At 37.9% G+C, this 72,089-nt stretch overlaps 1 long non-coding RNA gene and 1 other non-coding gene across 2 annotated transcripts; both read right to left on the bottom strand.

The window, feature by feature from the left end:
* Positions 1–32,491: 32,491 nt before the first annotated feature.
* LOC140851431 (uncharacterized) lies at positions 32,492–40,484 on the bottom strand. The gene is made up of 3 exons (XR_012134183.1): positions 39,985–40,484; positions 32,845–33,700; positions 32,492–32,746 (listed from the first exon to the last, which is right to left on the bottom strand). It is a non-coding gene; the product is annotated as an uncharacterized lncRNA (long non-coding RNA).
* A 9,165-nt stretch (positions 40,485–49,649) lies between these two features.
* On the bottom strand, positions 49,650–49,755 carry LOC140851871 (small nucleolar RNA R71). The gene has a single exon (XR_012134628.1). It is a non-coding gene; the product is annotated as a small nucleolar RNA R71 (small nucleolar RNA).
* Positions 49,756–72,089: the final 22,334 nt, after the last annotated feature.

Here is a 72,089-nt window from a genome sequence, read left to right as displayed (position 1 = left end):
TAATCTAGTGTAAGTGTTGCAGGAGGATCGATTAGCAATTCGATTGCTAATTGACTTAATTTGATTAAGTCAAAGGATTGAGTTAAGTCTAATTGAATATAATTTAATTAGATTTAGTTTGGGCTTGATTGGATCAAGTCCAATTGATTTATTGGATAAGTCAAGTGCAAGAAAAAACTAGTCCTAGTTCAATTAGGACTTGGGTCAACCTAATTTTAATTCGATTAAAAAATTAAATTAGATTTAAATCTAATTTAATCTGATTAAATTAGATTCTTAATTGGGTTAAGATCCATTTTAATTGAGTTGATTTGATTTTGATTTGATTTGGTTTGAGAAACTAAATTTGAACAAATCATAGATTAGTAAGAGTAGGATTCCACCTTGCGCCACCTTAGCCCCCACGCCCACTCTCTCTTGTTTGGATAATCCTTGACTAAATATTTGACCTAGACAAGGACTCTTCATATCTCTCTATTTAAAATAAATTTTTTCATAATATTTTTGTGAAACACAGAGCATTGAGAGACCTTTGGGATATCCAAAAATCCAGGAGAAAGAGTCTTCGGGCATGGAGATCTAATAGACACAAAACTAGGTGTCTGGATTAGAGCAAAGAGAAGAAGAAGAGGTCTTCTTCTAGAGTTGCTGGTTCATCTCTTCCGTTCCTCCATCTCAAACTTTCTGAGAGTGTCTCATCTAAAAATCCTTCTCCTACTTCTCATCTTTGAAAGAGTCCAAATCAAGAAGATGGAGGCATCTGATCGACCATCGAAGAAGGATCAGCGCAGTACTAGCATACTGTGCTGATTTCTGGACCAGGACTTTGATATGATTCGTGGGCTCATGTGGACGACTCCTAGAGGTCGGATGCATGTGCAGCTCACAACATCATCCTCAAGCCTGGATCAATAAAGTTAGAATGTCTAACTTGCAAGGTAATAGATCTGATCTATTATATTTTACATGCATTAGATGTAGCATAGAAACATGTTGATATGATCAACATATAGTTCTTGCTTTTTATATTTTAATTTTTGATTTAAAGTCATGTGATAATCATGTAATAAATCTTAGATCTATAAATTTCTAATTTTATAAGATAAATTTTAATTTATTTTAGTCTTCCGCTATCTGATCTTAAAAAATTTCAAGATCTAATCCTGAAATCCTAGATCTGGTTCCTTCAATTGGTATCAAAGCAGGTTATTTATTACATGATTATTTATACATGCTCAGATTATTTTTAGATTAGATCTAATTTATAATCTGATTGTTAAATCTGAAATTAAAATTTTTAGATCAATCACGAACTGTAGGTTGTCCTGCTGTAAGGTTTACCCCTTACAGTGCAAAGATTGTCCTAGTTCGTGTAGATCTATCTTAATCATAAATTTGTTAGATGTCTTAGATTAAATTTATGATTATTAGATTTAAAAATATTTAAATCTAAAATAAAATCTCTTTGTTAATAATTTTGTGCAAAAACCATCATATATTTGTCTGAAAAATTTGTGCAGTTTAAAGTTAAAATTATTTCAATTACATGAACCTGTTTAGATTAGATCTAAAGTAGTTTATACTTTTTTTACTTGCATTTTGATTATGAATAAACATACAACTTGGTTGGTAGAACCATGTTGTAAAAATATTTTACAAACATAAAAATTATTTTCGAAAAGTCGAACCCCAACCCTCAGCCCAAAACTTAATTGAGAATTAAGAAGTTGTTTGATTAAGTTCTAGGATTGTGAATTGAAGAACCTAAGACACAAACCATAACACATTGGGTTAATGGGTTAGTGAAAATTAGGTCCATTAATTGGGTTAGACCTAAGGTTAGGTTAAAGATGGACTTAATTAGAGAATTGATTAAATCTAATCAATTGTTGTCTTAGATTAGGTCAAAGATTCTCTAGATCAATTACAATAGTTATAATTAGTCAAGTTCATATTTTTAACGAGAACCAAATGAACTTAATTCTTGGCTAAGCGGTCAAGCACGAACTATTAGGTTGATCTAATCGAAACTAATTAAACCAGTTGGTGTCTAAGGTAAACCAGACCAGTGGTTTTTAATTGGCAGCCCGCTTACCTGGCTATTTCTGATAGTGTCTAAGATAAGCTTTGGCAGTTCCTCCCATTAATTGAACTTATCTGGCCTCTTGGTGAAATTATGGTTTGATCGGATCACTTGACTATTCGAACTGACCCATGTCAGCTAGGTAAATCAGTGTGACTGATTTAGGTGCTCCTAGACCAGCCCTTTTAATGGTCTCCCTTAAGCTGACTTGGTGAAGCCAGTGGGAGGATTATGATAAGCTAGTTCATCTGACCTCATCCTCTAAATCAATTAAATCTTTTAAAATTATTAAATTTTTAAAATAAAATAGTTATGGTGATAACTAGATCATAGCCTCCCATTAAATGGCTGATAATGGGTCCATTAGTTGGATAATCATTGGAGGCCCAAAGGCCTGGTACTTATCGGTTGATGGAATTGTCATTCATAATATGATTTTTCGACTGTATCTTTCTAAATGGTGGTTAGGTTAGCCAACCAAAGTTGGGCCTAATCATTCATTGGCTAGATGGGTCAAGTATGGTCATGTTAATGGTTGGACCTAACCAGACCTTTTCAGTGGAGGTCAAAGTCTACTGATTAGTGACTGAGGCAAAATTAAAAATACTAAAAATTATTTAGAAAATAATTGATTATGAACCTACCCTTAGATGTACATGGGTTGGCAAACCAAAGTTGGGCTTGTGTGTAGTCTAAGTGGATTCTAGTACCCACTAAGGAATTAGGGTAATTCCTCAAATTAGAGGTAGAGGCTACCAATTCAAATAAAATAGTGCGAGAAACCTTTTGATTAAAGTTCAAATCTTTAGGTTTAATGAATCAATTACTAATTAGGTTATGATTTTTTTTTGTGCAGATATGGCCACTTCCCTATCGCTACGATCATTGTTGGATAATGATAAGTTGGTGGGATCCAACTTCGGTAGCTAGTACCGAAAGTTGAAAATAGTCCTAGAGCAAGAACGGATCCTATATGTGATAACGAATCTTGCACCTGAGAATCCAGCTGCCAATGCACGTGGAACAGTCAGAGACACTTACCAGAAGTGGCTCAATGATTGGACCACAGTGCGCTGCACGATGCTGGTTGCCATGAGTGACGAGTTCAGTCACAGATTTGAGACGACTCAGCCAAAGGACATGCTTCAAGTATTGGAGGATGCCTTTGGCACACTTGATGATATGGAGAGGCACAAGACTAGTTGTGCCATCTTCAATGCCAAAATATGGATGGTGCCTCTGTCACTGATCATATATTGTACATGATCAAGCTGATGGAGCATTTGAGCAAGCTTGGCTTTTTCTTGCATGAGCAGCTTAGGAAAAATGTAATACTGAACTCGCTGCCCAAGTCTTATCTCCCATTCCTCACTCATTATAGAATGACAAAGCCTGAAGTAAACTACAATGGGTTACTGGGGTTGCTTCAGAACTTTGAGAAGGATCACCAACTCCACAAGGAGTCGGTGAACTTAGTGGGAGGTTCGTCTTCTGATTCTCACCCTTTAAGAAAGGAAAGAAGAACAAGAAGAAGAAAATGAAGAAGGTGCAAGTTCAGGCTGTGACATCAGTGCAGGGTCAGACCAGAAAGATCAAGCTGATAAGAGTCAAGCTGAATGCTTCTTTTGCAAGAAGCGAGGGCACTGAAAGAGGAACTGTTCTCAGTGCAATGCCCCCGTGGATCCGAACAGGCAGAGAAAGAAGCAAGCTGTTGCTGGACAAGGTATTTATACGATAACTCCTTGCAATTTCTCTATTTGTAATATAACTGACTGAGTATTGGATACCGGTAGCCCTTACCATATTTGCAATTCATTGCAGGGGTTGCAGGTCAGTAGGAGATTCGAGCAAGGCGAGAGATTCCTGAACATTGGAGATGGAAGATCAGTTCCAGTTCTAGCATTAGGAATCTTGAAACTTGTATTTGAGTCCCATACCGTTACTCTTAATGATTGTCATTTCTATCCCAGTTTCTTTTTAAATATCATTTCTGTAGGCCTTCTGGCCAAAAATGATTATGAAATTTCAATAAAGAAAGAAGTTTGTAATATCATTATGAATAGTGTTACTATTTTTTTATGGATATTTGAATAATGATGTGTATATGTTATCACAATCTATTAACGTAGTCTATTCTACTGGCAAGCACCCTAGATTAGATAGTATATCAGATATCTACTTATGGCACTGTAGGCTAGGTCATATAAACAAAAATAGGATAAACAGGTTGACTCAAGAGGAAATTCTCAAAGTCAGTGATTGTGAATCACTTCCAACCTATGAGTCCTGTCTTCTTAGTAAAATGATCAAGTCACCTTTTACTGGAAAAGATGAGAGAGCTACTAAGCTCTTGGGCTTAGTACATACTGATGTATGCAGGCCCATGAGCACAAATGCTAGAGGTGAATATTTCTACTTCATCACTTTCATGGATGATCTATTCAGATATGGATATGTCTGTCTGATGAAACATAAGTTGGATTCATTTGAAATATTCAAACGATTTCGAAGTAGAAAAACAAACTGGGAAGAGTATTAAAACTCTTCGGTCTGATCGAGGAAGGGAATACCTTTTTGATGAGTTTCTCACATATCTAGGAGAGAATGAGATTCTCTCCCAATGGACTCCTCTAGGAACACCACAACATAAGGGTGTGTCTGAAAGGAAAAATCGGACTTTATTAGATATGGTCCGATCCATGAAGGGTTTTGCCAGCTTACCGATATCCTTCTGGGGATATGCACTCGAATCGGTCTATTATCTGTTAAATAGGATTTCAAGTAAGTCTGTAATTAAGACTCCATATAAGATATAGACAGGGCGTAAGCCAGCACTTTCATACCTTAGGATCTGGGGGTGCCCGGCCTATGTCAAATGGTTAGTTACAGATAAACTTAAACCTAGGTCTGACAAATGCACATTTATAGGGTATCCCAAAGAGATCAAAGGATATTTTTTCTACCATGCTGATGAACAAAAGGTGTTTGTCAGCCTTAAGGCAATCTTTTTAGAAAAAAAGTTCTTTGGTGAAGGAACCGTTACCTCTAAAGATGAACTTGATAAAGTCCAACAGGTAGAAGGACCAACATCAATAGTTGAACCAGAGTCGGATTTGATTAGATCAGATCCAGAGCCCAATGTACCTGCACCATTAAGGTGATCCAGTAGAGTACCGCATCAGCTAGACAGATACTACGATTTCTTGGTCCGAAATGATGATCCCATCGAACTCGATGAGAACGATGAGGATCTGATCACCTATATGGATGCAATGCAGAGATCTGATTTTGAGAAACGACTTGAAGCCATGAAATCCAAAATGGAGTCCATGAAGGTCAATGATGTATGGATATTGGTTGACCCACCTGAAGGGATTAAACCCATTGGGTGTAAATGGGTCTTCCAAAGGAAGAGGGGCGCAGATGAAAAGGTGGAGACCTATAAAGCCCATCTGGTTGCCAAGGGGTATCATCAACATTATGGTATTGACTATAATGAGACATTCTCCCATGTGGCAATGCTCAAATCTATTTGAATAATGCTTGTAATAGCTGTCCATCTGGATTATGAGATCTGGTAGATGGATGTAAAGACAGCTTTCCTGAATGGAGAGCTGACCGAAGAGGTGTATATGATACAACCTGAGGGGTTTACATCCACAGATGAGTCCAAGGTGTGCAAGCTTCAGAGATCCATTTATGGATTGAAGCAAGCTTCTCAGAGTTGGAACATGCATTTTGATAAGGTGGTCAAAATGTATGACTTCGTTGAGAATGGAGAAGAGCCCTGCATCTATAAATGGGCAAATGGTCTAGTTGTGGTATTTCTTGTCTTGTACGTGGATGATATTCTCTTAATCGAGAATGACATCTTCGCACTACAGGGAATAAAAGTTTGGTTGTCATCGCAGTTCCCCACGAAGGACTTGGATGAAGCATCCTACATCCTAGGGATGAAGATCTATAGGGATAGATCTAAAAGAATACTTGGGTTATCCCAGTCCACGTACATAGACACTGTACTGAAGAGGTTCAGCATGGAGAATTCCAAGAAGGACTATCTACCGATAGGCCATAAAATTTCTCTCTCTAAGAAGGATTGTCCGACAACTCCTGAAGAGAGAGAGAGTATGAGTAGAGTCCTATATGCTTCGGTCATGGGATCTATCATGTACGCCATGATATGTACAAGGCCAGATGTGGCATACACACTCGGAGTAGTGAGTAGATACCAATCTGATCCTAGAGAAAACCACTGAAAAGTGGTTAAAGCCATCCTTAAGTATTTGAGAAATACTAAGGACCAATGGTTGGTTTATAGCGAGTCAGATCTAAAACTTGTGGGGTTCACAGACTCCAGCTTTCAATCTGACCATGATGACAGTAGAAGCGTGTCGAGTTATATCTTTATTCTGAATAGTGGAGCCATCTGTCAGAAGAGTTTCAAGCAGCATACTGTGGCAGACTTTGTTTGTGAGGTGGAGTACATCACAGTATCGGATGCTGCGAAGAAAACTGTGTGGCTGAAAAAATTCATCATCGAGCTCGGAGTAGCACCCTCTCTCGATGGTCTGATCTTGCTCTACTATGACAGCACTGGTGCCATTGCTCAGACGAAGGAACCCAAAGCACACCAGCGAACGAAGCACATTTTGTATCGCTTCCATCTGGTCTGGGAGATCGTGGATCGAGGTGACGTCGATCTTCAGAAGATCGACAGAAAGGAGAACCTAGCCGACCCTTTCACTAAAGTCCTGGCAATAAAGGAGTTCGACAACCATAAGTCGAAGATGGGTATTAGATACTGTACCGAGTGACTTTAGGACAAGTGAGAGTTATTGAAAAATATATCCCAAAAGCCAATCATCAACCTGTTGATGGTTGAGCAACTTTGTATTGTAATTAATTTGTTAATAAATAAAATATATTTTTGATATTTTCATCATAAGTTTTCATCTTCTAATGAACTCTGTTATTATGATGAAGTCTTTAGGACTATTTAGGTTTAATAAAGAGAAGATTTATCGATTAGTCTTTAAAACTGTTCACGACCAAATGATAGGCTATTTATAAGGACGACAGCCTCTATTGAGCATAGGTCGCTGTAGGCCATATGGTTGGTTGTCCTCTTAACCAAGGAGTGTGGAGACACTGGTATGATATATAGATGAGATGTAAGGGTACATCATCATTGAACGTGACCAACTCCAGAGCATTCTGCTATCGAGAATGTCTCTGATGGGATATGGTATAAGTGTCCCTTAGACCTGAGATCGCCTCAGTGACTTACAAGCAACTCACTGTGCTTTGGTACTAGACTAACTGAATTTTTAATTCAGTGATGGAAGGCTTCTGGGCACAGTCAAGTACTTGCGAAGTCAGAGTGTGATCGAGATGGGATTGACCACTCCAAGAGTTGAAGAAGAATGAGTCGCTGTATTTCAATTTAGCAAAACCTTGGCCAGGATAATCCATCAGATGGATTTGATATTTTGAAATATAATATGGACAACCTGATCAGAGTTGATAGTTAAACTCTAAGGTGTCCTATGAGTATTTTGATCAAGGAGATAAATTATGTGAAAACTATATCCACATGGGTTCTAAGGATGTTGTTCTACATATTCGACCTATCCAACCATCAGGTACCATTGCTAGATGGTCACTTCGATTGGTACAAAAATTTATTTCGATCCTTCTGACATAGGTTCAGACCTATGAGGTCACACACATCAGAGTTCATGATCTGATTGGATGGTTGATCAATGATTAAGAATTGTTCTAGGATTAAAAGATTAATACGATTGACATTTAACCTAGTGCAAGTGTTGCAGGAGGATCGATTAGTAATTTGATTGTTAATTGACTTAATTTGATTAAGCTAAAGGGCTGAGATTAAGTTTAATTAAATATTATTTAATTATATTTAGTTTGGACTTGATTGGATCAAGTCCAATTGATTTATTGGATAAGCCAAGTGCAAGAAAAAACTAGTTCTAGTTCAAATAGGACTTGGGTCAACCTAATTTTTAATTTGATTATAAAATTAAATCAGATTTAAATATAATTTAATTTGATTAAATTAGGCTCTTAATTAGATTAAAATCTATTTTAATTAGGTTGATTTAATTTTAGTTTGATTTGGTTTGAGAAACCAAATTTGAACAAGTCATAGATTGAATCCTAGTAAGACTAGTATTCCACCTTGCGCCACCTTAGCCCCCCACGCCCACTCTCTCTTATCCCACACCTACTCTCTTTTATTTTGTGCAACAAAACTCTCTCTCCCAGGTCTTTATGCATGTCCAAAATTTTCCTTTCTTTCTCTCTTACATGGAATGTGGTTGTGGATCAAGTCAAAGTAGGAATTAGTTTGGATTTCAAATTCTATGAGATAGAATTTTAGAAAATCAAAACTCTTTCCTTATGGCACTGATTTTTTTTTAATTTTTTTTGTAATTTTTATGGATTTTATGGCACATAATATGCACCCTTTTCTAGTGGTCCATAGTAGAAAAAGAAGGAGGGGATGCTCAAGAGTTGGGTGCCCCTTGTCTTGCCTTGTTTGGATAATCTTTGACTAGGTATTTGACCTAGACAAGGACTCTTCATATCTTTCTATTTAAAATAATTTTTTTTATGAAATTTTTGTGGAACACAGGGCATTGAGAGACTTTTGGGGCATCCAAAAATCAAAGAGAAAGAGTCTTAGGGCCTGGAGATCTAATAGACACAAACTAGGTGTCTGGGTTAGAGCAAAGAGAAGAAGAAGAGGGTCTTCTTCTAGAGTTGCTGGGTTCATCTCTTCCCTTCTTCCATCTATAAGTTTTCTGAGAGCATCTTATCTAAAACTCCTTCTCCTACTTTTCAGTTTTGGAAGAGTCCAAATCAAGAAGAAGGAGGTATCTGATCGACCATCGAAGAAAGATCAGCATAGTACTAGCATACTGTGCTGATTTTCTGGATCAGAACTTCTGATCATGATTCGTGAGCTCATGTGGATGACTCCTAGAGGTCGGATGTATGTGCAGCTTACAACATCATCCTCAAGTCCGGATCAGCAAAATTAGAACATCTAACTTGTGAGGTAATAGATCTGAATTATTATATTTTACATATATTAGATGTAGTATAGAAATATGTTGATATGATCAACATGTAGTTTTTGCTCTTTATATTTTAATTTCTGATTTAATATCATGTAATAATCATGTAATAGGATCTTAGATCTAAGGATTCTCTAGTTTTACAAGATAAATTTTGATTTATTTTAGTCTTCCACTGCCTGATCTTGAAAAAGTTTCAAGATCTAACTCTAAAATCCTAGATCTGATTTTTTCATTTCCAACATCACAAAACTCAAGAACTCATTCAAGATGGACTCTATAGAATCCTCCACACCAAGATAAGCTAATGCCTATCATATTGTGTGCCAAGCCTTGGATAGAGTCCAATCTCCTTTGGACTCTATCATTCCAATGCCCAAAGGAGCCATGTGGCACCCTCTAATGTCTACCCACATCAAAGATTAACCTAAATTAGTATCCAATTAATTTGGTTCACAAATTAAATCAGGTTCGAACCAAATTCGATCCATAAGTAGGAGCTAGGATTAGCCACATGTGCTAGCATGCTCACTGGCTAACCACTTGGATTAATTGATCCAATCAACCTTGTCAAAATAACTCTTTGACCAATCTTCTTATGTGTGTGATCCATTGGGTTTCATATCTAGCCAGCAGTAAGTCCAGATATATATTGACCTAATTAGATTAGACTCCATCTAATTAATTTAGGTCAAATCCATGTCACCCTAAGTTATCAAATTAGAACTCTTTCTAATTAACTCAAAAATTAATCATTTTAATTCATGAAAACCTACAAGATATGATTGACATCTATCAACATATCATGCCTATTTAGAAGATGTAGAATTTGATAGAAATATCAAATATATCCTTCAGTGGTAAGTTACCATGTAATTTAGTCCTTCGATCATCCTACATCTCGAATATGTTTATGAGTATGAAATCATGTCAAACTTAATACATATTCTTATTGATTCTCCATCAATCAATGATAACACTAATGAAGGATTAAAATTTCTGTCTAATCTTTATCTGCTTTAGCCAAAATCTTCCAGAGTTATCTAGAGATGAGAATATGTGGGATGTTATCTGCTCTTACTAGGAGTGATCGATTCCTTGTTGACCTAATCACAACCTTCATACACAGTCCACTATATCCAGAACATTCCATTCATGATTTAATATCATGATTGAGTATGAACCAAAATATAGATTCATATGCATAATGTTCTATTATGGTCTCAGATCTAAGAACCACTTGCACAACTCTTACTTAGAGAATCATCTTTTGACATGCATATAAGGCTCCATAAGATATTCTCTATCGGTGGGTCAATTCAATGGACTAATTCCATAATAAGCATCCATATCTTTGTATTAGTGTCCCCACAAAGTAGCTTATGAGATTAGCCACTCTCTCCATTGAGCATACATAGGATATGTCAGTCTATCCAGAATATTGATCTCCATCTCAATATTCCTACGATCAGAAATATTAAAGATTAAAATTTTAAGATTTTAAGTCTCACAGGCATGACCCATTCATATCCTTTAAAATTATTGTCCTAATCTTTAGGGTTCATCATAATCTTTAATATAAAAGATGTAATTGAAATGATGAATTACAATATCTCATTTTATTCATATCAAAACAAATATCATTATACGAGTTGGAAGAATATACAAATAAGTCCCATCACATCACCCTTGTGATTGGCTTATAGGGCACTTATTCTTTCAAAGCTCAAAAAAATAATTGAATTTATTTGTGATCTCGAACAAAACAAACATACTATAATCAATAAATTATAGTAAAAATTTTCAAGTAGAGTTTGGAGAGTAGACATAGATGCTTAGAGTGCACTGAATCATCACAAAATCATTTGTGTTTGTGTGGCTTGCTTGTCTCTACTTGCTTTACATTCTTATTCAGCATTCATTTATTTAATTTTGCTGCTATATATTGCATTTGTTGTACATTCACTTCATCCAACTAGTTTGTTTTCAAAATTTGCATAAACTTGTTTAAATTTTTGAAAACACTATTCATCTCCCCTTTTGAGTTGTCTAGCTGGGCAACAAATCTATCGTGTTTTTGCTCCTTTGGGAGTCAGACATTCTTAAGCAATGAAGGAGTGAAGGAGTTGGTGTTAGGGCTCGAGACCACTAGGCTACCATTCTTTGTGGTGCTGAACTTGCCCAAGAATGATGAAGGAAGAGAAGAGGAGTTGAGCAAGAAGCTGCTAAACAGGTTCAAGGAGAAGGTAAAAGGAAGAGGTGTGTTGCATATGAAGGGAAGAAAAACTGTTTCTCTTCTAGGTTGCATCTAAATTTTTTTTGCAAATCTCCATAAATAAGGATCAAATCCTTACCTGGATAGCAATGGAATAGGAGATCAAATCTTTGAAAATCTAAAATCAACCTTCACGGAGGCCTGAAATAATAGACCTTCTACTTCATATGCACGCTAGACAATGCAGAAAAGCAAGATGAACTCCGTGTTGTGATCCAGGTGGTGTGTCCAAGGCCCAGGAGACCAAGGCTAAGGCCAAGGTCTATCATTCATGAGGGCTTCATGGAGGCTCTAGGGCTAGTTGGGCCCTAGGTTGAAAGGCTGTGGGCCTTTCGGGTTCTTGAGGTCTAGGTTATGTGGGCCTCAAGGGATCAACTCTTTATGAGTCAGGTCTGGGTCCAGGATAGGTGAGATTAGGTCGAGTCATGGGTGTACATGGGCTTGGGTTAACCTAATCTCCCATAGAGTTGGTCAAGGAAGTTTTGGGTTTGGGTCACTTGACCCTGTGTTTATATATACATGCACTGTATAGGTTTGATTAAGCCAAAAAATACAAGACTCTTTCTCCCAAGTCTCTCTCTCTCTCTTCTCCCTCTCTCTCCATCAATTCTCCATGCCCCAGGAGCAAGAAACCATAGGGTTTCTTGCCACCAATCCATAAAAGGAAAGAGAAGAAGGGGAGGCGCAAGCCCCTTCCCCCTTGCAGCCGCCAGCCATTTTCTTCTCTCCCTCTCTTGCAGCCACCCAAGCATCAGGTCCAAGATCTGAAATCTCTTGAGAAGAGATTGGTACAAGTCCCTTTCAGATCTGGAGTTGATCTGAGGTCATTTGAGGCACGAGTGAGATCTCCATCAACAGATCTACAGGAAAGGCTGCAGCAGGATAGATCTGTGAGGTCTGTCTCCATCTACCTTCTTCCCTATCTAGAATACCCCGATTTGAGATCTACAAATTAAAAAACCTCGGTCCAGGCTTAATCTAGTTGGGTACCAGATCTTGGATTAATTAGAGGTGATTTCAGAGGCATTCTTCATCTGGAACGAAAGGCTGATGAAGAAGACAGCAACCAGGCTGATTTCGTCAAGGGCCTTCAATCGAGTCCAGAAGTCTCCAGATCTGTTCATTGCTGGTTCTGCTACACCCAAGGTCCATGGGAGGAGCTGGGATCATGCTCCAATAGTTGGTATCAGAGCCACGGTGGTGAGGAAGTGGTTCCAAGCACGAGAAGTTGAAGATCCCAAGTGCTAAAAATTTTCAGCAAGGTACCATCAAGATATATTCTACACTTCTTGATTTTATATTACTTGTTTGGCTTGGATCCAGTCATGGGCAGCAATATGAAGGTTAATTTTGAGAAGTTTGATGGCAAGGGGAATTTTTCCATATGAAAAATTCGAGTGGAGGATCTTCTGGTGCAAGCAGATCTGGATCAAGCTTTGGATGAGAAGCCTAAGGGAATGACAGATAGACAGTAGGCATCGTTGGAGAAGAAAGCATGCTCGGTGATCAGAGGATGTTTGGTGGATGCGACGTTGTATTCGGTGCTGGAAGAAAAGACCCTGAAGGACCTTTGGTCGAAGTTGCACACCATGTATATGGGGAAGAATATGTGCAACAAGCTAATGCTGAAGAAGAGGTTGTACAGTCTTCGGATGCAGGAGGGATCTGATGTGATTGGCCACATTCAGAGGTTCGACCAGTTGTGCATGGAGTTGATGAATATCAAGGTGAAGCTGGATGAGGAGGACAAGTCCCTGTTGCTTTTGTGTTCGCTGCCAGGATCATATGACTCTTTGGTGACTACACTGCTCTACGGCAAGGAGACTCTGGAATATGAGGACATGGTTTCGGTGCTGAGGTCTAATGAGCAAAGGAAAAAGTTGACCAGAGATCGGGCTCCCCAGGAGGGTTTCGCAGTAGGGGAGAGGACAGGTAGAGGCAGAGGCAGAAGCAAATCCAGAGGACGGTCCAAGTCTAGGAAGAAAAAGAAAGAGATGAAATGCTTCAAGTGCAACGAGTTCGGGTACTTCAAGTGAGAATGTCCACTATGGAAGAGCAAGAAGGGAGAAAGAAGTGGCTCAGAATCAGTGAGTGCAGTTGCTGGGTAGCAGGTGGAGGATGATCTACTTGTGGTATCAGATGGTCACAAGCATTACACAGAGGAGTGGACACTAGACTCTGCATGCTCACATCACTACACACCACACAGGTCTTGGTTTGCGACATACACCAAGACAGATGAGGGATCAGTGACTCTAGGCGATAATCATCCTTGCAAGGTGGCTGGGATAGGGACAGTCAGGGTGAGGATGTTTGATGGGATTGTGAGGACATTGATAAACGTAAAGCACATCCCGGAGTTGGAAAAGAATATGGTGTCACTAGGCTACTTGGAGCGCAGTGGATACAGCTTCAGCAGTAGGGCTAGAAGCGGAGTACTGAACATCTCCAATGGAGCTATGGTAGTGATGAGAGATAGGAGGCTGGACAATAACCTCTATCGCATGGAGGGATCTATGGTGACCAGAGAGTCTGATGCAACAGCTGCAGCACAGGACCAGCAGGGGGCTTACAGGATGTTGCACTACTGCCTAGGCCACATGGGTGACAAGGGGCTGAGGGAGTTGAGCAGGAAAGGACTCATCTCTGATCTGGAGGTTGGTCCTACAGGGGAGATCTATGAGCCTTGCCAGATGGGAAAGCAGAGGAGAGTTCAGTTCAACATCAGTACAGCCCGCAGTGCAGCCCCTCTGAAGTTAGTACACACGGATGTGTGGGGACCAGCGCCAGTTTCAGCTAGGAATGGGGTCAGATACTTCATGATCCTAATTGATGATTTCTCAAGAAAACTCTAGATTTACTTCATGAGAGAGAAGTCAGAGGTCTTCACCAAGTTCAAGATCTGGAGAGCTGAGGTGGAGAAGGAGCAGGGGAGGAGCGTGAAGTGTCTGAGGTCAGACAATGGCGGGGAGTACACCAGCAGAGAGTTCCAGGATTACTGTGAGAAGTGTGGGATCAGGAGATACTTCTCAGTTAAGGGGACTCCACAGTAGAATGGGGTGGCTGAGAGGATGAACAGAATACTTCTGGAAAAGGCACGATGCATGAGGCTGCAGGCAGGGCTTCCAAAGGAGTTCTGGGTTGACACAGTTGACGTAGCAGGTTACTTGGTCAATCGGTCACCTCACACCAGGTTGGATGGTAGGCTTCCAGAGGAGGTGTGGTCTAGGAGAACAGTTAGGTTGGGCCATCTATGGGTATTTGGGTGCACGGTCTATGTGCACATTAGAGCTGGTGAGCGGAGCAAGCTAGACGCCAGATCACGCAAGACGGTGTTTCTAGGCTATCCGTGAGGAGTTAAGGGATACAGGCTGTGGGATCCCTTGAAAAAGAAGGTCATCATTAGTCGGGATGTGACTTTTGATGAGGAGTCAGTCCTACGGAGGCGAGCAGGCATGGAGGAGTAGCAGGAGCAGGAGGAGGTCCAGCAGGGCGCTGCTGGACAACTTACCTCTTTGATTTTGCCTCTTGCAGGTACTACGGGAGGACATGACATTCAGGTGGAGAACCTACCTAAGGTGTCTCCACAGGTGGAGAGGACTCGGATGGATGAGAGAGGCGAAGAGGTCCAGTAGGAGCGAGCTGGACCAAGGACTGATATTGGTATTGCCCTACACAAGCCCAAGAGGACCATCAGGCAACCGGACCGATATGGCTTCGAGGAGATGCTGTCATATGCCCTGGTGACAGTGAATGGAGACCCATATACATATCAGGAGGCTATTGAGAGCCAGGACAGAGAGCGATGGGTCCAGGCGATGTCCGAGGAGATGCAGTCTCTCCACCAGAACCAGACATGGCGGTTGGTGCAGTTGCCATAGGGGAAGAGGCCCATTGGCAGCAAATAGGTCTACAGTCGCAAGGAAGGGCCTTCAAAGCAGGGAGGTATCAGATTCAAGGCATGGTTAGTGGCCAAGGGATACTTTCAGAAGGAAGGCATCGATTTCAGCGAGGTCTTCTCTCTCATCGTCAGACATACTTCTATCAGAGTGTTGCTGAGCATTATAGCAGCTCAGGATTTAGAGCTGGAGCAGATGGATGTCAAGATGGCGTTCCTCCATGGGCATTTGGAGGAGAGGATTTACATGGAGCAGCCACCCAGTTTTAGGGATCCAGGATCAGAGGGAAATGTTTGTTTGTGTTGAGAAATGTGTCCCAAAAAGTCAATCGTCAAGCTGTTGACGGTTGAGCAACCAAGTATTGTAATTGATTTGTTAATAAATAAAATATATATGGCATCTTCATCATAAGCTTTCATCTTCTAATGAACTCCGTTGTTATGATGAAGTCCTTAGGACTATTTAAGTTCGATAAAGAGAGGATTTATCGATTAGTCCTTAAAACTGTTCACGACCAAATGATAAGCTGTTAATAAGGACGACAGCTTCTATCGAGCATAGGTCGCTGTAGGCCATATGGGTTGGTTGTCCTCTTAACCAAGGAGTGTGGAGACACTGGTATGGCATACAGGTGAGATGTAAGGGTACATCATCATTGAACGTGACCAACTCCAGAGTATTCTGCTGTCGAGAATGTCTCTGATGGGATATAGGTATAAGTATCCCTTAGACTTGAGATCGCCTCAGTGACTTGCAAGCAACTCACTGTGCTTTGGTACTGGACTAACTGAATTTCTAATTCAGGGATGGAAGGCTTCTGGGCACAGTCAAGTACTTGCGAAGTCAGAGTGTGATCGAGATGGGATTGACCACTCCAAGAGTTGGAGAAGAATGAGTCGCTGTATTTCAATTTAGCAAAACCTTGGCCAGGGTAATCCATCAGATGGATTTGATATTTTGAAATACAATGTCGACAACCTGATCAGAGTTGACAGTTGAACTCTAGGATGTCCTATGATCATTTTGGTCAAGGGGATGAATTATATGGAAAATATATCCGCATGGGTTCTAAGGATGTTGTTCTACACATTCGATCTATCCGGTCGTCGGGTACCATTGCTAGATGGTCACTTCGATTGGTACAGAAATTTATTCTTATACTACTGACTTAGGTTCAGACCTATGAGGTTACACACATTAGAGTTCATGATCCAATCGGATGGTTGATCAACGATTAAGAATCGTTCTAGGGTTAAATGATCAATACGATTGACATTTAACCCAGTGCAAGTATTGTAGGAGGATCGATTAGCAATTCGATTGCTAATTTGCTTAATTTGATTAAGCCAATGGGCTGAGATTAAGTATGATTAAATATAATTTAATTAGATTTATTTTGGGCTTGATTGGATCAAGTCCAATTGGTTTATTGGATAAGCCAAATGCAAGAAAAAACTAGTCCTAGTTCAACTAGGACTTGGGTCAATCTAATTTCTAATTTGATTAAAAAATTAAATCAGATTTAAATCTAATTTAATTTGATTAAATTAGGTTCTTAATTGGGTTAAGATCTATTTTAATTAGGTTGATCTAATTTTGGTTTGATTTGATTTGAGAAATCAAATTAAAACAAGTCATGAGATAGAATCCTAGTAAGACTAGGATTCCACCTTGTGCCACATAAGCCTTCCCCATGCCCTCTCTCTTATTCAACGCCAATCTCCACTTATTTTGTGTGACAAAAGCCCTCTCCCAGGTCTCTCCCATGTTCACAAAAGGTTTCCTCTCTTCTTTCTTACATGGAAGGTGGTTTAGATCAAATCAAAAAGGAATAAGTTTGGATTTCGAATTCTATGAGATAGAGTTTTAGAAATCCAAAACTCTTTCAATTTTGCACCGAATTTATCCAAATTTTTTTTAGAATTTTTATGGCTTTTAGGGTACACATTGTGAACCCTTTTCTGGTGATCCATACATGAAAATATGGAGGAGGTGCTCAAGAGTTGGGCGCCCCTTAACTTGCCATGTTTGGATAAGCCTTGACTAGGTATTTGACCTAGACAAGGACTCTATCATATCTCTCTGTATAAAATGAGTTTATTTATAAAATTTTAGAAGAATATAGAGATTTGAGAAGCCTTTTAGCCATCCAAAAATTAAAGAGAAAAACCTTTGGGTCATGGAGATATAAAAGATACAAGTTAGGGTGTCTAGAGAGAAAAACGTGAAGAAGAAGAGGGTCTTCTTCTAGAGTTTTTTGTTTTCATATCTTTCCTCCCTCCATCTTGAGTTTTCTAAGAGCATCTCAGATCTAAAACTCCTCCTTATACTTTTTATCTTTGAAAGAGTCCAAATCAAGAAGAAGAAGGCACCTGATCAACCATCAAAGAAGGATCAGCGCAGTACTAGCATACTGTGCTGATTTCCTGAAGCAGGACTTCTGATCGAGATTCGTGGGCTCGTGTGGATGACTCCTAGAGGCCGGATGCATGTGCGGCTTGCAACATTATCTTTAAGCCCAGATCAGCGAGGTTAGAACATCTAACTTGCAAGGTAATAGATCTGATCTATTGTTTAATACATACATTAGATGTAGTATAGAAACATGTTGATATGATCAACATGTAGTTTATGCTATATTTATATATTTTAATTTTTGATTTAATACTATATAATAATCATGTAATAGGATATTAGATTTAGGGATTCTTTAGTTTTAAAAAATAAATTTTAATTTATTTTAGTCTTCCGCTGTATGATCTTGAAAAAGTTTCAAGATCTAACCCTGAAACCCTAGATCTGGTTCCTACAATTGGTATCAGAGCCTAGGTTCTTTATTACATGATTATTTATACATACTTAGATTATTTGTTAGATTAGATCTAATTTATAATCTGATTATTAAATCTAAAATTAAAATTTTAGATCAATCACAAACTGCAAGGTTGTCCTGCTGTAAGGTTTACCCCTTACAGTGCAAAGGTTGTCCTAGTTTGTGTAGATCTATCTTTAATCATAAATTTGTTAGATATAATCTAGATTAAATTTATGATTTACTAGATTTAAAAGATATTTAAATCTGAAATAAAATCTCTTTGTTAATAATTTTTGTGCAAAGAAATTGTTTAAAGTTGAAATTGTTTCAATTACATGAACCTGTTTAGATTAGATCTAAAGTAGTTTCATGTTTATTTCACTTGTATCTTGATTATGAATCAAATATACAATATAGTTGGTAGAATCATATTGTAAAATTATTTTACAAATATGAAAATTATTTTTTGAAAAGCCAAACCCAACCCTCAGCCCAAAACTTAATTAAGAATTAAGAAGTTGTTTGATTAGGTTCTAGGATTGTGAATTGAAGAACCTAAGACACAAATCATAACACATTGGGTTAATGGGTTAGTGGGAATTAGGTCCATTAATTGGGTTAGACCTATGGTTAGATTGAAGATGGACTTAATTAGAGAATTGACAAAATCTAATCAATTATCGTCTTAGATTAGGTCAAGGATTCTCTAGATCAATTACAATAGTTGTAGTTGGTCAAGTCCATGTCTTTAACGAGAACCAAATGGACTTGATTCTTGGCTAAGCGGTCTAGCACGAACTGTTAGGTTGATCTAATCGAAACTAATTAAACCAGTTGGTGTCTAAGGTAAACCAGACCGGTGGTTTTTAATTGGGAGCCTGCTTACCTGGCCATTTCTGATGATGTCTAAGGCAAGCTTTGGCAGACCCTCCCACTGATCGAACTTACCTGGCCTCTTGGTGAAATTATGTTTTGATAGGATCACTTGACTATTCGAGCTGACCCATGTCAGCTAGGTAAATCAGTGTGACTGATTTAGGTGCTCCTAGACCAGCCCTTTTAATGATCTCCCTTAAGCTGACTTGGTGAAGCCAGTGGAAGGATCATGATAAGCTGGTTCATCTGACCTCATCTTCTATATTATTTAAATCCTCTAAAATTATTAGGTCCTTAAAATGATAAAGTTATGGAGATAACTGAGTCATAGCCTCCCATTAAGGTGTTTGATAATGAGTCCATTAATTCAATAATCATTGCAGACCCAAAGGCCTGGTGCTTGTTGACTAATGGAATTATCACTCATCATATGATGACTTGGAAGTGTCTCTCTAATGGTGGTTAGGTGAGCCAACCAAAGTTGGGCTTAATCATTCGTTGGTTAGATACACCAAGTATGATCATGTTAATGGTTGGACCTAACCGGATCCTTACAGTGGAGGCTAAAGCCTACTGATTAGGTTTCTGAGGCAAAATTAAAATTACTAAAAATTGTTTAGAAAAATAATTGGTTATGAACCTACCCTTAGATGTACATGGGTTGGCCAACCAAAGTTGGACTTGTGTGTAGTCTAAGTGGATTCTAGTACCCACTAAGGAATTAGGGTAATTCCTCGAATTGGAGGTAGAGGCTACCAATTCGAATAAAATAATGGGAGAAACCTTTTGATTAAAGTTCAAATCTTTAGGTTTAATGAATCAATTACTAATTAAGTTATGGTTCTCCTTTGTGCAAATATGGCCACTTCCCTATCGCTCCGATCATTGTTGGACAATGATAAGTTGGTGGGACCCAACTTTGATAGCTGGTATCAAAAGTTGAAGATAGTCCTGGAGTATGAAAGGATCCTATATGTGATAATGGATCCTGCACCTGAGGAGCCAGCTGCCAATGCACGTGGAACAGTCAGAGACACTTACCAGAAGTGGCTCAGTGACCGGACCACGGTGCGCTGTATCATGTTGGCTGCCATGAGCGATGAGTTCAGTCGCAAATTCGAGATGGCTCAGCCAAAGGACATGCTTCAAGTGTTGGAGGATGCCTTTGGCACACCCGATGACGTAGAGAGGCACAAGACTAGTTGTGCCATCTTCAATGCCAAAATATGGGATGGTGCCTCTGTCACTGATCATGTATTGTACATGATCAAGCTGATGGAACGATTGAGCAAGCTCGGCTTTTCCTTGCATGAGCAGCTTGGGAAAGATGCAATACTGAACTCACTGCCCAAGTCTTATCTCCCATTCCTCACTCATTATAGAATGACAAAGCCTGAAGTAAACTACCATGGATTACTGAGGTTGCTTCAGAACTTTGAGAAAGATCACCAACTCCATAATGAGTCGGTGAACTTAGTGGGAGGTTCGTCTTCTGGTTCTCGACCCTTTAAGGGAAGAAGAGCAAGAAGAAGAAAGTGAAGAAGGTGTAAGTTCAGGCTGGGACATCAGTGCAGAGCCAGACCAAAAAGATCAAGCCTGATAAGAGTCTATTCAACTGGCAAGCACCCTAGATTAGATAGTGTATCAGATATCTACTTATGGCACTGTAGGCTAGGTCATATAAATAAGAACAGAATAAACAGGTTGACTCAAGAGGGAATCCTCGAAGTCAGTGATTGTGAATCACTTCCAACCTGTGAGTCCTGTCTTCTTGGTAAAATGACCAAGTCACCTTTTATTGAAAAAGGTGAGAGAGCTACTGAGCTCTTGGGCCTAGTACATACTGATGTATGCGGGCCCATGAGCACCAGTGCTAGAGGTGGATATTTCTACTTCATAACTTTCACGGATGACCTATCCCGATATGAATATGTCTATCTGATGAAACATAAGTCGGATTCATTTGAAATGTTCAAACGATTCCGAAGTGAAGTAGAAAAATAAAGTGGAAAGAATATTAAAACTCTTCGATCTGATCGAGGAGGGGAATATCTTTCTAGTGAGTTTCTCACATATCTATAAGAGAATTGGATTCTCTCCTAATAGACTCCTCCAGGAACACTACGGCATAATGGTGTGTCTGAAAGGAGGAATCAGACTCTGTTAGACATGGTCCAATCCATGATGGGTTTTGCTAGCTGCCAATATCCTTCTGGGGATATGCACTCGAATCGGCCTGTTATCTGTTAAATAGGGTTCCAAGTAAGTCTGTAATTAAGACTCCATATGAGATATGGACGAGACGTAAGCCAGCACTTTCACACCTTAGGATCTGGGGGTACCCGGCCTATGTCAAACGATTAGTCACAGACAAACTTGGACCTAGGTCTGACAAATACTCATTCATAGGGTACCCCAAAGAGATAAAAGGATATTTTTTCTACCATGCTGATGAACAAAAGGTGTTCGTCAGCCTTAAGGCAATCTTTTTAGAAAAGGAGTTCCTTGGTGAAGGAACCGTTGCCTCTAAGGTTGAACTTGATGAAGTTCAACAGGTAGAAGGACCAACACCAATAGCTGAACCTGAGTCGGATATGATTAGATCAGATTCGGAACCCAATGTACCTACACCATTAAGGCGATCCGGTAGAGTACCGCGTCAGCCGAACAGATACTACGGTTTCTTGGTCTGGGATGGTGATCCCATCGAACTTGATGAGAATAATGAGGATCCGATCACCTATATAGATGCAATGCAGAGACCTGATTCTGAGAAATGGCTTGAAGCCATGAAATCCAAAATGGAGTCCATGAAGGTCAACGATGTATGGACATTGGTTGACCCACCTGAAAGGGTTAAACCCATTGGATGTAAATGGGTCTTCAAAAGGAAGAGGGGCACAGACGGAAAGGTGGAGACCTATAAAGCCCATCTGGTCACCAAGGGGTATCGTCAATGTTATGGTATTGACTATGACGAGACATTTTCTCCTGTGGTAATGCTCAAATCTATTCGGATAATGCTTGCAATAGCTACCCATCTGGATTATGAGATCTAGCAGATGGATGTAAAGACAGCTTTCCTGAATGGAGAGCTAACCGAAGAGGTGTATATGATACAACCTGAGGGGTTTACATCCATAGATGAGTCCAAGGTGTGTAAGCTTCAGAGATCCATTTATGGATTGAAGTAAGCTTCTCAGAGTTGGAACATGCATTTTGATAAGGTGATCAAAACGTATGGCTTCATTAAGAATGGAGAAGAGCCCTGCATCTATAAATGGGCAAATGGTCAAGTTGTGGTATTCCTTATCTTGTACGTGGATGACATTCTCTTAATCGGGAATGACATCCCCGCACTACAGAGAATAAAAGTTTGGTTGTCATCATAGTTCTCCATGAAGGACTTGGGTGAAGCATCCTACATCCTAGGGATGAAGATCTATAAGGATAGATCTAAAAGGATGCTTGGGTTATCCCAGTCCATGTACATAGACACTGTGCTGAAGAGGTTCAGCATGAAAAATTCCAAGAAGGGCTATCTACCGATAGGCCAAGGAATTTTTCTCTCTAAAAAGGATTGTCTAACAACTCCTGAAGAGAGAGAGCGTATGAGTAGAGTCCCATATGCTTCAGCCGTGAGATCTATCATGTACGCCATGACATGTACAAGACCAGATGTGGCATACTCACTAGGAGTAGTGAGTAGATACCAATCTGATCCTGGAGAAAATCACTGAAAAGTGGTTAAAGCCATCCTTAAGTATTTGAGAAATACTAAGGATCAATGGTTGGTTTATGGCGAGTCAGATCTGAAACTTGTGGGGTTCACAGACTCTAGCTTCCAATCTGACCATGGTGACAGCAGGAGCATGTCGGGTTATATCTTTACTCTGAATAGTGGAGCCATCTGCTGGAAGAGTTCCAAGCAGCATACTGTGGCAGACTCTGTTTGTGAAGCGGAGTACATCGCAGCATTGGATGCCGCGAAAGAAGCTGTGTGGCTGAGAAAATTCATCAACGAGCTCGGAGTAGCATCCTCCCTCGATGGTCCGGTACTGCTCTACTGCAACAGCACTGGTGCCATAGCTCAGGTGAAGGAACCCAAAGCACATCAGCGGACGAAGCACATCTTGCACCGCTTCCACCTGGTCTGAGAGATTATGGATCGAGGTGACATCGACCTTCAGAAGATCGACGGAAAGGAGAACCTGACCGACCCCTTCACTAAAGCCCTGGCAATAAAGGAGTTCGACAACCACAAGTCGAAGATGGGTATTAGATACTGTGCCAAGTGGCTTTAGGACAAGTGGGAGTTGTTGGAAAATGTGTCCCAAAAAGCCAATCGTTAAGCTGTTGACGGTTGAGCAACCAAGTATTGTAATTGATTTGTTAATAAATAAAATATATTTGGCATCTTCATCATAAGCTTTCATCTTCTAATGAACTTCGTTGTTATGATGAAGTCCTTAGGACTATTTAAGTTCGATAAAGAGAAGATTTATCGATTAGTCCTTAAAACTGTTCACGACCAAATGATAAATTGTTATTAAGGATGACAGCTTCTATCGAGCATAGGTCGCTGTAGGCCATATGGATTGGTTGTCCTCTTAACCAAGGAGTGTGGAGACACTGGTATGGCATACTGGTGAGATGTAAGGGTACATCGTCATTGAACGTGACCAACTCCAGAGTATTCTGCTATCGAGAATGTCTCTGATGGGATATAGGTATAAGTGTCCCTTAGACTTGAGATCGCCTCAGTGACTTACAAACAACTCACTGTGCTTTGGTACTGGACTAACTGAATTTTTAATTTAGGAACGGAAGGCTTCTGGGCACAGTCAAGTACTTGCGAAGTCAGAGTGTGATCGAGATGGGATTGACCACTCCAAGAGTTGGAGAAGAATGAGTCGTTGTATTTCAATTTAGCAAAACCTTGGCCAGGGTAATCCATTAGATGGATTTGATATTTTGAAATACAATATGGACAACCTGATCAGAGTTGACAGTTGAACTCTAGGGTGTCCTATGATCATTTTGGTCAAGGGGATGAATTATATGGAAACTATATCCGCATGGGTTCTGAGGATGTTGTTCTACACATTTGACCTATCCGATCGTCGGTTACCATTGCTAGATGGTCACTTCGATTGGTACAGAAATTTATTCTTATGCTACTGGCTTAGGTTCGGACCTATGAGGTCACACACATTAGAGTTCATGATCCGATCGGATGGTTGATCAATGATTAAGAATCGTTCTAGGGTTAAATGATCAATACGATTGACATTTAACCCAGTGCAAGTATTGCAGGAGGATCGATTAGCAATTCGATTGCTAATTGGCTTAATTTGATTAAGCCAATGGGCTGAGATTAAGTCTAATTAAATATAATTTAATTAAATTTATTTTGAGCTTGATTGGATCAAGTCCAATTGGTTTATTGGATAAGCCAAGTGCAAGAAAAAACTAGTCCTAGTTCAACTAGGACTTGGGTCAATCTAATTTCTAATTTGATTAGAAAATTAAATCAGATTTAAATCTAATTTAATCTGATTAAATTAGGTTCTTAATTAAGTTAGGACCTATTTTAATTAGGTTGATCTAATTTTGGTTTGATTTGGTTTGAGAAACTAAATTAAAACAAGTCATGAGATAGAATCCTAGTAAGACTAGGATTCCACCTTGCGCCACATAAGCCTTCCCCACGCCCTCTCTCTTATTCAACGCCAATCTCCACTTATTTTGTGTGACAAAAGCCCTCTCCCAGGTCTCTCCCATGTTCAAAAAAGGTTTCCTCTCTTCTTTCTTACATGGAAGGTGGTTTGGATCAAATCAAAAAGGAATAAGTTTGGATTTCGAATTCTATGAGATAGAGTTTTAGAAATCTAAAACTCTTTCAATTTTGCACCGAATTTATCCAAATTTTTTTTGGAATTTTTGTGGCTTTTAGGGTATACATTGTACACCCTTTTCTGGTGATCCGTGCATGAAAATATGGAGGAGGTGCTCAAGAGTTGGGCGCCCCTTAACTTGCCATGTTTGGATAAGCCTTTACTAGGTATTTGACCTCGATAAGGACTCTATCATATCTCTTTGTATAAAATGACTTTCTTCATAAAATTTTAGAAGAAGATAGAGATTTAAGAGACCTTTGAGCCATCCAAAAATCAAAAAGAAATATTTTTGGATCGTGGAGATATAAAAGACACAAGTTAGGGTGTCTGGAGAGAAAAACGTGAAGAAGAAGAGGGTCTTCTTCTAGGGTTTTTTGTTTTCATATCTTTCCTCCCTCCATCTTGAGTTTTTTGAGAGCGTCTCAGATTTGAAACTCCTCTTTCTACTTTTCATATTTAGAAGAGTCCAAATCAAGAAGGAGGCACCTGATCAACCATCAAAGAAGGATCAGCGCAGTACTAGCATACTGTGCTGATTTCTTGAAGCAGGACTTCTGATCGAGATTCGTGGGCTCGTGTGGACGACTCCTAGAGGCCGAACGTGTGTGCGGCTTGCAACATCATCCTTAAGCCTGGATTAGCGAGGTTAGAACGTCTAACTTGCAAGGTAATAGATCTGATCTATTGTTTAATACATACATTAGATGTAGTATAGAAACATGTTGATATGATCAACATGTAGTTTATGCTATATTTATATATTTTAATTTTTGATTTAATGCTATGTAATAATCATGTAATAGAATCTTAAATCTAGGGATTCTTTGGTTTTAAAAAATAAATTTTGATTTATTTTAGTCTTCCGCTGTATGATCTTGAAAAAGTTTCAAGATCTAACCCTGAAACCCTAGATCTGGTTCCTACAGTTTGTTGCAGAAGTCGCTGTACGGGCTGAAGCAGTCGTCGAGGCAGTGGTACAAGCGGTTCGACTCCTGTGTGCGCAGCATTGGACTTTCTAGGTGTGAGTATGATCCCTGTGTTTATGTTCAGTCTCTTGAGGATGGTTCTAGGAAGGTTGTGCAGGATCTGAAGGCATCCTTATCTCGAGAGTTTGAGATGAGGGATTTGGGCCCTGCAAGGAAGATCCTAGGCATGGAGATTTTCAGAGACCGAGCCCGAAGGGTGCTGCATCTATCTTAGGGGGGCTACATACAGAAGGTCTTAGAGAGGTTCGAGATGAAGGGAGCAAAGCCGGCGGAGCTGCCACTTGCCGGTCACTTCAGACTCTTGAAGACCATGGCACCACAGACTGAGGTGGAGGCTCAGGAGATGGAGACGGTTCCTTATGCGTCAGGAGTTGGGAGCTTGATGTATGCGATGGTCTGTTGTAGGCCAGACATCGCTCATGCAGTGAGTCAGGTTAGCAGGTTCATGGCGCAGCCTGGCAGGGAGCACTGGAGAGCTCTAAAGTGGATATTCAGACATCTGGCGGGTTCAGTTGGAGTTGGCATCTGCGACGGACAGCGAGGAGGTGCAGTGGGATACTCTGACATGTCCAGGGAGGCTCAGAGGCTGATTGGCGGTTATGTAGATGCAGACTTCGGTAGAGATGTGGATACCCGGAAGTCTATGACAGGCTTCATCTTTAGCCTGTATGGAGGTCCTATTTCTTGAAGATCGTGTCTGTAGCCTATCACGGCCCTATCCACTACAAAGGTAGAGTACATCGGGCTGACAGAAGCAGCTAAGGAGGCAATTTGGCTGAAGGGTTTGTTGACGGAGATGGGCCTTACTTAGGAGGCCATTAGAGTGCACTATGACAGCCAGAGTGCACTTCTATTAGCACAGAACTCAGTCTATCATGCAAGGACAAAGCACATCAATATTCAGTATCATCGGATCAGGGAGCTTGTGGAGGATGGCAAGGTGGAGCTGGTAAAGGTACACACCAAGGAGAACCCAGCTGATGCACTTACGAAGGTACTTCCACGGGAAGCTTTTAGAGATATGTTGAACTGATGCGGCTGATGGACAGAGTGGAGCTGGTTGAGGCCTTGGGACACCAAGGTAGAGATTGTTGTGATCCAGGTGGTGTGCCCAAGGCCCAGAGGACCAAGGCTAAGGCCAAGGTCTATCATTCATGAGGGCTTCATGGAGGCTCTAGGGATAGTTGGGCCCTAGGTTGAAAGGCTGTGGGCCTTTCGGGTTCTTGAGGTCTAGGTTATATGGGCCTCAAGGGACCAACTCTTTATGGGCCAGGTCTAGGCCCAGGATAGGTGAGATTAGGTCAAGTCATGGGTATACATGGGCTTGGGTTAACCTAATCTTCCATAGAGTTGGTCAAGGGAGTTTTGGGTTTGGGTCACTTGACCCTGTGTTTATATATACATGCATTGTATAGGTTTGATTAAGCCAAGAAATACAAGACTCTTTCTCCCAAGTCTCTCTCTCTCTTCTCTCTCTCTCTCCAGTAATTCTCCATGCCCCAGGAGCAAGAAACTCTAGGGTTTCTTGCCGCCAGTCCATAAAAGGAAAGAGAAGAAGGGGAGGCACAAGCCCCTTCCCCCTTGCAGCCGCCAGCCATTTTATTCTCTCCCTCTCTTGCAGCCACCCAAGCATTAGGTTCAGGATCTGAAATCTCTTGAGAAGAGGTTGGGACAAATCCATCTCAGATCTGGAGTGGATCTGAGGTCGTTTGAGGTACGGATGAGATCTCCATCAACAGATCTACAGGAAAGGCTGCAGCAGGACAGATCTGCGAGGTCTGTCTCCATTTACCTTCTTTCCTATCTAGAATACCCCAATTCGAGATCTACGAATTGAAAGACCTCAGTCCAGGCCTGATCTGATTGGGTACCAGATCTTAGATTTTTTAGAGGTGATTTCAGAGGCGTTCTTCATTTGGAATGAAAGGCTGACGAAGAAGTCAGCAACCAGGCTGATTTCGTCAAGGGCCTTCAATCGAGTCCAGAAGTCTCCAAATCTGTTCGTTGCTGGTTTTGCTACACCCAAGGTCCGTGGGAGGAGCCGGAATCATGCTCCAACACTTCGATCAAATCACCTTTGCAATCTAACCAAATAAGAGAGGAGAGATGCTGGTGTGATGCCTCACACCAGCAAGAGAGGACACCCAAGATGGGTCCCACACCAAGGAGAAAGGGGGCGACTTCAAGGGAGATGCCAAGGGAGAAGGAAGGGCTTCTCTCTTCTCATGCCTCTCTCTCTCTTTCTCTCTTCTCTCAATCTGATTTGTTTGCTAGGCATCCATAGGTATAGATCCTCTTTATCTATAGATGATTCTCTTGTCCCATTAAGTATTGGACTCTTAATTCAAACATACTTTGAACCAGTCTAATACTCATGAAAGAAAGACTCCCACATGAGATAGAATTGGAACCACACAAGGCACCCACAATGCACCCATTTCCACACCCATATGGGATGCCCACAACCAGCACCATACCAGGACCTGGTTGGCCCAAGAGAGAGGAGAATCTCAATGCAAGTAGGATTCCTAATATCTCATCCAAAATGGGTCTGATTCGAATCCAATTTGAAGCTAGTTCGAAACAATTTTGAAAGACTGTCAATCCCAAACTCTTTAGAACTTTTATATCAAGTCTAACTTAGAATTTTAAATCTAATTAAGTTTAATTAATTTAGATCTAATTTAAAATTAATTAGTATTTAAATTTAATCTCTCATATGCTCCATGGATCATAAATCAAAAACTGTTCATCCTTGAGATTAAACATGAACCTCATGAGTAGTGCTAGCTAGACATAGTCAACTCTTCAATCCTGTTCGATTCATAACTTAATTCTCAATTAAGTTAGCTTGTATATTCAATCAAGTCAAGTACTTCTAAATTAGATATATAAACATAGGTCAATATTTTTCTGTGATGTTTGACTTGTGCGCATGACTCCATAGGTTCAAACACTAAGTCGATAGCATAGGAACTGATTTCTGTACTAATCAAAATACCATCTAGCAATGGTTTTTGATATTCAGATAGGTCAAATTATCGCAAAAGAATATTTCAGAATCCATACAAATGGTTTCCGCATTATTCATCCTTTTGATCCTGAATGCTCTAGGATGGTCTCAGATTAATTGTCAACCAAGATTGCTTCATCCACATTATATTTCAACCTTTCATATCCATCTCATGGATTACCCTGATCAAGATTTTACTAAATTAAAATACAGTGATACATCAACTTCAATAATTCAGAGGGATCAATCCCATCTTGATCCACACACAAACTTCACAAGTACTTGACTGTACCAGTAGCCTTCCATCATTGCATTAGAAATTCAGGTAGTCTGGCATCAAAGCACAGTGAGTTGCTTGCAAGTCACTATAGTGATCTCAGGTCTAAAGGATATTTATATCCATATGCTTCATGAGCAGCTCTTGACAGCAGAACGTTCAGTAGATGAGTCACTTATTCAGTGATGATGTACTCCTATATCTCACCTGTATGCTATACCAGTGTCACCACACTCTTTGATTAAGAGGACAACCAACCCATATAGAACACAACGACCTTCACTCGATAAGCATCATCATCCTATAATGACATATCATTTGGTCGCAAACATATTTAAGAACTATACGATAAATCCTCTCTTTATCGTACACTAACATAGCTCTAAGGACTTAATCACACTACAAGAGTTCAAAAAAGATGTAACTTTATGATAAAAAATATCAGAATAATTTTTATTCATATATCAATAATTCATATATAAAACAGAACTCAATCGTCATATAATTGATTTTAGGACACAATTCTTAACAACTCTTACTTGAATTAAAGCTAATCGGGGCAGTATCTTATACCCATCTTCCATTTGAAGTCATCGAACTCTTTGATCCTGAGAGCTTTAGTAAAGAGGTTGGCTAGGTTTTCCATTCCATCGATCTTTTGAAGCTTGACATCACCTCGATTCACGATCTCTCATACTAGGTGATAGCGATGTGAATATGTTTGGTGCGATGGTGCGATTTTGGTTCTTTCACCTGAGCTTTGGCACTGGAGCTGTTACAGTATAGCAGGACAAGGCCATTAATGGAAGGTGTAACTTTCAGCTCGGTGATGAATTTTCACAACCACACCACCTCCTTTGTAGCATTTAATGCAGCATTATATTTTGCTTCGCATACAGAATCAGCCATAGTATGTTGCTTGGAACTCTTCCAGCAAACAGCTCCTCCATTAAATATGTAGCCCGACACACTTCTGCTATCATTACAATCTGACTGAAAATTAGAATTAGTATATCCCAAAAGTTTCAAGTCAGTGTTTTCATAGATAAGCCATTGGTCTTTAGTATTTCTCAAATACTTAAGAATTGCTTTCTCAATCTTCCAATATTTCTCACTCAGATCAGACTGGTACCTACTCACTACCCCTAGTAAATAGGCCACATCCGATCTCGTATATGTCATAGCGTACATGATAGATCCCACTATCAAAATATATGGTATTCTACTCATACGCTCTCTCTCTTCAAGAGTTGTTGGACAATCTTTTTTGGAAAGAGTAATCCCATGACCTATCGAAAGATATCTTTTTTTGAAATTATCCATATTGAACAGCTTTAACAAAGCATCGATGTACGTGGATTGGGATAATCCAAGTAACCTTCTAAATCTATCCCTATAGATCTTCATCCCAAGGATGTAGGATACTTTTCTCAAGTCCTTCATGGAGAGCTGTGATGATAACCACAGCTTTCACTCTACAAAGTCGGGATGTTATTTTTTAGTAACAGTATGTCATCCACATACAGCACAAGAAAGATGATAACAGATTCGGTAGCCCACTTGTAGATGCAAAGCTCTTCTCCGTTCTTAATGAAGCCATATGTTTTAATCATCTTATCAAAATATATGTTTCAACTTTTAGACGCCTGCTTAAGTCCATAAATAGACCTATTCAGCTTGCACACTTTTGACTCATCTGTGGATATGAATTATTCAGATTGTATCATATATACCTCTTCTTCCAGCTCCTTATTTAGGAAAGCTTTTTTGACATCCATTTGTCAGATTTCATAATCTAAGTATGTAGCGATAGCAAGCATAATCCAGATGGACTTGAGCATTGCCACAAGAGAGAATATTTCATCATAATCAATACCATAATGCTGACGGTAACTCTTGGCAACCAGATGGGCTTTATAGATCTCAACCTTTCTATCCGCTCCTCTTTTTTTTTTTTGAAAATCCATTTACACCCTATAGATTTTATCCCTTCAGATGGATCAACTAGTGTCCATACATCATTGATCTTCATGAACTCTATCTCGGACTTCATGGCTTCAAGCCATTTCTAGGAGTCAAACTTTTGCATGGCCTCCATATAGGTGATCGGATCCTCATCATTCTCATCAAGTTTAATGGAATCACCATTCTGGATCAAGAAATCGTAGTATCTATCTGACTGATGTGGTACTCTATCGGATCTCTTTAATGGTGCCTCTACTGACTTTGTATTTGATTCTCCAATCAAATCCAATTCTATGTGCATCGATCCTTCCACCTTATGAACTTCATCAAGTTTAATTTTATAGGCATTAACTCCTTTATCAAGAAACTTTTTTTTCAAAAGGACTGTCCTACTGCTGACAAACATCTTTTGCTCTGCAGCGAGGTAGTAGTACCCTTTAGTTTTCTTTGGATACCCTACGAACAAGCATTTATCAAACTTAGATCCAAGTTTATTTATCTTTAAATACTTGACATAAGCTAGACACCCCCAGACCCTAAGGTGCAAGAGCATCGGCTTACGTCCAGTCCATATCTCATATGGGGTTTTGTTGACAGACTTATTCGATACCTATTTAGAATGTAGCAGGCAGCTTTTAGAGCATATCTCCAAAAAGATATTGGCAGACTCGCAAAGCCCATCATGGATTGGACCATGTCTAACAAGGTTCGATTTCTTTCGGACATCTCGCTATGTTGTGATGTTCCAAGAGGGATCCACTTTGAGAGAATCTCATTCTCTTCTAGATATGTCAGAAGTCATTAGTAAAGTATTCACCTCCCCGATCAGACTGAAGGAACTTAATACTCTTTTCAGTCTGTTTTTCTACTTCAGTATGAAATTATTTGAACATTTCAAATGATTCTGACTTATGCTTCATAAGATAGATATACCCATACCTCGATAGGTCATCTGTAAATGTAATGAAGTAGTAGTATCCTCCTCTGGCACTATGTTCATAGGACCGCATACATCAGTATGTATTAGATTTAGAACATCATTGGCTCTTTCATCTTTTTCCTTAAAATATGACTTAGTCATCTTACCAAGCAGACAAGATTCGCAGGTTGATAATGATTCACAATCATTTATTCTAAGGACATGTTTCTTGATCAACCTGTCAATCCTACTCTTGTTCACATGACCAAGCCTACAATGCCAAAAGTAGCATTCATTGATATTATCTATTTTAAGGCATTTACTGGATGTATCATTACACCAACAGACCATGATATTATGTATATGCCACATTTTAATTATCCATGCATAATTATAGTATCATTCATAATGATATCACAAAAATCATCATTTATTATAAACTTGAAACCAAGTTTAGCCTAAAGGCCTATAAAGATAACATTCATAAAAAAAGAGGGACAATAATGACAGATGACACTACTAGACTTGAAGACAAGCTACAAAGTTTCCAAAGCCAAAACTGAAACGAGACTTTCATCTCCAACTTTCAGGAATCGCTCGTCCTCTCGAAACTTTCTACTTACCTGTAGTTCCTGCAATGAATTACATATATTAATCAAACTTTCGATATCCAATACCCAGGTAATAGTATCACAAATAAAAAAATTATAAAGAGTTATCATATAATTACCTTGTGAAGCAATCATTTGCTTCTTTCTCCTGTTCTTAGGCCTATTTGTGTCAAGGGTGGCTATGAAAGCAGGACAATTTTTTTTTCAATGATCCAGCTTCTTATAGAAGAAGCATTCTACCTGATTTTTGTCAACTTTTGATATTTTGCTCTACTTAGGATTAGCAGCATGGGATTTCTGCACCTTTTTTTTTCTCTCTCTTAGAGGATCGATGACTTACTGATGAACCTCCCACTAAATTCACCGACTCTTTCTAGAGTCAATGATCCTTCTTAAAAGTTTGCAGTAACCCTAGAAAATTATGGTAGTTCACTGCAGACTTTGTCATTCTGTAATGACTGAGAAAGGATAGGTAGGATTTCGATAGCGAATTGAAGATAGCATTCTTACCTAACTGTTCATGCAATGAAAAGCTAAGTTTGCTAAGGTACTCAATCTACTCAATCATGTACAGTACATGATCGGTGACTGAAGCCCCTTCTTACATACGGACATTGAACACTATGCAGGAGATTTTGTATCTCTCTGCATCCTTAGGGGTACCGAAGGACTCATTCAATATTTGAATGATCTCCTCTGGCTGTGCATCCTCGAACTTACAGCTAAGTTCATCATTCATAGCTATCCTCATCATACAATGCACAATCGTTCAATCATTGAGCAATTTGATATAAGTATCTCTCGCAGCACGAGGAGCGTTGGCAGCAGATTCTTCAGGTACCTCATCCATAAGGATGTATAAAATCCTCTCGTACTCCAAGATGATCTTCAACTTTCGATACCAGCTATTGAAGTTAGGTTCGATGAGCTTGTTGCTGTCGAACAGCGAACAGAGGGATAGTGTGTTGGTCATAACTGAAAGAAAAAATACAAGCCTATTAATATATGAATTATTTTTTAATTCTAAAGATATGAACTTTAGTCTAAAGGTCCTCCCACTATTTTATCGAATTGGTAGCCTTTACCTCCAACTCAAGAAATTACATTAATTCCTTAACAGGTACTAGAATCCATACAAACTACATTCGGATCCGAGTGTGGCTCGACCAACTTTAGTGCATCCATGGGTAGGTTCATAACCAATTATTTTTTTAAATAATTTCTAGCAATTAAATTTTTCCCCAGGCATCCCTTCAGTAGACGTGTGGTGCCTCCACTGAAAATACTAATTAGGTCCAACCATTAACAGGACAATACTAAGTGCATCTAACAAACAAATGTCCAGGCCCAAGTGTGGCTCAACCAACTTGAGCATTGATCTGAAGATACATCATGATGGTCATATGATGAAAGATAATTTCAATACGTAATAGATACCAGGTGTGTAGCACCTTCAATGCCTATTTGGAATATTAGACTCATTATCACACACCTTAATAGGAGACTATAATCAAGTTATCTTATAACTCTATCATTTTATGAACCTAATAGTTTAAAAGATTTGATTTCATTGATCAGAGAATAAGAAAAAAATTGACCTGCAAGCTGCAAATTCTCCTACTGATTTCATCAAGTCATGTAGAGGATTAGACATAAGCTGGTCTAAAGATACCTAAATCAGTTGCACTGATTCACTTTAATGGCATAGGTCTGCATGAATCGACTAGTAACCTAATTAAACCATATCTACTATGTTGGCCAGATAAGGGAGATAAGTGGGAGGGATGTGCCCTTAACTCACCATAGACACATCTAGGTGAATAGCTCCCAGTTAAAAATTACTTGATTGAATCTACTAAACTTACTTTAGACATTAACTGGTTAATTAGTTTCGATTTGATTCACTAAAAGATTCGGGCTCAACCACGGAGCCATAATCATAGTTCATTTATTAGGTCAAAAACATGGACTTGATCAAACTTCAACTATTGAGGTTGATCCAGAAAAATTTTGATCTAATCTAATTCAACACTTAATTTCTCTACTTGATCCATATATATTTCTAATCCTAAGTCTAACCCATTGGAAGGATCTGATTCAAGCTAACCCTTTGCCCATCATTTTATGTGCTGTCTTAATGATCTTCAATTCTTAAATCTAGATCATTTAAAGCTTAACTCAAAATTAAGTATGTGAAATGTGCATTTCAGTTTATAGAACTATTTTATCAGGATTTCAGATGAAGCTTACCATATATTTCAATTCATGAAAATAAATTTTCATAATATGTTTAATAATTAAACATGCATTAGTATGATCTAAACTTCATACATACATCTCATGCATCATGACAACTTTTAGATCAATATCGATTATATCTAATGTAACATGCTATTCAGATTTAAAATAATTTTATATTTAAATTTTATCTTATTATAATGAATCATAAATTATTAGAGTTTTATGATTTCATGCATACAAAATTTCTCAAAATGAGTATGCAGTAGAATTTAAAAATTTTTAGATTAAGTCTAATTTAATCTAATCATGCATAAGATCAAATCTTAAAACCATAAACAGGATCATCATATGTAGGATAGGATTCAGATACAAAAATTAAATAGAAAAAAATAAATAGAGAACATACCCTAGCATGAATCAATCTTCACCGTAAATTGATGATCATGGATGTCTTCCAAAGATCCCTTATAGCCGCACAAGCGTACTACCTCTACGGATATCCACAGAGACTCTGATCTGATCAGAAGCTTTTTGATCTTATCGTAGTGCTAGATTCCTTACAGAGATCACATCTTGATGGTTGAAAATTTTTTTTTCTCTCAAGACAATCTTAAAGAAGAAGAAGATCATAGGAGGATGTTGATCTCTACGCTAGAGATCATGAGAAGAACCATTTCTTCTCTTTTCTTCCTAAAATCTATGCACCTAATCTCTACAATAGAGATGTAAAAATTTTATCCAACTTTTGAATAAAGAGAAGAGGAGAAACTCATATCTAAACATGGACAAAAGGTGGAGAGAAGATGTCCGAAACAACCAACTTTTGGTTGTGTAAGAAAGAAAGGATGAATGCCATAACAAACCTCATGCCTCCTATCTTCACATCGTCCCTCTTCTCATGGTTGTCCTCCATGCAAAAATCATATCTTTTAGGTGTCTCAACCTGATCTATATCATCTCACACATGTCCCATGATGCATGGTTTAAATAGGGAAGAGATAGAGTTGATTTTGGGTAGGAAACAAGAGTCCAAAACACCTAGGACTCTAGGACTTTTGATGCCGCCAACCCTCCATAATTTTTTGCCCAAATTTTCTCATGGAAAGAGGGGATAAAGGGAGCTTATTACACACTAAAAAAAGGAGTGGGGCATGGGGTATTTGGGTGTCAAAACCTGGTTTACATGTGGGGCTTATACGGCGCAAGGAAAGGAGGAAGTCCAAACCATATAGGATTTCTATTTAGGTGGTTGTTTTAAACTAATTTAAACTCCAATCAATCTTAATCTTATTAGGACCAGATTAGATCAAAATAGATAAAAATTTAAATCTGATTTAGAGCCCAAACTATTTAGATTAGATGTCATCTAATTGGAGGAGTCCTAGTCCTTTTGGACTTTTACTTGGTGCTTGAATCAAACTCAATTTAATCCTAATCCAGTTAAAATTTGGTACACCTATGAAAACAAGAATTTCTAATCCAAATAGAAAATCATACATCCTAGTCTAATTAGAAATTAAGTCAAACTCAAATCCTAACTCTAATAGAACTCATTCTTCCATGCAATTTAGGTTATCTTATAACCCAATCAGGTTTGATCATATCAAACCCATGTCAAGTCAAATTAAATCCAATTTAATTAGACTTGATGCAAGCCCTATTGAGCCACTTAGCAATCCAATTGTCAATTAATCCTCCTTTAACTTACTAACTCTTTAGCGAGTTACATAATGTAACTTTTGTATTGGATCAATCATCAATCAAATTGATAATCAAATTCTGTTACGATTCATAATTGTATTTCAACCATCTGATTAGTCAAAAGCCTCTTTTATGGGTGATCCCATAGATTTTATTCTATCTGATAGTGAGATATATTATGATCTCTATCATAATATCATTGAAACTCTTTTCAATGGGTTAGAACCATTCCAACTCTACCCACCAAGGATCATCGATCATCAAGATGATGCTCGTGGGTCTCACAATCCACCAGTGATACTTAACTGTATGTAGTGGCAATCCAGCAGAATAAAAAGTGATGAACCTTCAAGTGTAGTTAACGTATGATACAGTCCCTCTATCGTGAGTCTCGATCGGATGGCAAGTCATGGATGAATCATCAAACTTCATCATCGGTCATATGATAAATTCAATCAGCTCGAGTCCATATATGATTTCTGTGGAAATTTTTTTCTAATAATCACATTGCTATGGCTATAAACTTAAAGACTTAGCTTCATAAATCTCATAGGACTACTCCCTTCTGCTAGGGTTGATAGATCTCATCTAGGTGTACACCCTACTCCTATAGTGGACTAACTATTGACAACATCCACCACAAAGACTCATTGAGATCCATGTTTATGTGTAGTCAAACTCCAACAGCCTCACTGTGAGCAGCTATAGCACTGCAGGTCAAAGGATCAGTCATACAACTACAGCATCGAGAAAGTCACTAATGAGTGAGCAAAGATCCATGTGACTTCTCATGTTGGTCACGCTCAGTGCTAGTTGTTCTCTAACAATCACCTGCACTCTCGCTTCAGTATCACTATATTACAGACTTAAGATCCATCTGTTTGAAGGAAGCAATCTGTGTACTGATCTATCCGGATCAATCACCATCCCCATGATGATCCTATGACCAAGAATAATTTAGGAATCAAACATCAATGACACATGTCTCAAATTCTCAACTCTTTGAGAATATATGTCATCATCTTGTTAATCCCTTAGACGATTCATGGACACATAAAATATGAATGGTAATATAAATACCTAATAAATATAAAATTATATCCTAAAAATATAATATGTATCAGTTAAGATTGATTTTTAGAGCATATATCCAACAATCTCCTACTTGCACTAAAGCCAATTTATCATGTACCAAGCCCCATCTACACAAGACAGGCTTTGGTCTTAGGCTAGCTAAGTGACTTACCAGTGTGTCATCCACATCTCATATAGAGTTTGCTATCTGTACCTCTATGTATTTTTACTTGAGATAGTCGTATGTTTTGCTGCTCTATGTGCTTGGATATCTGGTGAGACCTAGGCTCCTCAATAAGAGCTATGGTGCCATTATCTTTACAATATAGTGTTATGGCATTTGATGGCATGACAACTAGTTTTGCAACTAATATTAAAATCAAAATGCATCTTACACATCTACAATGTACTCAGCTTTCATTGATCAATTATTTAGAACTCTTCCAAGATATCGATACATGAACACACCCTATGATGTAGACATTCTACCATCAATATCAGACATAAAATTTGAATTGATGTATCCTCCCACTCCTAGCTTTAATCTTTTTTCAAATTAAGAATAAATTCTTAATTCTTCTCAAGAGCTTAAGGATGTTTTTACAGTAATCTAGCGCTCTTAGTTTGGATACAACTGGTATCTATTTGTGATATTTACAGTATTATCTATATCAGTTCAAATACATTACATAGCATACAACAATATCAGAGAGGGTAGTAGACCCATCTCTAAGATTTTCATGCTGAGCCCTTTCAACATCCGGTCGCTATACTTTATCTGTGAAAATACAAGCATCCAATTGTATCTATTTCTATAGATCTTTATGACGTTTGCTTTATGTCTTACATGGAGAAATCTATATACAACCATATTTTAACCGATGTTAGAACTGGATACTCCCACTGACCCTTTTGAAAACACATAATTTTTTTTTTCTGATCAAACAATTTGATCATATCATCAAAATGACTTTTCCAACTTCAAGATTATTACAGACTTTGTGATTTCATATCACAAGAAGTAAAATTCATAGGCTATTCCATAAAAAAATCTTTAAAAGATATCCAGTCAAGAAAGCTAATTCACATCCTTTTCTTGGAGTTGATGTCTTACATCACCTCGTTGTAGGTTTTAAGATCATCTCTATGTTCCTCATCTCTCATGAGAAACAACTTTCTCTACATCCTCTGTTAAACATGCCCAAGTATCTTTCGAGAGGATTGAAGATCCTACTATGTGTGTGAGGTGGAAGAGGAATATACGTCTACTGGCTCATGATGAATAGGTTCTTAAGGTCCTAAGGCTCACTGCTCTTCAGAGACACTCTCTTAAAGCTAGACTTTCCTCCCACTGCTTCAACTTGGTTAAACAATTTTTCAAGAAGATAGCATGTCGGGTCACAATCATATTGTAATTCTTTCAGAAAATAATATCTCAAACTCTTTTAAGATAAGCTTTATAGACCTATCCTCTAACATATCCATCTACTATCCTAGACACAGGTTGGACATCCTTGAATCTCAAAATAACCAAGATTCAGTTCTCACCATGCCATATCTCATATGGTGTGGTAGGAATAGGTTTAGAGAGAATCTAATTTCATAGAAATAAAGCATGTCCCTAAAGAAATAAAATAAATCAGTAAATTTCATCATGGAACAGACCATATCTCATATAGTCCCATGACTCTTCTTATCTCATTGAGCTAAGATGAACTAAAAGTAGTCTAATATGAAACTATGTCATTTTATGAGATAATCAAAAAAGAATTTTCATTGGTATTGCAGCCTCAATCCGATCAAAGTACCTTTCAAAATTTTTTGTTTTACTTCTCTACTTTACATCTGAATTCTTTAAATTATTTTATCCATACTACGACTGATCATTGGTAAAGAAAATAAAGTAGAGACAACTCCTTGGTTAGCATGTCATATGGGCTATAGACATCAAATATGTACAAGGATAAGTACCTTAGTGATCGTTTTCCTCTTGTCCCATAAGAGTAGCTTGGTCATATTTCTTCAAAGAGATGATGCAAAAACTAGATATGACTCAACAGTCTGTTAGGTTTCGGTGATGCAGCAAATATAGATTTCAAAAATTTTAACATGCATTCGATAATTGAAAATAAAGTTTAACATTTAAACTAGTCTACCGAAACAAAAAAGCCTAGGAACCCCTTGATGATTTCAATCAAATCACAAATAACATGCATATCAGGAGAAGACCAGAAGTTATATACCACCAAGAAGATCACAAACTGATGATTTTGAGATCTCCACAAGACTCTAAAGTAGAAGTCCTCTAATGGTGATCCACATAGGATTGATCAAGGTCCTTTCCAACTCGACATGGTATTGTAGCCTTCTTCATAAGTGCATTGCTGATTGTCCTTCGCAAGAACAGGTTGCACCAACACATGTATGCCTTCATGACCTTTACTAGTATCACTTTAGAAATTCTTTCCCAAAGTATCATTCCACACAAAAATAAATCAGGTATTCAACACTTGAACAACTTGATTTTTTGGACAAGCATCACATGCTTTCCAATTTCCATCTCCCTTTTTTTCTATTTTTTCTCCATCTCTTCTTACATTTTTTCCAGACTTTTTTTTGTCTTTATTCTCTCATTCTCACACCTAAAACCCAGCCAAATGGGACATCAAAACAAGGAATAGCCCTCCCTTTTTATAGGGAACAAGTGGGCAAACCATGGGATGCCAACTCTTGGCATCCCAAACCCATTACACGCCACAAATAATTATTAGCATGGAAACCCATGGGTTAAGGCATAGGAAAGGAGATATTTCATCTGTAGAAGAACTCTTCCTCTGCCAAAAAAAATCTAAACGCCATAATATGCCCGTGGGAGATGGATTGGTGTAGAATATGTAGAGTCCACACCATTATGGACTCATCCACAAATTCATCACACAAAAGGGGCGTCCCTTCAAATATTTGATGTGGAGTTCCTTCCAAGAGTAGGATCCTTCATCTTCTTTCATGCCAACATATCCCAAAGGCCATCATATGGTGCGTGGGATTAAAAGAATGCATGCAATGAAAGGAAGAAATCAAGAGTTCTTAACATTTAAGACTCTTCCATAAATACCAAAAATATGTGGCATCCCATTATTATTTGACATTCAAATTCCTTCCAAAAAAAGTACTCTCCTTCTTATTTTGTGCCTAGAAATTCCAATGAACATCAGATGACGTGTGGGATTAAGAGACGTGTGGAATACTTGGTAAGCAATTTAAGAGGAGTAAAGGAGAAGGACTCCTCTTCTCCAATGCCAAATTAAATGGGGTGTCAAATAAATTTGGGTGTGTGGCTTGACATGGAGGAGGCTAGTTCCATATGGAATACTTCTATAAAATCAGATAAAACAAACTAATTAATTAGATGATTCAAACTTAATCACATTAGGTCAAGGCAACAAGTCTAGCTGAGCACAAACACCTTTGCACTGAACCCAATTAGGAACTTGGGCTAATTCATATGCTAGCAATTCAATTAACCCATTGAATTTACAATAAATTCAAATTGATTGGACCAAAATCAAATTTTTATTGTGTGTGACCTATTGGGTTCTAAATCTAGCCAGCAGTGGATCCAAACTCTCAACGTAACCCTAATCCGATTGGATCAGGTCAACTCGAGAGTCCCAATTAACTAGGACTCTTTCTAATTAATTTTTGAATTAAATTTTTTTAATTTTAAAGAGTCACAAGTCAAGATTGATGTCTAGTAATATATCATGACTATCCAAAAGATTTAAAATTTGATAAAAATAGCAAAATTATCCTTCCATGATGAGTTACCATGCAATTCAATCCTTCGATCACACAGCATTCCAAAAAAGTCATGGATATGAAAATATATCAAATCCAAATATCTAATCATATATCTCGATCTGATGATGATGACTTAGTTGATGAATCAGTAAAAATTTTTTTTACTATTCATCCCTACTCTGGTTAGAGATTTCAGAGTCATCATCCTGTGAGATCACATAGGATGTTCTCTCCTCCTATAAGGAGTGATCGATTCTTTGTTGACCACTCACAACCTCTATGCATACTTTTTCATACCCAGAATATCTCTCACATATCTTAAAGTGGTGTGCTAGAAAATAAATCAAAATAAGGATCCACGCACACAAGGTACCATGGTGATCTCAGGTCAAAGGATTACATGCACTACTCCCACTGAAGAACCATCTGTTGACATGCTGAAAGACTCCATTAGATATTCTTTCTGTGGGTCTGTTCAGTGAACTCATTCTCTAATGAGCATCTACATTCTTGTATTAGTGTTACCACACAAGTGGTTATGAGATCAACTACCCTCTCCATCGAGAATACATAAGATGTACCAGTCTTATCGGAATCATCGATCTCTGACTCGATGATCCAATGACTGAAAATATTTTAGATTGGGACTATTAAAATTTTAGATCTCACTGGCATGATCTCATCATGGTCCTAAAATCATTATCCTAATCTATGGGGTTTATCATTATCATAAGAATATGATATAGCAAATGATAAAACATAATACCTCATATAAAGAAAATAATTAATGTCATTTAAATGAGTAGAAAGATATCACAAAAAAGGCCCTTCACATCTCCAAGTGATTGGTTTGTAGGGTACTATTGTTTCAATCTTCCACTTGTACTAAAGCCAATCGCCTCTGTACCTGATACCCATGTAATTAGGATGGTGATTACATTGCTGCTGTGTAAGGCTGAGTGAACAGGTCCGTTATGATGTTCTTAATAATAATAACTCATTTTATGATCATATCATGAATGAGGTAAAAGTACCTAAGATGTGCGTGGGTACCTAGTGAGATTACATCCAATTCAGTGATGAACCCTTTCATCTGGTAACTTTCCCAAGAAAACTTTACGAACAACATTTAACTGAAATAAATACAGTATGCTATTTGAAATTTTTTTAATCCACTAACATCTATCCCTATAGATGCCAAGTATATTGGATGCTAAACCCAAGTTTATTTATAAAAACTTCTGTGATAAGCAAGCCATTGACGAGAGCAATATCGGGCTCGTCATCTCAATATACTGTATGTCACACACATATATAATCAAGAAGTTAGTGAGACTCCCATCTATCTTCTTGCACACACACATGGTTCATTTATATTTGATGAAGTCAAATATTTTGACTATCTCATCAAAAATAGAAGTACCATCTCCTCAATACCTGCCTAAATTCATAAATATATTTGCCCTTACACTAGAGACTGCTTCTCTAGTACTTCTATGTAGCAATAGCAAAAATTCAAATTGACATCCCTGATAGCAACTTGTTGGGTCATACCCATAGGTGCTTCAACCATAATCAATACTAAGTTGATGTTCTGGGTGTTTATTTCAAATATTATAATTTCAAGCCAACTATCAGAGTCTCTACTCATGACGATCTATGAATAGGTCAAGGAAACACCATTCTCAATGATGCAAGGTATATCGTCATTCTCAATGACAAACTTATTTGAGTGGTATATTATGCACTCGAATTAACCTTCGATGAGGAAGTGTGTTTCATGGTTATGCCTCATCAATGAGCATATCTAATCGAGAATCAACTTGTGGACACTCCACAGGTTATGATAGGATAGCTCATAGATCTTGAACTTCTCAAGTTCATTTATCCTCCCACTGTCTCTTTTATAGAAATTTTTTTTTTCTAAAAGGTAGCATACCTACTGACAAAATACTTTTTGTCAAGTAGGGTGGTAAAAATAGTTTCACATACTATTCTTTTAGGATAACCTATATACTTATAAAAATCTGTTGTAGCACAAACTTATGTACATCAACCCTTTTCACATAAGTTAGGCAACCTACCTTTTGTCTTTTCCATATCTCAATGGAGTGCTCATAGCAGATTTTAATAGTATCTAATTCAAAACATCTACAATAATTTTTAGGATATTTTTCAAAATGAGCCAATAATATTTGTGAAGTATTTTAGAGAACACATCATATCACATATGAAGTATCTATCTCTGGGTTGAGATATTATTAGTCTTCAAACATCTATATGTTCAAGACCTAATATGTTGTTGCCCTAAGATATGTGACCATCACATATTTATTTCTTTTTCTTATCAATATGAAAAACATCATTGAGTGACAGAAATATAGGACCATAACAGTAAAATTTATCAAAAAGAGAGTAACTTTTACTCTTAATATTAATTTCAAATCTATGTTACAATAACATAGGGATTGAAATAATGTTTCTGATAAACAATGGTCTACTAGTTTCTAAATAAGTAGGTTCCTATAGCCTTAGCATGAATGGACTATCCATCAATGTCAAAAGATAAGTAATCACCTCACTTCAGCTTTATAGGTCCAGCAAACACTTTGCAAAAATAGAACTTATATTAGATATCACATACCTTAAAATTTTGAAGTCGAAACACTCAATGATAATTAATTTGTATCACATACAAACTATAAGCAGATACAACTTTTGCATCCTGCTATTGCTTCATACTTGCAAGACAATTCTTGCTATTTATCTTATCATTGCTGTAATGATATTAGACACCCTAGTGAAGATATTCTTCACTTTCTTTTCTTCAACCATTCCATGACATTCGATTAATTTTAAAAATATCCTAAGTAGTGAATGTAAAAATATAAATGTGTATATAAGAACATAAAAAGAACTACTCACGATGACATACACAAGTTAGATAAAAATTTTTATCTAATTGTGTCTCTCACTATTTTAATGAATTTTATAGCCTTCAAGTATGAAATCGAGAAATCTTATCATAAAATTCTTTAGTGGGGTTGAGATCTCAATTCCTCATTAAAAATCTTGTGGATAGCACAATAAGCTCCTATGAATTCAAGGGTAAGTAACTCTTTACCAATTATATCTCATGCAACTCTCAACATAATTTTTATCTTTAAAATACTTATAGCTTTGTGGATAGCACAACAAACTATAGCATTTTAGTTAAGTCATATCCTTCAATCTTATATGGTCATACCTGAATAATACTATTCTTATGGATAACACAACAAGGCAGCACTATCAGAATATGCTATAAGCATCACTAGGTCAATATCATACCAATCACTATAGCAAGCCTTGTGGGTAGTATAACAAACTCACTACAGTTCTTGATATACTCTATTGACTTAGTATGAGCTAAATACTATTAGCTTCATTATGCATCAAGACAGTATCAAATCAGTCCCTACAGCAAGCTTTGTGGATAGCACAACAAGCTTACTATGGTTCTAGAGATAGTACAAGCTCAGTAAGAAGGAAGGCATGGGTAGTGTTCTTAACACTTTATCATTATGACTTAATATAATTTTAATGAGGATCTTAGGTCTCATGCACATCCTAAACATTTAATCATGCATCATATGAAATTTAAATTCTAATTTTTTAACTACCAGCATATATGAGCATATCAAAGAAAATAAATAGTTATAGATTTTTAAAAAATCATCTGAGCCACAGGATGATCTAAGGGTCTAACACTAGGTGCATCATAGATTGAACCATCTCATGGTCAATCTTAATGCGACTCAGCTCTTAAACGCCAGGTAGTCAAGTCTTCATCACCATGAAGTCTACCATGAATGCTTGATCTTTATTTAAAAATAAAAAGAAATAATTTTTATTTATTCTCAAATAATTTTTTTTATTATTTTATATCAATATGTAAAAATCTCAATCATTAGTTGAAAATATAGAAAAAAAAGGTACAGCTGATGATACAATGCATCTAGAGCGCCCAACCCCTATTACAACTCTTGCAGATGCATTAATATAATCAACTAGCATAAAGGCATTCATGCATACATCCATCACATGGATGTATCAAAATCCATAACCAATCAACATAACATTTCATAACAATTATAAAATATTATAACAAACAACTCATGTTTCTTCAATTGCGATATCATTCAAACACATATCAATAAAGATGTTCAAAATTATATAAGTATTAGACCCATCAAGGGTTTTTGATTTGGGTTCAACCCTTGATCCAAATAAAACTTTAAGTTAATCATTTATCATTCATTTAAGTTGAGTTAACTAATTCTTAGGTTAAACCTAATTCAATTAGGTTAACTCAATTTTGATCACCCATAACTCAAACCCTAATCAAATTAGGTAAATGACAAATTTGATTAACCAAAAATTAAACATGGCTTTTAATCAAATTAGAACAATGATTTTAATTTAATCTATAATCATTAATTTTAATCACATTAGAACTATGAATTATAGTTAAACCAATCTATCGGCACAAAAATCCTAATCCATTGTCTGATGCATCCTATCCATGATCAAAAAATTTTCTGACCCCACACACATCTTGGGCAACAACCAAAATGATCAACCAACAAGGTGAGTTCCTGATAATATGGTGGTCGGCCCTTGGATCTTAGGTAAATGTAACAAATGCAAAAACCTTAAGTCTTGGCAATGTACATCAATATGTAACATTTTAAGACCCCCGCACATCACATGCACTAGATTTCAATTCCATCGAAAAATAAGATCTAAACTAAACTTGTCATACAACTTTATAGACCATAAAATTTTCATATCCAAGGTTTGATCACAGATCGATAACACTTTATCATTAATAAAAATGTATCAAAATCATCAACTAAACATCAATTAAAAAAATTAATTTTGACATAGTTTGAACTAGATCTAATCCATTTCACAAAAATAATATATAATTTGACTGAATCAAATAAAGCTAGCTCTGATACCACTGTTGGGATCTGGTGATGCAGTGGAATATAGATTTCAAAAATTTTAACATGCATTCGATAATTGAAAATAAAGTTTAACATTTAAACTAGTCTACCGGAATACAAAAGCCTAAGAACCCCTTGACGATTTCAATCAAATCACAAATAACATGCATATCAGGAGAAGATCAAAAGTCATATACCACCAAGAAGACCATGAACTGATAATTTTTAGATCTCCACAAGACTCCAAAGCAGAAGCCCTCTAATAGTGATCCACACAGGATTGATCAGGGTCCTTCCCAACTCGACATGGTGCTGCAGCCTTCTTTGTAAGTACGCTGTCGATTGTCCTTTGCAAGAATATATTGCACCAACACATGTATGCCTTCACAACCTCCACTAGTACCACTGATAAACACTTAATTTAAGTATTTTAAATTAAAAAATTATATTTAATTTATCTTATTTATTAAGAATTTGATGTTTCTTTCTATGTTTTACAGGAAAGGTGATCGCCGATACAAAGAGTCCGATTCATAGATCAAAAAGACTCAAGTTTGAAGAAAATTGGACTTAAAATAAAATTAAAATAAAAGAAAGACGCATCCGGTATTATAGAAAATGAAGATACTATGCAAGGAATCCAAAAAGGATATAGATGTCATTATGATGAAACTTTTGTTTCTTTTTGGAATATAAGAAAAAGGGATTCACGTGAATTTGATCTGGACGGTTTCACGTGATTCAAATGCTTTGGCGCGCGTAAATTCTTTGGCGCGTGAACACCCGCGCGCGGGACGCGGCGTGGACGCGCGGGGACGGGCGTGGACGCGCGGGACGGGCGCTGATGCGGGCACGGGTGCAGCATCTCGCGGGTGTGGGCGCACTGCAGACAAGTTCAAAATAAGGAAAAAAATAATATTTAGAAATGTTTTGAAAGATTTGTATTTTTTTAGTCCCACATCGAAAAATCATGTAAAACTCCTCCCTCCTAACACCTATAAAAAGACTTTTGTACTCTCATTGGAGGAGGAGCCCAGAAATTCTTCTAAAGCCTTGCATAGAGGAACAGAAAGGGACTACTTCATGAGCAGCTAGGCTAGCAGTCTCGGGAGTGGAGAAGAAATTTTGTAACGACACAGAGATGGTTTATTGTTCTAAACTTTTCTGTATTTCTTTATATGCAATAAAGATTATGCTTTTTATTTAAATTGTCATGAGTTCTTTATTTGCTCCCTATAATATGCTTTTATTTATGCTTTCTTGTTAGATTAATATTAGGAACAACTTTTACTTTCCGGAGACGCCCGTGATCTACGGGTACGGAGCGTGCCGAGGAAAGACAGGTATTTTTCCTAAGATTAATCACATCTATTTAGTTAAAAAAGAAATACAACTCTGCTAGTGCAAATTAATTCAAAACTCCCGAGCTTTTATTTTTTAATTACCTCAATTTTACGATAATTTATTTTCTAAATCAAAAACAACGCTTCTTTCTTTTACCTTGCAATTTCAACTTAGCCCAAGGTCCCTGAGGATACGATCTCGACTCATCCTACCTACGTAGTGAGTAGAGTTATTTTTGGTGCTATCAACGACTACGCATCAAATTTTGGCGCCGTTGCCGGGGATCTTGGCACGGTTGAATTAAAAAAAAAAAAAAAAAATACTTTTCAGTTTTTATTTCTCGTTTTAAAACTTTTTTTTTCAGTGCTTTCTAGCTAAATAATCTTATTTGCATAATTACAGAATTACCTTGCATAACTAATTTACTATTTAGAATTTTGCTGCTTAGAATAATTTGCTACTTTTCATAGCCCAGTAATTTATTGCTTTTTAGACTTAATCACTTAAATTTATTTTCTTGCAAAAAAAAAAAATTAAAAAAATATATATATATATATAAAAAGATAAAATTATATATAAAAAAAAAAAAAAAAACCACTGACATTTCATAACACTTAACTAAAATAGCGTAACCTCAAATATAAAAATTTCTAACCTGATTGGACACTTGTTTCCTTGCATTGCATCTCCATAATTGATCTTAAGGGCAATAACCCATTAACCAGATAAGGTGGGGATTTGATCACCCCTTGGCCCACAAATCACTCCCTTGCATTTGCATAACCTAGACCTTAATTTAAAATCAACTAGACGTCAACCCTAGGAATTTCGAGCTCAATAGGATAAGAAAGCTCTAGAGTTGAACCGAGTGCGGATTGGTTAATTGCTCGGTGTCTAAGGCAAGTGGTTAAAGAAAGTGGTTTTCAATTGGTTCGTTGACTGACCTGGCCAACTTAGTTGGTGTCTAAGGAAAGCAACGAGCAGGGAACCTCCCACATCTTACGCTTACCTGGCCGAGTCAGTTAGTCAGTCTTGAGCTTGGAGTGCTCAAAAGCAATCTTGAAAGTTAGGAGCTGTCTAGATCTAAGTTAACCTTAGGATAGAGAGTCTATGATTGTTTAAGTTGATTGCAATTAACATCTAAACATTAATTAATTTCTCCCTTTTCATAGATTTAAGATTCTTAGGTTCTTCTCTTTAGATTTTCTTCATTCTTTTCTCACTTTATTATAAAAATATATATTATAAAAAAAAAAAAAATATTTCTGTGTGTGCTCTACAGTATAATTGTAAGGTGTATGCTTGGCCGTAGATCGTTACGACCAGAAATCCAACCTTTTGATCCAGAAATAGAAAGAACCTTTAGAGCCAACAGACATAAAAAGATGGACCGAAATCAGGAGAATGATCCACCCAAGCAATTGAAGGAGTACTTTACTCCTTCCACATATACCTACTCTCCTTGTATTCAAGTACCCCCTGTGGAGGCCACTCAATATGAAATTAAGTCCAGTATAATCCAAATGTTACCTTCATTTTATGGACTTAGTAATGAAGACCCTTATAAACATCTTGAAGAATTTCTTGAGATATGCTCAACTGTCAAAATTCACAACTTCTCCGATGATGCTCTTAGGTTGAAATTATTCCCTTTTTCACTTAAGGACAAAGCCAAATACTGGCTACATACTTTGGATTCCATGACTATATCAACCTGGGACCAGCTGCAAGGATAGTTTCTCAAGAAATATTTTCCCATAGGAAAAACTAATCAAATAAGGAAAGCCATAACTAGTTTTTCCCAATTAGATGGAGAAATGTTTCATGAAACATGGGAGAGATTAAAAGACCTTATTAGAAAATGTCCCCACCATGCTGTACCCAAGTGGCAGTTAATCCAATGTTTTTATGATAGGCTCTCCGAAAGACATCGACAAATGGTCGATGCATCATGCGGTGGGACATTTATGCTGAAAAGTGAGGATGAGGCATGGCAACTGTTTGAAATTTTAAGTGAAAATTCATTACATCATATGTCTGCCTCTATTAGAGATAAACCCATGTTAAACTCAAAAAGAGGTGGAATATATGAAGTAGGAAATGCCATAGATATCCATCAAAAGGTAGATGAACTGTCCCAAAAATTAGATCGTCTTCTAAACACTGGACAATCTCCGATTCCACCTAATCCAATCCAAGAAGTTTGTGCATTGTGTGCAAGTCCAAACCATTTTGTTAGTGAATGCCCAGCCGCACCCCAATTTTCTGAGTTTGTGCACGAGCAGGTTCAGCAAGTCCAACAAGCTCGCAGACCAGGAAACGATCCATATTCGAACACTTATAACCCCGGCTGGAGAAACCATCCAAATTTTTCCTGGAGACCACAACCAGTGGTTGGTCCTGCCACATCTCGACCTCAATATCAGGATCCAACATATAGGTATGGACCATACCAGCAATTTCAAAATGTTCCTCAACCGTCTACTACTGGTCACAGTTCAGCTTTTGAGGAAAAAGTCCTGAAAGCACTAGAAAGATTAGAAGTCAACACTCAGACCCTTAACTCCCACACACAATCCATTGCTAAGCTAGAGACCCAAATAGGTCAACTAGCAACTGCATTCAGTAGGAGGGAAGGAGGAAAATTACCTAGCCAACCAGAGAGCAACCCAAGAGGGCAATTTGTGATTGAGAGTTCTAATACCCCAGAAGCTTTTTCTGAACATGCCAAATCAATCATGACTCTGAGAAGTGGGAAGGTCATTGAACACACTAGCAAAACCAAAGAGACTGACCCTAAATCTCTAACCGAATCCAAATCACCCAAGAACAAGGAGGACCTGAAAATAGAGAAGGAACCAACTGCACCGGAATCATCTTACTTGCCTAAAGCCCCATTTTCGGATGCCCTGAAAGCCCCTATTCCTGCAGATAAGAAAGAAGGAAAACTCGATGAGATGTTGGAATTGTTTAAGCAAGTCCAAATTAATCTTCCCCTTCTAGATGCAATCAAACAGGTCCCTGCTTATGCCAAATTTTTGAAGGATTTGTGTACCCAAAAACGTAAATCTAGATCACAAATCCCAAAGAAAGTACGTCTCACTGAACAGGCTAGTTCTGTCTTTCAGCATGCCACTCCTCCAAAGCTTAAGGACCCAGGAGCCCCCATCATTTCCTGTGTTATAGGAGATTATCACATTGAAAAAGCTCTTCTGGATTTAGGGGCAAGTGTGAATCTTTTACCTAGTTCGATGTATGAACTTTTTGGATTTGGAGAACTGAAACCCACATCAGTCACACTGCAGTTAGCCGACAGATCAATTAAGGAACCACGAGGAATGCTTGAGGATGTCTTGGTCAAGGTAGATGAGTTTTACTTTCCAGTTGATTTTCTGGTTCTCGATATGGAATTAAGTGGCAACCCCAGACAAATTCCCATTATCTTAGGACGACCCTTCCTAGCTACGGCAAATGCATGCATTAATTGTAGGACAGGAGTCATGGACGTATCGTTTGGGAATAAGAAACTAAGACTAAATGTGTTTGGTGCTTCCCAAGGACCATCAATGGATAGTTGCTTCGAAGTAGATACACTAGAAGATATTATAGAAGATGCAACACCCATAATTCTAGCACCAGACCCCTCAGATACTTGCTTGGCTCACTCTGGAGTGTGTGACTTTGAGGAATATAGGAAAGAAGTTAACATCTTGTTAGATACACCACATGATAAAACCACTCCTCCATGGACAATCAAGTATGAGCCATTGCCCACATTAGCCAGTACACCAATAGTCCCATCTTTAGAATCACCACCTACGTTAGAATTGAAACCTCTTCCTGCCACGCTTAAGTATGTATTTCTAGGACTCAATGACACCCTCCCGGCAATCATTGCATCAGACTTGACCCCTAATCAGGAAGCACAATTGGTTGGTATTCTGAAGGAACATAAAGAGGCTATCGGTTGGTCCATTGCCGATTTAAAAGGAATTGACCCCTCCATTTGCATGCATCATATTCATTTTGAGGAAAATGCCAAACCCCATCGAGATATGCAGAGGAGATTGAACCCAAACATGCGTGAAGTAGTAAAGAAAGAGGTGGTAAAGTGGTTAGATGCTGGAATCATCTACCCCATATCCGATAGTAAATGGGTCAGTCCCACTCAAGTAGTACCTAAGAAATCTGGTATTACTGTGGTGGAGAACGAAGAAGGTGAACTACTTCCAACTCGCATATCATCTGGATGGCGAGTATGCATAGATTATAGAAAACTGAATGCCATTACTAGGAAGGATCATTTTCCATTGCCCTTCATCGATCAAATCCTAGAACGGTTAGCAGGACAAAGTTTCTACTGTTTTCTTGATGGTTATTCAGGGTACAATCAAGTACCTGTATTTCCGGATGATCAAGAAAAGACGACCTTCACTTGCCCCTATGGCACCTTCGCTTTTCGGCGTATGCCATTTGGGCTTTGCAATGCACCTGCTACATTTCAACGGTGCATACTGGCCATTTTTCGGATATGGTGGACAAATGTCTTGAAGTTTTTTATGGATGATTTTTCTGTGTTTGGAACCACCTTTGAGGATTGTCTCCATAATCTTTCAAAAGTTCTTAAACGGTGTATGGAGACAAATCTTGTCCTAAGTTGGGAAAAGAGCCATTTCATGGTGCGGAAAGGAATTGTATTAGGACATATTATTTCTGAAAAAGGGATCGAGGTAGATAAAGCCAAAGTTGAGGTCATTTCAAAACTACCACCCCCTACTTCGGTCCGACAAATACGATCCTTCTTAGGTCATGCCGGATTTTATAGACGCTTCATCAAAGACTTTAGTAAGATTTCAAGACCTTTGTGCAATCTGTTGGCCAAGGATACACCATTTGTCTTTGATGAAGACTGTTTGAAAGCGTTCAACATATTACGAACAGCCCTGACAACAGCACCCATAATAAAACCCCCTGACTGGTCCATTCCATTTGAGATTATGTGTGATGCCTCTGACTTTGCAATAGGTGCCGTCTTAGGCCAAAAAATCAATAAGGAGCCACATGTGATCTATTATGCTAGCAAGACTCTTTCCGATGCCCAATTAAACTACACCATAACAGAAAAAGAGCTACTAGCAGTAGTGTTTGCCCTTGAAAAATTTCGTTCATATCTGTTAGGGTCTAAGGTTCTAGTTTACTCTGATCATGCGGCTCTGAAACATCTCCTCTCAAAGAAAGATACTAAACCGCGTTTAATCAGATGGATCCTTCTTTTACAAGAATTTGATCTGGAAATTCGAGATAAGAAGGGTTCTGAGAATGTGGTAGCTGATCACATCTCCAGGATCTTAGTTGAACACACGATAGGCATAGATGAGGTTAAAGAAAAATTTCCTGACGAACAACTTTTCGCAATCTCTTCTAGCCGTCCTCCATGGTTTGCCCATATTGTCAATTACTTATCAACAGGACAAGTACCTTCTCACTGGACAAAACAAGAAAAGGATCGATTTTTCTCGCAAATTAAACATTATTTCTGGGAAGACCCTGAACTATTCAAATACTGTCCTGACCAAGTTATTCGCCGTTGTGTCCCCGAGAGTGAATTCCAAAGCATTCTCACTTTTTGCCATTCTTCGGCATGTGGGGGACATTTTAGTGGAAGAAAAACTGCGGCAAAAGTACTGCAGAGTGGATTTTATTGGCCAACGCTTTTCAAGGATGCACATGAATTTGGCCGAAGTTGTCTGCGATGTCAGCAAACAGGAAATTTATCCAAGAAGGATATGATGCCGCTGACCCCCATTTTAGTAGTAGAAATCTTCGATGTTTGGGGGATTGATTTCATGGGACCTTTTCCAGCCTCATTTGGATTTGAATATATTCTAGTGGCAGTGGATTACGTATCAAAATGGGTGGAGGCAATAGCTACACGGACTAATGATAATAAAATTGTAATTAATTTTATCCAACGAAACATCATTAGTCGATTTGGCTTCCCAAGGGTGATCATTAGTGATGGGGGGACTCATTTTACGAATAAACATTTTGAAGCACTTATGAAAAAATATAACATTTCACACAAAGTGGCCACACCATATCACCCTCAAACTAATGGTCAGGTAGAGGTGTCAAATAGGGAGATTAAACATATCCTAGAAAAGACGGTTAGGCCCGATAGAAAGGATTGGTCTCTTCGCTTAGACGATGCATTATGGGCTTACCGTACTGCTTTTAAAACACCCATAGGAATGTCTCCCTATCGACTTGTATTCGGAAAAGCTTGTCATTTGTCGGTGGAATTGGAACATCGTGCATTTTGGGCCATACGGCAATTTAACTTTGATATGAAAAATGCAGGTTCCAATAGGAGACTCCAATTAAATGAACTTGAAGAGCTACGCAATGAAGCATATGAGAGTGTCAAAATTTATAAGGCTCGAACTAAAGCATATCATGATAAATTTATTGCACGAAAAACGTTCGAGCCTAATCAAAAAGTTTGGCTCTTCAATTCTAGGTTGCGTCTGTTTCCTGGAAAACTTCGCTCACGTTGGGACGGACCTTTCATTGTAACTCAGGTATTTCCTCATGGAGCTATAGAACTCAAAAATCCTAAACAGGGGAACACTTTTAAAGTGAACGGTCAACGATTGAAACCTTACATAGATGGAATTAATGATGGAGAATTAATTGAATATGTTGAATTAGTAGATCCAAAACTGCCATAATACTCAATTCAGTCTGGCTGAAGACGTAAAACTTAGCGCTTGTTGGGAGGCAACCCAACGATTTCATATTTTTTTTTTACTTTATCGCAGCTGCAGGAATTTAGAACAAGAGCCTATTAATCAATGAAGTTATCTTCAACTTCTGAAGCAAAATTATCCCAGGTGCACTCTCTCCTTTTATTTTCTTTGCTTTCCTACTCCATTGAGGACAATGTAGATTAAGTTGGGGGGGGAAGGAAATTAATCAAATCCTCGAGTATGGTCAGAAATAATTAGTTTTGTGTATTCAAATTTTATTTTGATTAAGAGTCAATTAGGCATCCTAATAAATGAATGATTAACGGTCAAGATAATTTTAGAGATACTGAGGAATAAATTATTAAGAAAACCCAATGAATGGTAGGGTTTAAACTAGACCAAATTTTAGGAGTGATTCTATAACCCTCTTCTTACTGATCTCAATAAAGAATCTGCTTCATGAGAAATTGGGTAAAGATCGAGGTATTAAAAAAAAAAAAAAAAAAAAAAAAAAAAAAAAAAAAAAAAAAAAAACATTGGTCTCCTACTGAGTAACCGGGCCCTTTCGCCTAAGTAAGCGTTGTGGTTCGCGTAAAAAGGTAGGCAATGTTATATATATATATATATATATATATATATATATATATATATATATAAAAAATCTCTTTCCCATTAAGTTAGAGAATTTAAAGAGTAAAGTGGGGAGTTGGTGAAAGAAAAGCTCTGAAATTTCTTTAGTTAATACTCAGCCACTAATTGGGTCAAATTGATAATCCAATGAAATATCTCTTTAATGGTCTGACCAAGTATCATCTACCTTTTGGGATGCCTAAACTAATTTTTGATTCAAAACCGAATTGGTACACAATGCTGATATATCTATTTTACTCGAGGACGAGCAAAATTCAAGTTGGGGGGTGTGATAAACACTTAATTTAAGTATTTTAAATTAAAAAATTATATTTAATTTATCTTATTTATTAAGAATTTGATGTTTCTTTCTATGTTTTACAGGAAAGGTGATCGCCGATACAAAGAGTCCGATTCATAGATCAAAAAGACTCAAGTTTGAAGAAAATTGGACTTAAAATAAAATTAAAATAAAAGAAAGACGCATCCGGTATTATAGAAAATGAAGATACTATGCAAGGAATCCAAAAAGGATATAGATGTCATTATGATGAAACTTTTGTTTCTTTTTGGAATATAAGAAAAAGGGATTCACGTGAATTTGATCTGGGCGGTTTCACGTGATTCAAATGCTTTGGCGCGCGTAAATTCTTTGGCGCGTGAACACCCGCGCGCGGGACGCGGCGTGGACGCGCGGGACGCGGCGTGGACGCGCGGATGTGGCGTGGATGCGCGGGGACGGGCGTGGACGCGCGGGACGGGCGCTGATGCGGGCACGGGTGCAGCATCTCGCGGGTGTGGGCGCACTACAGACAAGTTCAAAATAAGGAAAAAAATAATATTTAGAAATGTTTTGAAAGATTTGTATTTTTTTAGTCCCACATCGAAAAATCATGTAAAACTCCTCCCTCCTAACACCTATAAAAAGACTTTTGTACTCTCATTGGAGGAGGAGCCCAGAAATTCTTCTAAAGCCTTGCATAGAGGAACAGAAAGGGACTACTTCATGAGCAGCTAGGCTAGCAGTCTCGGGAGTGGAGAAGAAATTTTGTAACGACACAGAGATGGTTTATTTTTCTAAACTTTTCTGTATTTCTTTATATGCAATAAAGATTATGCTTTTTATTTAAATTGTCATGAGTTCTTTATTTGCTCCCTATAATATGCTTTTATTTATGCTTTCTTGTTAGATTAATATTAGGAACAACTTTTACTTTCCGGAGACGCGTCGTGATCTACGGATACGGGGCGTGCCGAGGAAAGAAGAGTTGTGTACCTAGTCTTTCCGGAGACGCGCCGTGATCTACGGGTACGGAGCGTGCCGAGGAAAGACAGGTATTTTTCCTAAGATTAATCACATCTATTTAGTTAAAAAAGAAATACAACTCTGCTAGTGCAAATTAATTCAAAACTCCCGAGCTCTTTATTTTTTAATTACCTCAATTTTACGATAATTTATTTTCTAAATCAAAAACAACGCTTCTTTCTTTTACCTTGCAATTTCAACTTAGCCCAAGGTCCCTGAGGATACGATCTCGACTCATCCTACCTACGTAGTGAGTAGAGTTATTTTTGGTGCTATCAACGACTACGCATCAACCACTCTATGAACCCTTTCTCAAAGTATCATACCACATAAAAATAAATCAGATGTTCAACACCTGAACAACCTAATTTTTTGGACAAGCATCACATGCTTTCCAATTTTTTTCTCCCTTCCTTTCTATTTTCTCTCTCTCTTTTCTTACATTTTTTCCAGACATTTTTTTGTCTTTATCCTCTCATTTTCATTCCTAAAATCCAGCCAAATGGGTTGTCAAAACAAAGAATAGCCCTCCCTTTTTATAGGGAACAAGTGGGCAAACCATGGGACGCCAACTCTTGACGTCCCAAACCCATTACATGCCATAAATAATTATTAGCATGGAATCCCATGGGTTAAGCCATAGGAAAGGAGGTATTTTATCTGTAGAAGGACTCTTCCTCTGCCAAAAAAAATCTGAATGCCATAATATGTCCGTGGGAGATGGATTGGCATGGAATATGTAGAGTCCATACCATTATGGACTCATCCACAAATTCATCGCACAAAAGGGGCATCCCTTCAAATATTTGATGTGGAGTTCCTTCTAAGAGTAGGACCCTTCATCCTCTTTCATGCCAACATATCCCAAAGGCCATCATATGGCACGTGGGATTAAAAGAATGCATGCAATGAAAGGAAGAAATCAAGAGTTCTTAACATTTAAGACTCTTCCATAAATACCAAAAATATGTGGCATCCCATTATTATTTGATGTTCAAATTCCTTCCAAAAGAAGGACTCTCCTTCCTGTTCCATGCTTAGAAATCCCAATGGACATTAGATGATGCATGGGATTAAGAGACGCATGGAGTACTTGGTAAGAAATTTAAGAGGAGTAAAGGAGAAAGACCCCTCTTCTCCAATGCCAAATTAAATGGGGCGTCAAATAAATTTGGGCATGTGGCTAGACGTGGAGGAGGCTAGTTCCATGTGGAACACTTTCATAAAATCAGATAAAATCAACTAATTAATTAGATGGTTCAAACCTAATCATATTAGGTCAAGGCAATAAGTCTAGGTTAGCACAAATACTTTTGCACTGAACCTAATTGGGAACTTGGACTAATTCATGTGCTAGCAATTCAATTAATCTACTAAATTTATAATAAATTTAAATTGATTGGATCAAGATCAAATCTCTATTGTGTGTGATTCATTGGGTTTCAAATCTAACTAGCAGTGGTTCCAAACTCTCGATGTAATCCTAATCCGATTAGATTAGGTCAGCTCGAGAGTCCCAATCAACTAGGACTCTTCCTAATTGATTCTTGAATTAAATTATTTTAATTTTGAGGAGTCTACAAGTTAAGATTGACATCTAGTAATGTGTCATGACTATCTGGATGATTTAAAATTTGATAAAAATATCAAAATTACCCTTTCATAGTGAGTTACCGTGCAATTCATGAAGGAAGAAAATCGCTTTTCCTCATAGGATCTTCTAGATTTCATCAAATCTGAGATGAAATAATTTAAAAAAAATTTATCCTACATATATTTTAGATCTAAGTCTCTAGATCTAATCTTCATATCTGATATTAAGTCTAAAATAAATCTAAAAGGGATAAGGAAATAAGTAATACCTCAAGGGTAATCAGATTACCCTGTAGATGATCTCTGCATAGCTTGAGGTTCTGATGTAGCCATGCAAGCATCTGACCTCTAGCGATATCCACTTAGGTAGGACCTAGAACATCTTCTCCTTGCAAATCTATACTCCAAAAATCAGATCTAAATCTCATTAGGAAGATCTTCAAAAGTCTTTCTGAAGTTGGAGCAGCAGCTTGTCGAAAAAATCCTGCAGCCTTCTGTTCCAGGCATCACCACGCCTTGGATCTTTGCCAGATGGATGTCCAACTCTTTGGACATGAAGAGGGGAGGAAGAAGAGAAAGGAGGATATGGAGAAGAGGGGAGAGGATGGCAGCTATTGGGTTTTGTGCATAAAACAACTTCTACCTTGAAACCCTAGGCGCAGCAGGGTTTATATAGATCCTGTATGCTGCGCAGTGCCACATCATTCAACCAATCAAAAAATTCTAATAAATTTTAGAAAAATTTTGATTGGTGGAGTGATATCATCTGATCATATCAGATAAGAACGCTACCTTATCTCCAAAAGATGGTGCCAACATTGGATAAGCACAAATAGAGGTGGCGCCCAAGAGTTTAAATTGATCAAGACTCTTCAATCCTTATCCACTTGGGGCACCCACTTTAATCCAATTGGGCTCACACCATAATCTAATTATGGCACCCAATTTGATGTGGCTTGGATTGTGGACACTCCACAAAAATCCTCCAATGAGTCCTCTTCAGTTTAAGACCCATATATCAACTTTTGACAAATGTCCTAAAATGAAATTGGCAGGTGCTAAGAATTAACAGATGTTGTCTTAAATTCATCTCATGAATTAAGACAAGCTTTTCTGAGCTGGACAAGCTTTATTTAGATTGAAAAAAATCTTTCTAAAATTCTCTGGATGAGTCAAATCATATTTGGCTCAGTAGATACAAAAAAGATTACACGAGGAGAAAGTTAGGCTCAATCGTGTGCTAGCACGATTTCCTTGAACCTAATTGGATCTTATCCAAATCAATTGGATTAGCCCAATTGATGACATCCAGATCCTAACCCTTATTTGTGTGACCTAGTTAGATTCAATTCTGTATGGTAATGAGACATGTCATGATCTCATCATCGACATCATCGAAACTCCTTTCGATGGACCAGAACTCTTCTGATTCAGATAATTAGAGTGATCGATCATCAATATCATTCTAATTGCTCTCAAAATCCACCAGTGACACCTAGCAGTATGTGGTGGCAACCCATCAAAACTGAAGGTGAACCTCTCGGTTAGTTACCTGTGTAATTGAGTTCCTCTATCATGAGTCCCGACTGAATTAGGGTTAAGGTGAACTCATCAAACCCAACATCAGTCATATGAGTTAATCGATCGATCCGAGTCCGATGTGAAACCTTAATGGAAAACTCTTTTCCATTATTTCACTCTACCATGGCCATGGGCTTAAGGACTCGATCTTTTAATTATCATAGGACTACTCCTCTTATCTACCGAGGTTGATAGATCCCATCTTGGTGTGACCTAGTTTCTACAATGAATATGCTACAACCAACATACACCTCAGGGTTTCGAATGGCTAGAAGATCGAGTTATGGTGTAGTCAAACTATAACACACTCAAGGTGAACTATCGATGCACCTCAGGTCAAAGAACTAGACACACAACTGCAGCATTGAGCTAGTTATTGATGAGAAGGTAGACTTCCTTATGACTACTCGAAGTGGTCACACTCAGTACTCTCATTCTCAATGAATATCTGTACTCTTGCTCTGGTGTCTTCACACTGTAGACTCAAGACACATCTATCCTAAGGAAGTGATCGTACACCAACCTTCCAGATCAATTACCATCCTTGTGATGATCCTATGGTTAGGAGCTGTTTATGAGTTAGTTATGTAAATTCATGTCTTAAATTTTCAACTCTTAAAAATATGAATTAACAATCCTACTAACTCAAAGGATGTATCACAGACACAATGTATACAATGTGATAGAAGAATAACCCTTTTATTCATTTATAGTCAAAATTATAAATTTGCCCTTAGATCTGTATAGGAATGTATCAGCCGATCTGGCATCTAGGGCACACATCTAACAAACTCCCACTTGACCTGATGCCAATTGGCTACATATCTAAGTCCCATCTTCTCAAGGTGGGTTTCGATCTTTTGCTGGCCCAATGGCTTAGTCAGCGGGTCTGCCACATTGTCTGTGGAGTCGACTCTCTTGACCTCGACATAACCCTTTTTGAGGTAATCACGGATCAAATGAAATCGCCGCTCGATGTGCTTGGACTTCTGGTGAGATCTTGACTCCTTAGCTAGGGCTATGGTGCCATTATTGTCGCAGTAAAGAGGTATGGCATCCGATGACATCACTCCAAGCTCTGCGGCAAACTTCTTGTACCAGAATGCTTCCTTCATCACTTTCGATGCAGCAATGTACTCTGCCTCCATGGTGGAATTAGCAATCACTGTCTGCTTGAAACTCTTCCAGCTAACTGCACCACCATTGCAAATGAACAAACTTTCAGATGTCGACTTTCGATCATCTATATCAGACATAAAGTCTGAGTCTGTATATCCCTGAATTTGGAGTTCTCCATTTCCAAAGACTACAAACATATCCTTAGTCCTTCTCAAGTACTTAAGGATACATTTCACAAAAGTCCAGTGCTCTTCACCTGGATTCGACTGATATCTACTTGTGACACTCACAGCATGGGCTATATCAGGTCGTGTACATAGCATGGCATACATGAAGCTCCCTATTGTCGAAGCATAAGGGATCTTTCTCATGCATTCAATCTCCTCAGGTGTGCTAGGGCACATCTACTTGGAGAGATGAATGCCATGTCTAAAAGGTAATAAACCTCTTTTGGAGTTTTTTATGCTAAACCTTTTTAGCACTTCTTCTATGTACATCTTCTGTGAAAGTCCCAGCATCCTATTTAGTCTATCTCTATAGACCTTAATACCCAGTATAAAGGATGCCTCTCCTAGATCTTTCATAGAGAACTCCTTAGAAAACCATACTTTGACTGAGGTTAACATGGGAATGTCATTTCCAATTAGGAGGATGTCATCTACGTACAATACGAGAAAGACAACTACGCTCCCACTGACCCTTTTGAACACACATGGTTCCTCCTCATTCTTGATGAAACCAAACATTTTGATCACATCATTGAAACTAGTATTCCAACTCCGAGATGCTTGTTTAAGTCCATAAATGGACCTTTACAGCTTGCAGATCTTATGATCATCATCACTGGATGTGAAACCAAGCGACTGTTCCATATAGATATCTTCCTCAAGATGTCCATTTAAGAATGTCATTTTCACGTCCATCTGCCATATTTCATAATCGAAATAGGCTGCAATAGCAAGCAATGTGCGGATGGATTTTAGCATGCCTAAGGACGAGAAGGTATCCTGATAGTCAATGCCTTCGCACTGACTATAATCTTTCGCTACGAGCCTAGCATTGAATGTCTCCACATTTCCATCTGCACCTATCTTTCTCTTGAAGATCCATTTACATCCAATAGGTACAATACCTTCAGGTGGATCTACCAAGGTCCAGACTTGATTTGAGTGCATCGAGTCAATTTCTGATCTCATTGTCTCTAACCATTTCTCAGAGTCGATAACTGATATCGCCTCGTCATAGGTCTTGGGATCATCACCATGAACCCCATTTCCCATGAGGAATATTTTCTCTACATCCTCTTGTATGGTACCTAAGTACCTTTCAGGAGGACGAAAAACCCTAGTCGATCTACGAGGTGGAAGAGGTTAAGACTGATTTTGATTGATTAGGTTCTTTAGGTTCTTTAGCTCGTTGCTCTTGGGAGACATTCTCGTTGAGCTTAATTATTCTTCCGATGCCACCATCTTGAATAAATTATTTTTCAAGAAAAAAAATATTTTGACTCACAACCACATTGTGGTCTTTCAGAATATAAAAATAGTATCCTAATGACTCTTTAGGATATCTTATGAATCGAGCTCTAAAAGACCTGAACTCTAACTTGTTCGTCTGCTGTCTCTTGACATGAGCCGGACAATCCCAAATTCTGAGATGATTCAAACTTGGCTTCTTACCATGCCATATCTTATATGGTGTGGTAGGAACGGTTTTAGAGGAAACCCTATTCAATACATAAATTGCTGTCATGAGAGAATGTCCCCAAAGAAATTCGGGGAGGTCCATGAAGCTCATCATGGAACGGATCATATCTAATAGGGTCTGATTTCTCCGTTCTGAAATCTCATTGAGTTGAGGTGTTCCAGGTGGAGTCCATTGAGAGACTATGCCATTGTCCTTAAGATAGTCTAGAAACTTCCGACTAAGGTATTCACCTCCTCGATCTGATCGAAGAACCTTAATGGGCTTTTCTGTTTATTTTTCTACCTCATGTCTGAATTCTTTGAACCTTTCAAAAGCTTCAGACTTGTGTTTCATTTGAAACACATACCTATACCTAGACATATCATCAGTAAAGGTAATGAAGTAGATGTAGTTGCCTCTAGCCGGTACATCAAATGGGTCGCACACATCCGTATGTACTAGGGCAAGTAGGTCTGTGGCCCTTTCCCCATGTCCCATAAAAGGAAGCTTGATCATTTTATCTTGAAGGCATGATTCACAAACTGGATATGACTCGAAAGTCAACGGACTCAATTGCCCGAATTTCTCCAATTTGTTAACCCTGTCTTTCGCTATATGACCTAGCCTTAGGTGCCACAGATACCTATCATTTAGACTATCTTTAGGCCTTTTAATTCCTATGGCATTCACATTTTGCTCAATATTAAATACAGATACATCAATATGTAGCTGATAGAGACCGTTAATAAGAAAACCATCTGCAACTTTATTATTTTCATAAAAAATATTATAATGGTCCTTATGAAAGCTAATCACATAGCCTTCTTGTGCTAAATATGAAACAGAAATCAAATTCCTGCTTGCTGCAAGCACATAATAAAAATCTTTAAAAAATAAATCTAATCCTAATGATAATCGCAGAGGGTAGGTTCCCACGGCCACAGCAGTAACTCTTGCTCCATTCCCGATGCGTAGGATCATCTCCCCATCCCTCAGCCTCCTGCTCTCCTCAAGATCCTGCATAGAAGTACACAAATAAGCACTAGAACCAGAGTCAAGCACCCAACTGGATGTAGAAGAAACCATAAGATTATACTCTAAAATGAGCATACCTCCAGAAGGACCATCCTTTTTGTTCTTCAGGGTGGCCAGGTACTGAGAACAGTTTCGCTTCCAATGGCCGTCTGATTGGCAGTGAAAATATTTTTCCTTATCAGCAGCCTTCTTCTTCGATTCTGTCTTCTTCTTCTTGCCATCCACCTTCTGCTTCTTCACAGACTTCTTTTTCTTTCCAAAAAACTTTCTTTTGGAAGAAGTCCGCTCCACAGTAAGAACTGAGCTTTTTGAACCCTTCATAGAAAGCTCAGCCGTAACCAGCATGTTCATTAACTTGGCCAAGATTCACCGCATCTTATGCATATGAAAGTTCATGATGAACTGACCATATACATCAGACAAAGACTGAAAGATCACATCAATCTGAAAATCCTTGTCTAAGATGATACCAAGCTTCTCAAGCTCCTCAAGATCCTTGATCATTGTCAAATAATGATCTTGGACTGACTGCCCATCACGCATCTTGGCCTTAAAAAGTCTTTGACATACTTGATACTTGGCCGCGCAACTCTATTCACCAAACAACTCTTGTAGATGAGCCAACATTTGGCGGGTAGTCAAAATGTTCTCATGCTGGTGCTGCAAGTCATTAGACATTGCACCCAATATGTAGTACTTTACTTTGTTATCATCATTCGTCCACTTTTTTAGAGACGCTCTCTGTTCAGCAGTCGAACGTGCTGGCATGGTAGGTGGGTCCTGGTCCAAGACATGACTCAATTTTTCAAAATCCAAAATAATTCTGTAGTTCCTCAACCAGTCCTTGAAATTGGATCTAGTCAATCTGTGGGTGTCTAGTATTTTGGTCAGGGGGTTGGAGGCAGACATGTTTCTTGTAAAGAGTCAAAAATTTTTAGTTAGATTTTGTAATCAGACTTAACCAATTTATTTAGAGATTTTATTTTTAAATAAATTAGGCTCTCACTATTTTCTCAGATCCCTACACTCTCTTGATAGAGATGTAAAAATCTCCGTGATCAGTGATTTCTAGTGGATGGTGCGGTCTCACCAACTGGCTCATCACCTCACCTAACAGTTATTGGTGATGGGTCAACCGATGAGTGGACAACTCTTATCCAATGATTCTCTAATCATGGTGCACCCAAAACTTGATCTCTAATTCATGAAGTTCACCATGTCCGGAATATTGCTCCAATTCTTAGTTAAGTCAGACCCACCATTTACACGAATTAGATTCCTGATTGGGTCCCTCACCGTATCCGAAATATTGAGCCCAACCCATCCTCTAATTCGTAGCATCCAATACCTAATGGACATGGTTGCGTCTTCCCGGTGCAACTAAGCCACTGTAACGAACCGAGAACAATCAACCTCGGGAAGGGCCCGCACATCCACAATGGTGGAAGACCTAGACTTAATATTTTTTTAGGAAGATTTGATTTAGGTCTCATTAAACTTGACTTGATATAGTCATAACAATTATGACTAACCTAGTGGCATGGGTTAGCTCGAATTGTTAGCCATATCTAATCAGAACTGAGTCGACACATATGGCCAGGTAAGTGAGATCGATGGGAGGGATATGCCATTAACTTGACAAGAATGCATTCGAGTCGAGTAGCTCTCAATTTAAAACCAGTCGGTCGTATCTACCCAACTTACCTTAGACACCAAATTGTTGAACCAGAACTAATTGGGTTAGCCTACAATCCAGACTCTAACCTCTGAGCCAAATTAGGTCTTAACTTGATCGAGTCACATCTAAATGTGATTCGACCTTAACCCAGACTTAATTTCATTAGGCTGGTCAATTATTAGCTTTCATGATCCCACCTAACCAACTCTTGATTCGGTTTGATCAACCGATAGACCTAATTAAGATACCCAAGCCCGAACCCAATTTTATGAAAGTATCTTAGATCTGAAATTCTCAATTTTAGACCTAACTTAATTTCATAAGCTTAATTCATTAATTAAGTTTGGGTTCATAAACAAAACATGTAAAATAAATCTTAGAATTTCAGGATCTAGGATTTTGCAGAAAAGTAAGTTTTGACTTTTGATTAAGGATGAACGCGCGGCACCCCCACACGTCATATGAACATCCCATTGAATGGAAAAAGAGAGTCTTAAAATCTTATTTTATTCTTATGATCGGACGACCATGAGGAACACCTTAATCAGAAATATAAATTTAACTACAAAACTAGTTAGATCTAAATTTACATATCTCATATACAATTTAAGATCTAACTAATACATGCTTTGCATACATTTTATGTATTAAGAATTGATCTAATTAACATGCCTTCGGATCTGATACATCACATGTAATATCTAAAAAATAGAATTTAAATTGAACTATTTAAAATAAAAACTATTCTAGACAAGTTACTAGAACAATTCTACAACTAGTCTAGGCATGCAACAGATCAATTTAATGAAATAATTAAAATTTTATTTTTTATTTTTTGATCTAGTTATAATAATTATAATATCAAAAAAATAGAAAATAAATTAGATTTAATTTATATTTTAATCTCATTAAAATATAAAACTTAAGACTATTCATGGATTCAAGTAATCCTAGTCTAGTCATGCATCTCATGCATGTTAGATCTTCTTAGATTTAATTTTAAATATTTTGATTTTAAATTCTATCACATCTGATGTGATATTTGAAATCTTTAATATCAGATAAATAAAAATTAAAATCAGATCTAAATCAGATTTGAAATAGAGCCAACAACCTGGCTCTGATACCAGTTGAAGGAGGAAAACCGCTTTTCCTCATAGGATCTTCCAGATTTCATCAAATCTGGGGTGAAATAATTTAAAAAAAATTATTCTACATATATTTCAGATCTAAGTCTCTAGATCTAATCTTCATATCAGATATTAAGTCTAAAATAAATCTTAAAGGGATGAGAAAATAAGTAATACCTCAAGGGTAATCTGATTACCCTGTAGATGATCTCTGCACAGCCCGAGGTTCTGATGTAGCCACACAAGCGTCTGGCCTCTACTGGTATCCACTTGGATAGGACCTAGAATATCTTCTCCTCATGAATCTATACTCTAAAAATTAGATCTAAATCTGATTAGGAAGATCTTCAAAAGTCTTCCTGAAGTTGGAGCAGCAGCCTATCGAAAAAGTCCTGCATCCTTCTGTTCCAGGCGTCACCACGCCTTGGATCTTTGCCAGATGGATGTCCAACTCTTTGGACATGAAGAGGGGAGGAAGGAGAGCAGGGAAGACATAGAGAAGAGGGGAGGGGGTGGCAGCTATTGGGTTTTGTGCATAAAAAAACTTCTACCTTAAAACCTTAGGCGTAGCAGGGTTTATATAGACCCTATATGCTGCGCAGTGCCACATCATTCAACCAATCAAAAAATTCCAATAAATTTTGAAAAAATTTTGATTGGTGGAGTGATGTCATCTGATTATATCAGATAAGAATCCTATCTTATCTCCAAAAGATGGCACCAACATTGGATAAGCACAAATAGAGGTGGCGCCCAAGAGTTTAAATTGATCAAGACTCTCCAATCCTTATCCACTTGGGGTGCCCACCTTAATCCAATTGGGCTCACACCATAATTAGATTATGGCATCCAATTTGATGTGACTTGGCTTGTGGACACTCCATAAAAATTTCTCATTGAGTCCTCTTTAGTTTAAGATCCATATGTCAACTTTTGACAGATGTCCTAAAATGAAATTGGCAGGTGCTAAGAATTAGCAGGTGTTGTCTTAAATTTATCTCATGAATTAAGATAAATCTTTTCTAAGCTGAACAAGCTTCATTTAGACTAAAAAAAATCTTCCTAAGGTTCTCTAGATAAGTCAAATCACATTTGACTCAGTAGAGACAAAAAAGATTACACGAGAAGAAAGTTAGGCTCAATCGTGTGCTAGCACGATTTCCTTAAACCTAATTGGATCTTATCCAAATCAATTGGGTTAGCCCAATTGATGACATCCAGATCCTAACCCTTATTTGTGTGACCTAGTTAGGTTCAATGCTGTATGGTAATGAGACATGTCGTGATCTCATCATCGACATCATCGAAACTCCTTTCGATGGACCAGAACTCTTCTGATTCAGACAATTAGAATGATCGATCATCAATATCATTCTAATTGCTCCCAAAATCCACCAGTGATACCTAGCAGTATGTGGTGGCAACCCATCAAAACTGAAGATGAACCTCTTGGTGCAGCTACCTGTGTGATTGAATTTCTCTATCATGAGTCCCGACTCAATTAGGGTTAAGGTGAAGTCATCAAACCCTACATCAGTCATATGAGTTAATCGATCGATCCGAGTCTGATGTAAAACCTTAATGAAAAATTCTTTTCCATTATTTTACTTTACCATAGCCATGGGCTTAAGGACTCGATCTTTCAATTATCATAGGACTACTCCTCTTATCTACCGAGGTTGATAGATCCCATCTTGGTGTGACCTAGTTTCTACAATGAATATGCTACAGCCAACATACACCTCAGGGTTTCGAATGGCTAGGAGATCTAGTTATGGTGTAGTCAAACTATAACACACTCAAGGTGAACTGTCGATGCACCTCATGTCAAAGAACTAGACACATAACTGCAGCATCAAGCTAGTCATTGATGAGAAGGTAGACTTCCTTATGACTGCTCGAAGTGGTCACGTTCAGTACTCTCATTCTCAATGAATATCTGTACTCTCGCTCTGGTGTCTCCACACCATAGACTCAAGACACATCTATCCTAAGGAAGCAATCGTACATCAATCTTCCAGATTGATCACCATCCTCGTGATGATCGTATGGTCAGGAGCTGTTTATGAGTTAGTTATATAAATTCATGTCTTAAATTTTTAACTCTTGAAAATATGAATTAATATTTCTACTAACTCAAAGAATATATCACAAACACAATGTACACAATGTGATAGAAGAATAACTCTTTTATTCATTTATAGTCAAAATTACAAATTTGCCTTTAGATCTGTACAGGAATGTGTCAGCCAATCTGGCATCTAGGGCACACATCTAACAATTCAATCTTTCGATCACACAATATCCTGAAAAGATCATGGGTATAAAAATATGTCAAACCCAAATATCTAACCATATGTATCTCAATCTAATGATGATGACTCAGTTGATGAACCAGTAGAAATCATTTCTACTGTTCATCCCTACTTTGGCAAAAAACTTTCAGAGTCATCATCCTATGAGATCACATAGAATATTCTTTCCTCCTACAAAACTGATCGATTCCTTGTTGACCACTCATAACCTCTATGCACACTTTACCATACCTAGAATATCCCACATATTTTAAAATGATGTACTAGGGAATAAACCAAAGTAAGGGTCCATGCACATAAGGTACCATGATGATCTCAGGTCAAAAAATCACATGCACCACTCTCACTGAAGAACCATTTGTTGACATGCTGTAAGGCTCCATCAGATATTTTTTTTGCGAGTCTATTCAGTGAACTCATTCTCTAATGAGCATCTACAACCTTGTATTAGTGTCACCATATAAGTGGTTGTGTGATCAACCACCTTCTCCATTGAGCATACATAGGATATATCAATCTTATCGAAATCATCGATCTCTAACTTGATAATCCAATGACTGAGAATATTTTAGATTGGGGCTATCAAGATTTTAGATCTCACTGGCATGATCTCATCATGGCCTTAAAATTATTGCCCTAATCTATGGGGTTTATTATTATCATAAGAATATGATACAACAAATGATAAAATATAATACCTCATATAAATAAAATAATTAATATCATACAAATGAGTAGGAAGATATCACAAAAAAAAATTTTCGTATCCCCATGCGATTGGCTTGTAGGGTACTATTCTTTCACAGTCAATGAGTCCAAAGTCCATATTTCTCTAGTTTGTTAATCATTTCTTCTCCAATACAATCTAGTCTAAAGCCCCACATATACTTTAAGGTTCATCTCAATTCTGGATCTCTCAGATCCAATGGCATTCACTACTTGCTCAATTAATTTCACATATGCTTCACCATGCAAATGATAGAGACTGTCTCTAAGAACTAAATCCAAATGGTGATCGCAAAGGATAAATACCCATGGCCACAGCAACAACTGTTGCTCTATAGCCAATGTAAGGGTTACTTCCTCAGCCCTTTACCTTCCCATAGACTCTATAAAAGTTACTAGAGTTGACAACTCAATTGGGAGAAGAAGAAATCGCAAGGATAGTATTGAGCAATTTCGACATGCCTACTCTAGGCATGTCTTTATTTCTTTAGGCTCTTCAGGTATTTACCTCTGAACTCTTTCAAGATTCTTTTCTTACCAATATTTTGATCAATTCAGATAAGGTGCTATGATGGTCTTTCATATGGTAGTTCACAATAAACTATCCATATAAACTAATCAGAGATTGAAGGATCAAATTCATAAGCAATTTTTTGTGCATGATCATGTTGAGCCTTTTAAGCTCCTTAATATTCTTGATCATTATCAAATAACGATCATAGACTGATTGTCCATCATGCATTTCATACGCTGTGCGACTCTGATCATCTCAAAATACTTGTAGACGAATCAATATGTCATTGGCAGTGAATATGTACTCATGCATATGTTGGGGTTGATCTAACATGGACTTCAACATGTAGCACCTATCTTTATTGTCATTATCCATCCACTCATCAAGTATAGCTCATTGACTTTGAGTTGGATAGGTTGTTAACATCAGAATAATCTGGTAGAGAATATTGCTTAATTTTTTAAAATTAAGAATAATTCTTAAGTTTGTGAGCCAGTCTATGTAGTCAGTTTCAGTTAATCGGTTGATATCTAGGATTCAAGCTAAAGGGTTAGAAGCTGACACAATAAATAGTAGAGAGAAAAGATTCTAATTGGATGTTTGTACTTATTTCATAATTTGCTCTCAGGATTTTTAGATGCAGAAAAAGAGACTTCCACTATTTTATCAGATCTTCTACACTCTCTGGATAGAAAAATAAAAATTCTAACACAACAACTAAATTTTTAATGGGTGCTGCGGTCCCACCGATACCGTGCACCTCACCTAATAGTTATTGGTAACACAAACAAATACCGATGCATGGACAACTCTTTGCCCAGATGCTTCTTTAAGCATGTTGCAGCCACTTGATCTCTAAGTCATGTGGGCTCACCTAACAGTTATTTTTCGCACTCCTTAGTTAAGTCAAACCCATCGTTCACAAGCAGGTGCAAAGCTGTCATTGGATCCCTTATCTAAAAGTTATTAGATCCAACCCCATCTTTATCCTGAAGCAACTCTTTGCTAATAGAGTAGTTGCATGTTCCCGATGCAACTGAACCACTGTGACCAGTCGAGAACAATCAATGCTGGTAGCACGCCCATACATCTATAATGGTGGAAGACCTTGAGCTTAATATTTATAGAGAGATTTGGGTTTAGGTTGTTGGAGTTTTATGATTTTATACACACATGAAATTACAAATCGAGAACACAGTAGAATTTTAAAAATTTTTAGATTAAATTTAATTTAATCTAAGCATGCATAAGATCATATCTTCAAACCATAATCAGAATCATCATATGTGAGATAAGATTCAGATGTAGAAATCAAATAAAAAAAAATATAAAACATACCTGAACATGAATGAAACTTCAACGTGAACAGATAATCATGGATGTCTTTCGAAGATCTCTTGTAGCCGCACAAGCATTCGACCCCTATGGGTATCCACACGAGACTCTGATCTGATCAGAAGCTTTATGATCTCATCGGGGTGCTTAGCTCTCTTATAGAGATCACATCTTGATGGTTGAAATTTTTCTTTTCTCTTAAGACACTCTTAGAGAATAAAAAAATATAGGAAGTGTTAGGAAATGTGTCCCAAAAAGCCAATCGTCAAGCTGTTGACGGTTGAGCAACCAAGTATTGTAATTGATTTGTTAATAAATAAAATATATTTGATATTGTCATCATAAGCATTCATCTTCTAATGAACTCCATTGTTATGATGAAGTCCTTAGGACTATTTAGGTTCGATAAAGAGAGGATTTATCGATTAGTCCTTAAAACTGTTCACGACCAAATGATAGGCTGTTAATAAGGACGACAGCTTCTATCGAGCATAGGTCGCTGTAGGCCATATGGGTTGGTTGTCCTCTTAACCAAAGAGTGTAGAGACACTGGTATGGCATACAGGTGAGATGTAAGGATACATCATCATTGAACGTGACCAACTCCAGAGCATTCTGCTGTCGAGAATGTCTCTGATGGGATATAGGTATAAGTGTCCCTTAGACTTGAGATCGCCTCAGTGACTTGCAAGCAACTCAGTGTGCTTTGGTACTGGACTAACTGAATTTCTAATTCAGGGACGGAAGGCTTCTGGGCATAGTCAAGTACTTGCGAAGTCAGAGTGTGATCGAGATGGGATTGACCACTCCAAGAG

Source organism: Elaeis guineensis, chromosome 9 (assembly GCF_000442705.2).
Source record: "Elaeis guineensis isolate ETL-2024a chromosome 9, EG11, whole genome shotgun sequence".
Classification (NCBI taxonomy): domain Eukaryota; kingdom Viridiplantae; phylum Streptophyta; class Magnoliopsida; order Arecales; family Arecaceae; genus Elaeis; species Elaeis guineensis.
The sequence above is the reverse complement of the archived record's forward strand: the minus strand, read 5'-3'. Positions and strand labels throughout refer to the sequence as shown.